Genomic DNA, 72,089 nt, shown 5'->3' with positions numbered 1-72,089 from the left:
TACTTTTGATCTGGTTGGTTTTGCAGATGCTGATTTTGCAGGTTATCAAGTTGACAGAAAGAGCACCTCTAGAATGGCTCATTTCCTTGGATCATCACTTATCTCTTGGGGCACCAAGAAGCAGAACTCTGTGGCTCTTTCAACTGCTGAAGCTGAATATGTAGCTGCTGCAGCCTGTTGTTCTCAATTGTTGTGGATCAGGCAACACTTAGAAGATTTTGGAATCTACATCAAAGCAATTCCTCTCATGTGTGACAACACTAGTGCTGTGAGTATGGGAAAGAACCCAGTTCATCATAAGAGAACAAAGCACATTGATGTCAGACATCATTTTTTGAGAGATCATGTTGAGAAGGGAAATATTGTACTCACATACTGTCCAACGGAGGAACAGATTGCAGACATCTTTACCAAGGCTCTCAGTAAGGATCAATTTGAGAGAAATCTATTAAAATTGGGGATGTTGATCTCCAAGTGATGCTTTTAGCTTCTAACAGTAGAACTCCCTTGATGGTTAGATTTGCAGTGCAGGTATCCCTTGTGTGAAGCTTAAATATTTGAACAAGATCACTTTTTGTATCTTTTGTAGGTATACTCTCAATAGGGACCTGCTCAGCAAAAGAAGAGGCTAGAACAATTAAGGAATGAAGTTAAACTCTATCATGGTACCTGGTACCTGTCCAGGTTAGCATTTTTACATTAATTTTGAACTAAAAAATTTGACCGTTGAAAAAGCCACGTGTCAGTCATCGGTTACTCTGACCGATCAGTCCAATCGTTTCTCCCTCAAACGACGCATCTAATCAAGGACCTGACACCTTTTCACTTCTTTTAAAAAGGGGTCTTTCTTCTTGAAACTCTCATCCGTATCTTAAACTTTATCTCTCTCTTCTATCACAAAACTTCTCACATTCAAAGGCAAATCTGTCTTCCTCTTCTTTTTGTTCCTTCAACGACCCCTTCTAGTATCACAAACATGTCTTCTTCTTTGTCCTCTTCTAAGCAAATGTTGGATGCACTTAGTGAAATCGCGCCCCTTGCATTTTATTCTCCAACACCTGCTCAAGCCAGCCTTCCTCCCCTACCCAGTCCTCCACAAAATACTCCGGACAACCCTTTCTTCTCCATTGATTTAAACACTTCTTCAGTACCTGGTCCATGTGAAGACATGTTGCCTGACAACATGTTTGAGGGAGACCTACCAAATCACAGGGCTTCCGAGTCAAATATTCTGGCACCAAATGAGGAACTTGTGATTGAGAGTCTGGCAATGATGAGAGAAGAGGCCAGAGCAGAACATACTGACGCCCTGGAAAGAGAAGAGGTAAGGCCTTCTCAACCCATCTTCGATAAAACCCCTGATTTAGGGCGGTATTCTTCTTCCTCTTCATCTGAATCTGCAAGTGAGGAAGCGCCATTAAAATGGAAGTTGGAGAGTCGAAAAGGTAAGGAAAAGGTCGTGGAGGAGACTCCTAAGAGACGACCTAATACAAGGTCTGCTGCACAAAAATTGATGGTGGATGCCTTGAAGGCAAGTGCACGATCTGCTGCTGCAGTCAGAAGTGCACGAACCTTCAAGGTATCAAATTTTAAGATACCTAAAGAAAAATTGGTTGAGTTGTCTGGAGAAGAGGTTGAAAAGAAAAATAACAAGAAGAAGTCAGAAAAGAAAAGGGAAAGGGTTACAAAGAAGGTTGAAAAGTCACAGTCAAAAGGGAAGAAATCTGAAAGGAAGAGGAAGCGGACACAGGAACCTGGTCCTCAAGCCAGGAAAGTTGAGAATGTCAACTTGCAGGAAGTAGTTGACAGTCTGAGGAAACAAGCAGTTCTCGCTGGAAGAGTGTTTGATATGGGGATTATTACTCTTCCGGCATGGACTCTCTGCATGACATGGTGGAAATCCAGTCTTGGCTGCACTTGTTCAACAAGAAATCCCCCATCCTCCATGAAGAAGAGGTTCGTGAATTCTATTACAATGTTCAATTTCTGGAAGATGGGAGTCTCCTCACACGTGTGAACAATGTTGCTATTTCTTTGAATGAGGAGGTGTTGGGCAAAATCCTCAGTGCCTACAGAGGGGACCTGGTCCGTTCAGGGAAAAATTTGCTCTTCAGAATTTGCATCTCTGATTTCTAAGACTCCCACAACCAAGGTTGCTGGGATCTATAAGAAAATTATGAAGAGTGACTATCAGTTGGTCTTCGAGTTTGTCAACAAAGTGATTCTCCCTCGTACTGAAAAGAGAACACTTGCTACTGCTGCTGAGTTGTACGTCATGGAGATGCTGTGCAGTTTTGAGGCTCTGTGCCTTCCTAGTCTCATGATTGAACACATTCACAAAACATTTATTGAGAGGAAAGGAGTACATGGAATGGGGTATGGATACTTTCTCACTAAAGTGCACTTTCAGATTCCTCTTGGTATTAGAAAGGTGGGGACAGTTAAACAAACTATCTCTGAGCATACCTTGTTTGAATGTGAATGTATTGAAGGCAGAGGCTTACCAAAAAGCAAGATGGCTCAACTTCTTGAGGACTTGGATCAGCTTAAACATGAGACTGAAGAACTCACTGTGCGGTTGAGTAGTAAAGAGGCTGAAATTGCCGTACTCAAAGCAGAGCTGCTTACTGCACAGAGTGAGGGACCTGATTCTTCAGTTGTACAAGCACTGGAGAAAGAGAACAATGAGTTGAAGGCGACGATAACTGCCCTGCAAGAAAAGGCCATCAAGGATAATGATGCTGTCAATGCACGACTCACTCTTGTTATCCAGTCCCTATCCAAAACTCCCCCCTCTTCCTAAACTGTCAATCAATCCTTCCCTGTGTCTCTTTTGTTGTGTGGATAATCATCGTGTTAATGGATTTTTAGTTTGTTTTTAATGTATTTATGTTATAATGGCATGTTGGTTACTTTATTCCTTTGTTGTTCTTCCTATGTTCTTTTGTGAACGCTTTTCCTCTACTGTTTGATTGCTGTTTGCTCTGATCTTGTTCATTATTTATGTTGACTCAATGGTTTACTGCATATCTTTTTTATGATGCCAAAAGGGGGAAGTAAACTGTAAGTAGCTAAATAAGGGGGAACATACATTAAGGGGAACATACATTAAGGGGGAATATTCAGAAAAAGGGGAATATACAGAAAGGGGGAATACAAAGTCAGGGGGAACGATTCTGGTGAAGATTTCAGATCATATCATTGTTTGTCATCATCAAAAAGGGGGAAAATGTTATTTGTAGTTTTGATGATTTGACAAACTTAGGGACCTCATAAAGGTACCGAGTTTTCTACTTGAGTATTGCAGGTGTCCTCTTTGAAGTATTGCAGATGAAACAAACCCAGGGACTTAGTAGAGGTACCAGGCCCTCATGATGATGAGCCAGTCAACTGCCAGCTGGAGACGTACAGAAAGTAGGTGCACACTTTCCGATGGCGTCAGAAAAGTGTGACCTTTCCAACCAATGGCAAAGAAGTTTAGGAAAGTGACTTGCCCATATAAAAGGCACTTTCTTAAACATTTGTGTTTTAGTTTTTGCAACTTGATAAAAACTTTTCAAGAACTCTTGCGAAGGCTACACAAAGCAAAGGCAGAATTATTCCTAGGACAACAGCAACATCTGGAGCTTTTCATCTAGTTGTTTAGGAATCTATTCTCTTGTTCTTAAATTGTAAATCACTCCTAAATCTATAAAGGAATTGGTGTGTTGTGTTAAAAGTCTAGGTTGTCCAGGTGGGATAGCTTAGTGGGTAGATTGTTTTTCTACTTTGGCTTGTTGAGCAATAGAGGTCTATTGCTTAACGGTAAGATTGATAACTCTTTCTTACGTTTGGTGTAATCGTGTTTCGCTTTTGCTTTTGAAGATTAGTGGAAACGATTGAAAATCCTGTGAGACAGGTCGTGGTTTTACTCCCTTAAGCAAGGAGGTTTCCACGTAAAATCATTGTGTTGATTTTACTGCATTTAACTTTCTGGTAATTTTCTAAAGTAAAGTAAGGGACCTGGTCCATTACTATTAAGTGAAGCCACACATTCTATCACATAGTGTTATTAATACTGATATAATAAATTGTGATGTTAGATTGACAAATAATAACGTTGATCTATACTCCAATAATTCTATTCATTTAATCGGAATGAATTTAGAAGGAGTTATCAATGAGAATAATGAAGGTGGTGATGATATAATAAGTGACCATTCAAACCTATTTGTTGCAGAGGATCAAGTTTACAACAATAGGAAAACACTGAAGGAGGTTATTAGGCATGTTGGACTTGTTGAAAAGTTCAGTTTTCGTGTTGAGCGTTGTAATGCATTAAAATAAGTTTACACTACTATTTTAAGTTTTCTTTTTTTTTTATTTTTTTGCTGTATGAAATTTAATTTTATATTTTCTTGAATTTAAAACAGTTATCACCTGAAGTGTATTTCTGATACATTTTCTTGGATGATGAGGACATCTAGTTTGAATAAATCACTTTATTCAAAATTAGAAAGTATAATGCTCAACACACTTGTTCTGTTAGAGATCGAGTGTATGCAATATGTTAGGGGATAATTGACGTTGTAGCTATCTTGATAATGGAGAAATATATTGATTCGTCTACGGTATACACTCCAAAGGGTATATCTGCTGATATGTTGAAATTGCATAGCGTTTCGTTGACGTACATGCAGGCATGAAGGACTAGAGAAAAAGCAATAAAATTGATGCGTGGAGATCCAGCAGAGTCATATGCCAGATTCCCGGGTAATTTGCATATAAAGAATGAATTTAAAAGTTTTTTAAATGTTTAAATTAAAAAGTTACCATATAGTATGTTCTGGTTTGTGTATTTTTTACGTATAAAATTTATATATTTTTTCAAAGCTTTTTATATTGTTTAAATGAAATAAATGTCCATATAGTATGTTATCCTAATGAAATGAACTTTTTTGTTTCTTGAATACTTTATGTATGAAATTAGTATACTTCAGTAGAAGTTTTTTTTATTTGTTTAAATGGAAAAAAGACATAGTATGTTATATTAATGATGTGGAATGTTCTGTTTCATGTATTATTCATGTATGAAAATTGTATACTTTTTGTATGTATCCTTAAAATATAAATAAAATATGTATTCTTTTGATAATAATTAATTGTTTGTTATGTATCCATTAAATTATAATTGTAAAAATTTCAGGTTATCTGTACATTTTGGAGTAAACATATCCAGGATCCATATTGAAAATAGAAAGGAAGGAAGGTGATAAATTCTTATATGCATTTGCATGAGAAGCTTGTATTAGAGGTTGGGAGTATTGTAGGCCAATTGTAATTGTTGATGGAGCGGAATTAAAATGTTCGTAAGGTGGTACAATATTAACTGCAAGCACAATGGATGCGGGAAGTATTTTTTGATCCTATTTAATTTTCCGATTAAGTAATATAATAAAATATTTTATAAATTGTATTTGATTTGTGTGTTATTTTTTCAAAAAAATTGATTAGGTCATATACTTCCGTTGGCGTATGGATAGTGGATTCTGAAAATGACGCTTCATGGTCTTGATTTTTGGAACAATTTAAGGAAGCGTATGGAGTTAGACATAACATGAGTTTTATGTCGAATAGAAATGAAAGCATATGGAAAGAGACTTCTACTGTATATCCTGAATCCGAACATTATGCATGCATATGACATCTGTCAGTAAATGTGGTGAAGAATTTCAATAAAAATACTGAAGATTTGAAGATTTTATTTTTTAAATTGGCAAAAGCTTATACAAAGCAACAGTTTGAGAAAATTATGGGAAGAATAGACCAGATAGATACGCGCATATGACCATACTTGTTTGATATTGGTTATAGCAAATGGTCAAGAGCTTACTCAAATAAGTGCACATGGACCATGATTTCAAACATCTCCGAGTCATTGAATAATGTTAATAGGTTAGTGAGGAGGTTACCTGTAATTTCACTTCTTGAATTTATGAGGGTAACAATTCAGAGGTGGATTCACAAGCACAATGAAGAGGTTGATAAGACAACATCTTATCTAACAAAAAAATATGATCATTATCTACAGAAAAGTATTGTTTTGTCTTGCAATGTGAGGGTTTGTATTTTACTTATTGAATAACAAATAATTGTAATTTACTTACCAATATTTAGTTGATTTTATATTAAAAATACCACATTTTTACTTTTAATTAGGTGATACCTTCAACAGTTGATCTGCATGCTGTAGCTGAAGGAGCAAAGTAGTACATTGTAAACTAGAACACAAGGATGTGTAGCTGCAAGAGATTTCAACATTATGAGATACCATGTGTTCATGTAATTGCAGTTCTCAGATACAGAAAATTGCATGAATCAGATTTATGTTCTCCTTTTTTATAGCCTGAAGAATTTCAGAGATGCTTATGACATTCCTGTCGAGCCTATCCCATACGAGAGTACATGAGACATACCAAGTTATATTTCAGAGCCTAAAATGTTGCCACCAGGTCCAAAGATAACAGTGGGTAGACCAAAACTTGAAAGATGAAAGGGGTTTGCTGACGTGAAATTCAAAAGGACGAAAATGAATTGCAGTAGATGCCGTCAGGTTGGACACAATAGAAAGACATGTTCAAATTGTCCTGTGCAAAAAAAATGATTTTGTATTGTTAAATTTGTTATTATGTTGCTTGAATGTTAGAAACACGTTTTGTTTTATTGAGTGCAGTAGTTATCATTGACATTTATGGTATTCATATAATGTTTGATACAGTTTTCATACAATTTTCATATATATATATATATATATATATATCATTTGTTATCGTTACATATGTCAAAGTACAATATGACATTCATAATTCATACAATATTTATACATAATAAATATAAATTGAACTATACTGCCATTCATATAATCTTCAGGTTGTATTCATACAATGTTCATACAGTATTCAATACAATGTTTATATATATCATTTGTTTCTTTTGCATATATCAAAGTTCAATATGACATTCATAATTCATACAATATTTATACATAATAAATATACATTGAACTATACTGCCATTCATATAATCTTCAGGTTTTATTCATACAATGTTCATACAGTATTCAATACAATGTTTATATATATCATTTGTTTCTTTTGCATATATCAAAGTTCAATATGACATTCATAATTCATACAATGTTTATACATAATAAATATACATTGAACTATACTGTCATTTATATAATCTTCAGGTTGTATTCATACAATGTTCATACAGTATTTACACAATGTTCATATATATAATTTGTTTCTGTTGCATATGTCAAAGTTCCATATGTCATTCATAATTCATAGAATGCTTATACATTATAAATATAAATTGTATTGTCATGCCATTCATAAAGTGTTATATAAGCTATTCATACAATATTCATACAATGTTTATATATATATCATTGGTTTCTGTTACATATATCAAAATCAATATAACATTCATAATTCATACAATATTTATACATTAAAAATATACATTGAACTATACTGTCAGTCATAAACTATTATGATACATGCATTTATTGTTAAGTTAGTTCATATAAAGTTGCAATCTATTTCAAACAAAATTCATACAAAAATAATGATAACATTGATACATTATATAAGAATAATAGAAATTCATAACTTGTTATATTATAAAAAATATATTAAAAATAACATAAATTGTTATAATGTTAAAAACATTGAAATAACATAAATTAATAATTATAAAAAAATATTAAAAATAACAAAAAATGTTATATTGTTAAAATAACAAATATTTCAATAAGAATTCAAAACGTGCATTTAACTTTTTTCATTTCCTATTCCGTGTTCTTGGAGTGGAATAATTGGTGATGTCCATAACTTGTTCTTTTTGCGTGCGAGGTCCACCATACTTGTTTGCAACTGTACCCATAACTATACTGTCACTTATTGCCCCCTCTTCATTCTTTGCTTTTGCATAGTGCCAAAGTAAAGTTTCATACCTCTGATGATGGTATGTTGCATCTACTTCAATATCAGACAAGAGAAAAGACATAAAGAGACCATCGAAGTTGTCCCGTATTTGCATAAAGACACCTAAACTTTTGAAGTGTCTCATCACCCCACTAAACAACTATATATCGTTGTAAATTGACCATTTTTACCCATTAACTCCTCTGGGTTGTTTACACGCACGTTAGGCGCGCCATGGGCCATTTTTCCTTTTTATTTACCAGTTTAAAACAGCCACATGTCATTTTCTTTCTTTAATATTAATTGTTTAATCAATTTTTGTATCTTCCCCAATTTAAACTCAAAAAAGCCTTTGGTAGCCCTAAAATTTTGATTTCCATGGCAAGAATAATATTGGTTCTCTCTTTTTGACGACTTCATCATCTTCCTCAAGAAAATAAGGTAGGAATTCGTCTTTTCTCTTTTAATTTCCAGTATAAACGTTAATTTGAATTTTTTTATGGTTGAATTTCTTCTCAATTTTGTGGTTAGTTTTTGATTGAAAATGTCAAATGCAATGTTGAATCGTATTTGTAACAATGGCAACTGTAGGAGGTCGATTCTAATACTTCTACACTATAATAATCCATAAAATCATAATAATAAAAAAAAGTGAAGATTTTAGAACCCTAACATGTTAGACCTTCAATCTCCAAGAATCTTCACAAATACACATCAACAACGATCAACAACGAGATTGTCAACAACAACACTATCGTCAACAACAACACTGTGTATTTCGTTTGATTTTTAGGGAAAAGTTGAGAAATGAAATGAAAAGGAGTTCACGAATTTTCTTCAAAAAAAGGTTGGGTTGGGTTACCTAGAGAGTGAGCAACACGCGCATTACATAGACGACGGAATAAGTAAAAATGGTCAATTTACAATGATATATAGTTGTTTAGTGGTGTGATAGGACACTTTAAAAATTTAGGTGTCTTTATGCAAATATGGGACAACTTCGATGGTGTCTTTATGTCTTTTCTCATCTAACAAATCAAAAATATCATTGCTGATATATTCAGCAAAAAGAGAGGTGTACAGACCACAATCACTGTAACAAAAATCAAATTAGAAATTTTTTATATTAACTAAATATAAGAGTTAGATATAATATAGAGATTACGTACTTGGAACTTTCTTCCAGTTGAGGAACATCTGTCCATTTCTCCGAAATTTTATGCAATTAATCTATTTGGAACAGATGGATCAAAAATAAAATCAGAAATTGGATCAGATTTTAGACCGGTTACAACGAGAAACTCTTTTAAGTCAAAATGTAACTCTGTACCATTTACATTGATAATGAACATGTCATCCCTTCCATTTTCAGATTCAAGAAGAAAAATATGGCTCAACAATTGACATTTGATTTTATGTTATGTAAATCATAAAAATATCAAATGGAGTTTCTTGTAAAAATTGCTGGAACTTATCTTGACCGAGGAAGGTCAACAAATCAGCCAACACATTATGTTGATACATGAAGATAAATGTGTTTGAACCTTCTTCTCCTATAAAATTTGTAAAAATGAATTATTACTTTTTATATACTATAAAACTGTATATAAAAATCATACAACTATATACCACAAATCATTTCATACACAAATCATACAAAAACTTCATACAGTATTCAAACAAAAAAAATATAATATTAATACTGCAGTTTCATCCACAATGCATACAACTTTATATCACAATTTCATCTATACACCTAGACGCTATAGTTCATACACAATTCATACAACTAAATGCCACAGTTCAATTCCAATTTATACAACTATATGCCACAATTCATACACAATTCATATACAATTCATATATTAATAAAATACATATTCGATTTCAAAAAAAAATCTGTGACTTTTGAAAAATAAAATAATACTCAATTGATATATATATATCATACAAAATTCATGTAGTACACCATTGACAAATAATATAAAAAAAATAAAAACACTAAAACAACACATTGTAAATTCAATTTTGAAATAAACTTTTTACTAAACTTATCAACTTTTTTTGTTTTATTTTTTTCTTGAATCTCTGCATCTTTTTTTTTTGATGACTTCGTTGTTGAACGATCAATTTCAATGCCTTTTGATTTTTTCGATTTTGTATTTTTTACTACATCAACAAAGTCAGAATCGGATTCTGACGATGTTACAATTTCTTTTCCTTTCCGCTTCTTGCCTCTTTCCTTTTTCTCTTTGATTTTTTCCCCCTTCAATTTCTGAGTTTGAGATTTGGACAATATATCGAATGAAGGAGCATGAAACTCGTCTTCCTCATCGACCAATCTTTTACTTTTTCTTGGCTTTTCACTACCTTTTTTCGACATTGTCTATAAAACTAATGGGGAACGGATCTGAGATTTTAGTTTGTGTTTTAGGATGAACTGATATGAGAAATTTTGGGGAAGATGCGGATTTGAGAAAGATGACAAAGTGACTGCTTTTTTTGTTTGAAGTGATGATTGAGGCGCGATTTTTGGGGAATATGAAATAACTTCACGCGTGGGGAGAGGTTGAGTGTATTGGGGAAGATAAAAGAGTATTGGCTGATATGGGGGTGGGTAGTTATTGGTTAACCATATAATATGAAATTAATTAAAATCAAATCCCTAATTTTTAGATTTTATTTTTTAAAAGGTAACTATATAATATGAAGTTTAATTAATATTTAATAAATAATAATTTATTATTTATATTAAAAACATTAAAAGATAATTGATTAAAATTTAATAATTTATTATTTATATTAAAAACTTTAAAAGGTAATTGATTAATCAGTAATAATTTAAAAGGTTTTGTTGATAAAAAGTAAGTGAATAAATGAAACTAATTATTTATACATAATAATTATTAGTTAAATAATAAAATAATTTTTTTATTAATATATTATTAGCTAATATGCTATAACTTGATAATAACATACTATAAATAATTTATTTTTAAATTATTTTTTTAATTAATATATTATCAATTAATGTGCTATAAAATGATAATAATATGCACTAGTTTATTTTTAAAGAGTATAATTACAACTTGATATTTATCCCGTGCCTGAAATGTTAATTTTTCATTTTACAACCCAAAAACCTAAAAATGGCCCAATCTGAATTTTACTCGTTTCTTTCTAAAATTTCCTTAGTCAGAAGAAAACAAATCACACTTACGTATTTTATGAGAGATTAAAATCATTAACCTGTTACGATTTTACAAAATCAAACCCAAGAAAATACATACTTAAGAGAAATCATTTTTATTAACTTGTGTTATAATATAAATTTAGAAAATTAAAATGTAGAAAATAGTCAAACGTCATTGTTTTGATTTTGTGGATGATGGGCACGTGTTTGATGACGTAGGAGGACGGTGAAGATCATCTCCTTTTTCCCAAATGGACCTTCACTTTCGTAGCTGAGCTGAAAATTTCTGAGCTACGATGGACTCATCCTTGTCTTCACAACAATCAATTCCCGATGATATAGCCATCAAAATTGCTTCTTCTCTGAAGGTAAGTAATCCTATTTTTCCATTTTCTGTATGGAAAAGTTTTATTGATTCTACTTTCTTTCTTCTTCCCAGATTATCCGGAATTGAATTTATTGTTCTCTTTTCTTGATTTTGCTACTTTGTTGGAATTAATTGGCTTTTCTGATTACTGTGTTGAAAATCGTTGTCTTCTTCATATTCTTAATGACTATGTTTGTTTTGCTTTGCTGAATTTCTTTTTTTACTTTCTGTTTTGTTAAAAAAATTGTTTCTTCCAGCTTCCTGATTTTGCTAGGGTATTAGAATTAATTTGCTTTCTGATTTCTGGGTTTTTGAACTATAATTTTGAAGGTAAGTGATCTTTGCTCGTTGGGAAGTTGTTCTCGGTTTTGGCGGAAGCTGTGTGGGTCTGATTATATATGGGAATGTCTTTGTAAAAAAAGATGGCCTGCTCTTGCTCTTGAGATTGAGTCTTATAATAACCAGCCCCATGAGGTTAGTATACATATTTCACCTTTTATACATGTTTGGTGTTTGAAACTTGTATCTTGATGCAAATAATGCAGGAATGGAGAGTGTTTTATATTAAGAAGCACAATGAAATGGCAGGAAAAGCAAAAGGGGTAATTGATTTTGTCAATCGATGCTTGGCATTTGAGTCGATTGAGGTGGGGCATTATCTGAAAGCAGTAAGAGATCTGGATTCGATCCTTTTCACGTTTGAAGATGTCTATACATTCTTCCTGAAATCCAAGCACAGTGTGCTGCTGAACTTGATTGGTTTGCACTACTGCCTTATCTGGCTTGGTCTGCCGGTAATCAAATGCCCTGCTTTCGTTATGAATTTATTCAATTTACTTTAATGTTTTCGTTACAAATTTGTTGACACCGGTTTTTTCTTTATGTTTGTCTGTGAATTAAGTGTTATACCACTTGAATCTTCCCACATGATGAATTTTGTTGGAAAATAAATGACATAATTTATTTGTGTTGTACTGCTTGAGCTGCCATTAGAGCTAAGATCTTTAATTGACTCATATTAGCAGAGTCTTTCCACTGTGATTTGAAACTTTCTATTGTCCTTCTCGGGGCGGTGGAAACTTTTAACTGTGCACTGCAAATAGATTGAGTTTGTATTCTAGTTAGTTGAAGTATCAAAAAGTCAGTAAGTCTCAACTCATGATATTGGCTAGTAATTGTGTTGCTTGGACTCTTCCAAACATGTCAATGCGTGCTGTCGGATTCTCCAAAAAGTAGTGCATTTTTGGAGAATCCAACACGGGTGTAGCATCGAAACTGAAGAGTACGCACAACTTAGGCCACTCACTTATTTGTTCTTTCTTGTGTTATTCAATGTTTGATATATTTCTTTTGTACAAATATTGATTCTTCTCCTGATATACATATTGCATCCTAAAGTGGATGTACATGCTGAAATGTAACCTAATTAATATGTTGCTTCCCTCTCTCTCTCTCTCTCTCTCTCTCTGCATTTTAGTGGGACTCACCATTTTGGTATACTATATTGAGGATCACAAAACTCCTACCTACTGCAACTGAAGCTAATTTAGACATCAATATCTATAGCTTATGGTTGTAAGTAAAGACCGTGTAAAGATGTGGTCACTCCAGCGAAAATGATTTGTTTGGTTAGCAAGAGTCCGGTTTTGTTTTAGCTGCCTTCAGTTAGTGTTTGCCTTACGAAGTTATGTGCTCTCTCCACTTCTGTCGATGGTGCAATTGGCACTAATGTTTATCTATGTCAGTGATTAAACTTGATCTAGTATCAGGTGTACGGTCTATGTTATGGAGGAAGTTACACTTCCAAGACTTGCAGAATTAGTCTAAGATTAAGCAGGGCCTCTTGGTCATCTGTTGTTGAGCAAAATTCTATTCTCGTGGTCTAAGAATTGTGTTCCATTAACCTGGAATTAGCTTATCAAAGTTATTTGATGTTCATTCTTATTTACTAGGGAGAATGTGTCATGGAAATCCTAAATAAGAGCAATATCTCACAAAGGGAAGTACGTGTTCAATGGTGGAAGCTTGGGAGGTGGTTGTTTGGTTTTCGCCTGCGTGATGAATTAATCACGCGTACTGTCTCTTTAGAAGATCTTGCAACAGGGAAGGAGGAAGAAGTTCTTGGGGTACTTCATCGAGGTGCGGTACATGAGGTGATACGAGTTCAGATCTCAGAAGCTAAACCTGAATGCACATCCTGGTCATTCCAGAACGTACAAAATGCTAACTAGTAAATATTAGTATTATATCTATCATTTTGTAAATATTTCACCTAAACTCCTTGTTAAGACGTGAATAATGAACTCTCTTACAATCTATCCTTTTATATTTATGTTGTTGTGAATAATGAAATCTCTCAGGGTAAGGAAGCATGTTAAATGTAAATTTGATGATAATCGCTTTTTACTGCAATACTACATTGTGTGTAATCTTCCTGTCAATAGTAGTTGATCTTGTGTTTGTTTATGTTACTTGATTTAATTCATCTCATGTTTCAAACTCAATGAACATACAAAGGGCTCGAGGAGCCTATGTGCTGAGCTCGTGAAGAAGCTCAACGACGTCCACCAGGCGCCGGCTGTTTTCGCAGGTTCCCGTTGATGCAGTACAATGCTATTTCCTGTGTTGTTTGGCTTAAAATTTCTGATTTGTTTATAAATGCTTTCAACCATTGGATCTGGAGTTGTTGGACTTTGTACCTCATTTTTGTTACAAGGGTTCGTGCTTGAGCTCGCAAGTTCAGCTGGATCTTCAAGTCTGCGCCTTTTCGAGTTTAGCCTGATGGTTAATTCTGGTGAAAAAAAAGGGTAAAATTATAATTAGAGAAGAAAGGACAAATTCCAACCACAAATAAATTAGAGCTAAATCTGCTCTAGAGGTTTATTTGACAAAAAGGAAAACAATCCAACAAACACCAGTTAACAATCCACTAGGGAACAAGATGATGTAGAAGGCCTGTGTAGGACTAGATACTCTTCTTCCATAAGCATTCATTTGAATTATCTCAATTGTAATAAAGATATCATTTAGCTATTTCCAAAAGCAGTTAAGGGGTCTACAATGCTTTGTGTTTTCCCTTCATATACACTTTTTGGAGAATAATGAAATACACTATCTTTGCTTAAAAAAAATTTGACTCGATATTACTATGAAGAAAATTGAATTACACGAGCAATATTTCTTGACATGTTTATTTAAGATTCTATCGGAAAAAAGGAAATTCGCCCATATTACTAGACTAGTTTCTGGGCACGCGCTTTGCGCGTGTAATCCATGAGTTTATTATTTCTTAAAAGATAATACTACTAAATAATAAATGCATAATACATAAATATGCCCTTTAACTTGGCTTCAAATCATATATATGCCTTTCAACTTTGGGTGTGCATAAGCATACACTTAAGTTTGTACAAAATTGAACAAATACACACACATGTCATTCTACATGCCTTTTTTTGTCCTACGTGGTGTCCTACATGTATTTTGTCATGTAGGACTTATGTGTTTATTTATTTAAAAGTTGGATAGTTAAAATATTTGTTTGTGCATTATGAAAGTTGGAGGTCAAAGTTAAAATTTGAAATGAAGTTTAGGGTCCAATATATGTATTATGCCAAATAATAAAGGGAAAAGGGTCAAATATGCCCCTAAACTATTCGAAAAGGTCTAGATATACCCTTCGTTTAAAGTTTGGTTCACTCGTGCCCTCGCCGTCCAACTTTTGGTCCAAATATGCCCTTATGAGCGTTAGTTGCCATGTTGGACATATCCAACTCATTTTTCATTTTTTTAAATGCCACATGGAATTACCATGTCATTTTGGCCTTACCACATAACATTTATATGAAAATGGAAAGATATTCGCACTCATAAACACCTAATCCGACCCAAAAATGAGTAATTGATTAATAAAAAATATGAAAAAATATAAAATTCACAAATAAATATAGTAACCTTAAATCTAACATTTCAATTTTTTTAAATTTTTTTTATTTTTCGATAAATCTCGAAAATGAGTAATTGATTAATAAAAAATATGAAAAGTATGAAAAAAAATATAAATTAACGCCAAAAGTTCACAAATAAATAAAGTAACATTTCAATCTACAATTTTTTTGAAATTTTTATATTTTTCGGTAAATCCCGAAAATGAGTAATTTTTTAATAAAAAAATATGAAGAAAAAAAATATGCGTCAAAACTCACAAATAAATATAGTAAACTTAAATTCAATAATTTCAAAAAAAAATTATTTTATATTTTTTTTCTTATTTTCATATTTTTTATTTCTGAATTTTTTGCGTAATTTTATATTTTTTGTTAATAAACTCATTTTTGGGATTTGTCGAAAAAATTAAAAATTTAAAAAATGTTGAAATTGTTGAATGTAAGGTTACTATATTTATTTTTTAATTTTTTGGCGTTAATTTTATATTATTCATACTTTTTATTAATCAATTACTCATTTCGAGATTTATCAAAAAAAATTAAAAAATTAAAAAAAGTGTTTAAATTGAATTTAAGATTACTATAATTATTTATGAATTTTTGGCGTTAATTTTGTACTTTTTTCATATTTTGCTATTTTTTTATTAATCAATTACTCATTTTCGAAATTTATCGAAAAAATAAAAATTAAATAAAATTGTTGAAAATTGGTCGGATAATTTATTTAAAAGGGGGTTGGATTAGATGTTTATGAGTCCGAATATCTTTCCATTTTCATATAAATGTTATGTGGTAAGGCCAAAATGACATGGCAATTCCATGTGGCATTTAAAGAAATAAAAAATGAGTTGGATATGTCCAACATGGCAACTAACGCCCATAAGGGCTTATTTGGATCAAAAGTTGGACGGCGAGGGCATCAGCGAACCAAACTTTAAACGGAGGGTATATCTAGACCTTTTTTAATAATTTAGGGGCATATTTGACCCTTTTCCCAATAATAAAATATGTCTAATTGATATTTCTTACTTTTTTTTACTAAATTGTGACACTCCAATTTTCTGACCTCCAAGTGAATGCGTCGAGATAATAATATGAGAAATTAATAAAACAAACTTTGTTTATAATTCAAAAAATAAGTTTGCAAAGCTAAAAGGAAAAATAACAACTATCTTAATTAAATTTCTCGATATTTTCATTTTATTGGTAGAATAATGCTAGAAAAAATAGCGTAAGATTAACTTTATTGGTAGAATAATGCTAGAAAAAAGTGTAAGTTAACTTTGAGTGAAGGAGAACACAACCTTTCAACTTTTTTAATGAATGTGTATTAAATTTTTTTCCACAAACACTTTAAACTAATTAGTTAACTATAAATATTTAAAACTAAGATGTATAAAGTTTTATTATTTATATTTTGAAAATCAGGATATTTATGAATAACTGCTATTGTAACGACCTGTTTAGTCGTTTTGAGCAGCAGACTTCAATTCTGGAAAAACTGGCAGAAACGACAGACCCCACGACGGACCGTCATGGGCACGACGGACCGTCGCAGGGTCTCGTTTCAAAACACTTAGAAAATCTGAAATTAGGTACTGAAAATTGACTCTCTGACCTTCGTAACGGAATGGCAGGACGGACCGTCACAGACTCTTCAGAGAAATTGAGTCTCTGAACTCTGTGACGGGGCAGCAGGACGGACCGTCGCAGGCGCGACGGGCCGTCACAGACTGCGTAATCCCAGTCTGGGTCGGATTTCTTGATACGTTTTAGGGGACGTTTTTGACTATTCCTGCTTTAATTATAAAGTTAGTGGGTTAATGTTAATAAGTCTAATTACTTGGGGGTTAAAAGAGGTAACCTTAATTTAATTAGTGGGTCATTATTGCTATCTTTTATTCTTAATTATATACTAATTAGGGTAAAAGAAAGAGGGTTTGAATAAAGAAAAATAGAAAGAACAAAGAGAGAGAGAGGAGAAACGAAGAGGAAAACACAAAGCTTTGGGAATTTGCTTGCTTGATCACTAGTCTTCGGAGGAGGTAGGTTATGGTTTTCATGCTTTCATAGTAAACTCTTAATAGAGAATGATATGTATTGGTAGTATTGTAAACCCTGCTATGTACTTAATTGTATGCATGCATGGACGTGATTATATAATTGTGATTATATTAAGCATGATGAAGTTATTGAATTCCAAATCTCGATAAAAACCTAATCTCTTTTTAATGATGATGCCTTGGTAAGGGAGAAGGCTTGATGAACTAAAGTAATGAGATTGATGATGCCTTGGTAAGAAAGAAGGCTTGATGAATTGATGGAAGGAGATTAGGGGATCGGGTGTCACGAACCGACACGTAGAATTAGGGGATCGGGTGTCACGAACCGACACGTAGTATTAGGGGATCGGGTGTCACGAACCGACACGTAGTATTAGGGGATCGGGTGTCACAAACCGACACGTAGATTTAGGGGATCGGGTGTCACGAACCGACACATAGATTTAGGGGATCGGAGTGTCACGTACCGACACAAGAGGATTAATGAATATTGAGGGAGCGGAGTGTCACGTACCGACACAAGAGAAATAAAGATAATGAATCTTGAAAGATGTTAATATACTCAATCTAATGAACATGATTTCCAAATGAGTATGGTATCGAGGCTTGAGTCCTCATGTGTGAACTTGACGGTAATTGTTAATGATATAGTATTTGTTGTTGCTACATGTTGAGTATCATAGTTGATTTTATGATATTACTTGGTATATATTGATTTCTATTTTGAGTTGGCCGATGATATCTACTCAGTACCCGTGTTTTGTACTGACCCCTACTTTTATGTTTTCTTCTTGTTTATTTGTGGAGTGTAGCAAACGTGCCATCGTCTTCAACTCAACAGTAACTCAAGCCAGTCTTACTACATCGGAAATTCAGGGTGAGCTAATGCTTCTAGCTTGGACTGGATCTTCTTCTTCAAGTCTTGATGCCTTGAACTTCCGGCATGGACTAGCTTCTTATGTATTTTTAGCTTTTAGAATACTCTTAGTTTAGTCATTTGATCGTAGATGTTCTTGTGATGATGACTTCCAGATTTTGGGGAATAATAGATGTTGAATTTTAGAAGTTAATGAATTGGTCTTTATTTAATGAGTTTAAGTCTTCCGTATTACTTTCTGTTGATATTATATTGAAATGTTAAGGTTAGATTGGTTGGTTCGCTCACATAGGAGGGTAAGTGTGGGTGCCAGTCGCAACCCCGTTTGGGTCGTGACAAACTTGGTATCAGAGCATTAGGTTCGTTGGTCTCATCACACAAGAACGAGTCTAGTAGAGTCTTAAGGAACGGTAGGGGGACGCCTTTACTTTTCCTTGAGAGGCTATAAGACTTTAGGAAAATTCCATTCTTTCTTTCTTCTTTCGTGCTATTACTTGGGTCCAATTGGTATCTAGGTGATACAAATTGGTATCTGACCATCTTCACTCTATTTCGCAGATGGTTAGAACTAGAGCAACGACTACGCCAACACTAACACCAGCACCAGCGGGACAGGGTGCGTCCGAGCCAGCCACTGGGGCTGTAGCTCGAGGAAGAGTAGCGACAAGAGGCCGTGGTAGAGGTCGTGGGAGGACGTCCTCTAGAGGAAGAGGACGAGTACCTAGCCCATCTGATACTAGGGCGGTGATTCCTCCACCGACTGAGGAAGTAATAAGAGAAGGGGAGGATGGGGAAAATGAACAAGTGCAGAATGAGGGATTGCCACCCCAACCTACCCCAGAGATGGTCAATCAGGTTCTCGCCTATCTCAGTGGGTTGTCTGATCAAGGTCAGGCACCTCCAGTGTTTTCTGCACCAACACCTCCTATTTCAGAGGTACAACATGCAGCCACTATGGCTCCTCGTATGGATGCCTCATTAGATATAGGCACGTTTCCACGTCTGACTACTGGGCCTATAATGACAAATGATCAGCATGAACTTTTCAGTAAGTTCTTGAAATTGAAACCTCCAGTCTTCAAGGGTACTGAATCTGAGGATGCTTACGATTTTCTGGTTGACTGTCATGAGCTACTACACAAGATGGGTATTGTAGAACGGTTTGGTGTTGAGTTCGTGAGTTATCAGTTTCAAGGGAACGCCAAAATGTGGTGGCGGTCACATGTTGAGTGTCAACCAACAGAGGCACCACCTATGACTTGGGCGTCATTCTCTAGCTTGTTTATGGAGAAGTATATCCCTCGGACATTGAGGGATAGGAAAAGGGATGAGTTCTTGAGCCTAGAGCAAGGTAGGATGTCGGTCAATGCATATGAGGCTAAGTTTCGTGCACTATCCAGATATGCCACCCAACTTTGTTTCAGTCCACAAGAGCGGATTCGTCGTTTTGTGAAGGGGTTGAGGTCAGAGTTGCGGATTTCAGCCTTACAGGTAGCGGCTACGGCAAAATCCTTCCAAGAAGTGGTAGATTTCGTGGTAGAGGTGGAAGGAGTGAAGCCACATGAATTCACCATGGCATCGACATCAAAGAGGTTTTGAAAGGGAGGTGAGTTTAATGGTTCTTACTCTAGAGGACAGGGTTCCGGAGGTTACTCAGTTCGACCAATTCAATCTTCGCTACAGACTGTAGCTGGGGGTCCACCTCAGACCGGTCAACACTTCTCTGAGAGGCCTATGCTTGACTCTAGAGAGTGTTATGGATGTGGGGAGACTGAACATATTAGGAGGAATTGTCCCAAACAGAGTTATAGACCCCCAATGGCTAGAGGTAGAGGTGGTCATGGTAGAGGCCGTTATTCTGGAGGACGTGGTGGTCGAGGTAATGGTGGTTACCAAAATGGTCGAGGTGATGGGCAAACTGGAGCCACTACATCACAACATGGTAGGGGCAACGGACAAACAAACGAAAGGGCCCATTGTTACGCTTTCCCTGGGCGGTCTGAAGCGGAGGCATCTGATTATGTCATCACAGGTAATCTTCTGGTTTGTGATGCATCCTATTCGGGTTTGGGTGCAGTGTTAATGCAAGAGAAGAATGTGATTGCTTATGCTTCAAGACAATTAAAAGTGCATGAACGTAACTATCCAACTCATGATTTGGAATTGGCCGCGGTAGTGTTTGCATTAAAGCAATGGAGACACTATTTATATGGGGTTAAGTGTGAGATCTATAAGGATCATCGTAGCCTACAGTATGTCTTTACTCAGAAAGATTTGAACTTGAGACAGAGGAGATGGATGGAACTACTGAAGGACTACGACATCACTATTTTGTATCATCCGGGGAAGGCGAGTGTTGTAGCGGATGCTTTAAGTAGAAAGGCGGGAAGCATGGGAAGTCTAGCTCACTTGCAAGCTTCTAGACGCCCATTGACTAGAGAAGTTCAGATTTTGGCTAACGACCTTATGAGATTATAAGTAAATGAGAATGGAAGATTTTTAGCTTGTGTGGAGGCAAGATCTTCCTTCCTTGACAAGATTAAGGGAAAGCAGTTTAATGATGAAAAATTGATCCGGATCCGAGATAAAGTGTTGCGAGGAGAGGCTAAGGAAGCACAAATCGATGAGGAAGGTGTTTTGAGGATTAAGGGAAGGGTATGTGTACCCCGTGTCGATGATTTGATCAACACCATTCTGATAGAGGCTCATAGTTCAAGGTATTCAATACATCCGGGTGCAACCAAGATGTACCGTGACCTAAAGCAACACTTTTGGTGGAGTAGAATGAAGCGTGATATTATAGATTTTATTGGCAAATGTCCAAACTGTCAACAAGTAAAGTATGAACACCAAAGGCCCAGAGGAACACTTCAGAGGATGCCCAATTCGGAATGGAAATTGGAGAGAATCGCAATGGACTTCGTGGTTGGTCTTCCAAAGACGATGGGTAAGTACGACTCTATTTGGGTGATTGTTGATAGGTTAACTAAGTCTGCTCATTTTATTCCGGTTAAGGTGACTTACAATGCCGAGAAGTTAGCCAAGATCTATATCTCAGAAATCGTTCGGTTGCATGGGGTTCCACTATCCATCATATCAGATAGAGGTACACAGTTTACTTCTAAATTTTGGAAAACATTGCATGCGGAATTGGGTACTAGCTTGGACCTTAGTACTGCGTTCCATCCTCAGACCGATGGTCAGTCTGAGCGAACGATTCAAGTGTTGGAGGATATGCTTCGTGCATGTGTGATAGAATTTGGTGGTCAGTGGGATAGCTTCTTACCCTTAGCAGAGTTCTCCTACAACAATAGCTATCACTCAAGCATTGATATGGCCCCATTTGAGGCACTATATGGGAGAAGATGTAGGTCTCCCATTGGGTGGTTTGATGCATTTGAGGTTAGACCTTGGGGTTCTGACCTTCTGAGAGAATCGTTAGATAAAGTGAAATCTATTCAAGAAAATTTGTTAGCGGCTCAAAGTAGACAGAAAGAGTATGCAGACCGAAAGGTTAGAGACTTGGAGTTCATGGAGGGTGAACAAGTCTTGTTGAAGGTTTCGCCGATGAAAGGGGTGATGCGGTTTGGTAAGCGAGGTAAACTTAGCCCAAGGTATATTGGTCCATTTGAAGTACTTAAGCGAGTAGGGGAGGTGGCTTATGAGTTAGTCTTGCCTCCAGGGCTGTCCGGAGTGCATCCGGTATTTCATGTGTCTATTTGAAAAGATATCATGGGGATGGAAACTATATTATTCGTTGGGATTCAGTCTTGCTTGACGAAAATTTGACTTATGAGGAGGAGCCTGTTGCCATTCTAGATAGAGAAATTCGCAAGTTGAGATCAAGGGAGATTGCATCCATCAAAGTTCAATGGAAGAATCGACCCATTGAAGAAGCCACTTGGGAGAAAGAGGCTGATATGCGAGAAAGATACCCACACCTGTTTACAGATTCATGTACTCCTTTTCGTCCTTGTTTTCCTTCTTGTGATCGTTCGGGGACGAACGATGGGTAAATTGGTATCTATTGTAACGACTTGTTTAGTCGTTTTGAGCAGCAGACTTCAATTCTGGAAAAACTGGCAGAAATGACGGACCGTCATGGGCACGACGGACCGTCGTAGGGTCTCGTTTCAAAACACTTAGAAAATCTGAAATTAGGTACTGAAAATTGACTTTCTGAACTTCGTAACGGAATGGCAGGACGGACCGTCACAGGTGTGACGGACCGTCACAGACTCTTCAGAGAAATTGAGTCTCTGAACTCTGTGACAAGCCAGCAGGACGGACCGTCGCAGGCGCGACGGGCCGTCACAGACTGCGTAATCCCAGTCTGGGTCGGATTTCTTGATACGTTTTAGGGGATGTTTTTGACTATTCCTGCTTTAATTATAAAGTTAGTGGGTTAATGTTAATAAGTCTAATTACTTGGGGGTTAAAAGAGGTAACATTAAGTTAATTAGTGGGTCATTATTGCTATCTTTTATTCTTAATTATATACTAATTAGGGTAAAAGAAAGAGGGTTTGAATAAAGAAAAATAGAAAGAACAAAGAGAGAGAGGAGAAACGAAAAGGAAAACACAAAGCTTTGGGAATTTGCTTGCTTGATCACTAGTCTTCGGTGGAGGTAGGTTATGGTTTTCATGCTTTCATAGTAAACTCTTAATAGAGAATGATATGTATTGGTAGTATTGTAAACCCTGCTATGTGCTTAATTGTATGCATGCATGAACGTGATTATATAATTGTGATTATATTAAGCATGATGAAGTTATTGAATCCCAAATCTCGATAAAAACCTAATCTCTTTTTAATGATGATGCCTTGGTAAGGGAGAAGGCTTGATGAACTAAAGTAATGAGATTGATGATGCCTTGGTAAGAAAGAAGGCTTGATGAATTGATGGAAGGAGATTAGGGGATCGGGTGTCACGAACCGACACGTAGAATTAGGGGATCGGGTGTCACGAACCGACACGTAGTATTAGGAGATCGGATGTCACGAACCGACACGTAGTATTAGGGGATCGGGTGTCACGAACCGACACGTAGTATTAGGGGATCGGGTGTCACGAATCGACACGTAGATTTAGGGGATCGGGTGTCACGAACCAACACATAGATTTAGGGGATCGGAGTGTCACGTACCAACACAAGAGGATTAATGAATATTGAGGGAGCGGAGTGTCACGTACCGACACAAGAGAAATAAAGATAATGAATCTTGAAAGATGTTAATATACTCAATCTAATGAACATGATTCCCAAATGAGTATGGTATCGAGGCTTGAGTCCTCATGTGTGAACTTGACGGTAATTGTTAATGATATAGTATTTGTTGTTGCTACATGTTGAGTATCATAGTTGATTTTATGATATTACTTGGTATATATTGATTTCTATTTTGAGTTGGCCGATGATATCTACTCAGTACCCGTGTTTTGTACTGACCCCTACTTTTATGTTTTCTTCTTGTTTATTTGTGGAGTGCAGCAAATGTGCCATCGTCTTCAACTCAACAGTAATTCAAGACAATCTTACTACATCGGAAATTCAGGGTGAGCTAATGCTTCTAGCTTGGACTGGATCTTCTTCTTCAAGTCTTGATGCCTTGAACTTCCGGCATGGACTAGCTTCTTATGTATTTTTAGCTTTTAGAATACTCTTAGTTTAGTCATTTGATCGTAGATGTTCTTGTGATGATGACTTCCAGATTTTGGGGAATAATAGATGTTGAATTTTAGAAGTTAATGAATTGGTCTTTATTTAATGAGTTTAAGTCTTCCGTATTACTTTCTGTTGATATTATATTGAAATGTTAAGGTTAGATTGGTTGGTTCGCTCACATAGGAGGGTAAGTGTGGGTGCCAGTCGCAACCCCGTTTGGGTCGTGACAGCTATTTTTATATAAAATTTAATTATATCATACATAACTTATCCACCATTAATCTAATATTATATGTTTCACATTTTTTTTTCATAAAAAAAAAAGAAAAGAAAAGAAAAGAGTAAACATCTTATTTTATCACATTCATTCTTGAAAGATGAAAATTAATGTATATGTAAAATTATAAGTACGAAGAAAAGAAAAAGAAAAGGTACACATGAGCAAGATAATTAGGCATTTCATTTTGTTTTTGTCTCTATAGTGAAAATGAACATTTGAGCATACAAAATACATATATGAATTTAGAGCTACTTACTAATAAAACAAGAAATCAACTATATGAAGAGAGACAAAAAAATCTTATTATAATTTTTACTACAAATAAGTATAAAATTAACATATCAAGCTCCGATGCTTCGGTAATTGAATTCTTGTTTGTTCTCGTGACTGCATAAGGGAATCTCACAACTTTCACCTCAAATTATGACATTATTTCACATGTTTAGAGTTCTTACACACAAGAATTGTAAGAGTGGTAAATAAAAGTTCTTCTTGAAAAAGTTAAATTTATAGAACAAAATTATAAGAACATGAAAAGTCACATCAATTATTGTTAAAATAAATATAAAAAAAATAGAGATGAAATTTAATTTTGAAGATACATGAATCTACTTTAATTTCTTGATAATTACTCATTTTTATTTTTATTTATATTTGTGTTAGAAATTTGAAAGGTCAAGATTATGAAATGAGAATAAGAAGATTATATATATATATATATATATATATATGTATATATATATATATATATATACATATACATATATATATATATATATATATATATATATATACATATACATATATATATATATATATATATATATATATATATATATAAGTTTTAATTTATTAGAGGAGCAAAATTGTAATTCAACTTTTAAGTTTACTTCCTGCTTATGATAATATATAATTATAATTGGTGCCTCTCTACAACTTAACATGGTAGTTTTCATCATTCGATTTTTTATTTACAGAGTATATCACTCCTACATTGTTAAAACTTAGTTGATTAACTATTATCCGCCGTCGAACAATCGCTATCTTTTTACCGGCGGTGACAAGTATTTTTCTTTTTTTAAAAGCACACCCCCCAAATCTCCTCTTTTATCTAGTGAGGAAAATGACCTTTAACAAACTTCATCTTCATCTTGCACTCCTAGGCCCCATCCCCACTAGGCCACACACCACCTCTAGTACCTGCACTTCTCATTTGAAGGAACTTGTTATTTTAGAAAAAATATTTTTAAATCTTTAATCAACTAAATGAGGAAAAAATGTTTTCCTCCATAACAACCCCTCATCACGTGTGGCATTTTTGGGACTTAATGTTAGACAATTGATATTATTTTTAGGGAAAAGGGTCAAAAATATCCCCTTTAACTTTAGTAAATTAGTTGACTATATCCCTACCGTTCAAGTAAAGTTATTTATACCCTCGCGGTTATTAATTTCACTATTTATACCCTTCAATTAATGGAAATTCCCATATCAAACAAAATTGACCCGATTTCTTAAAAAATTATTCGTTCCTGAATTTGAACCCATGCCCGACCCATCTAACTATCTTAAACCCAAAATAATTTGACACATTTTCTACATCCAATTGATGAAAAAAACGAATCAAATCACCCACACCTGAAAACTGAGTAGTATATGGTTGACTCTGTGTATTAGTAAAACCAAAATCATCAACTTTGGAATAAGCACCACCCGAATTCAACCCGGTTGAAGCATTAATATTACTTGTAGGAAAAGGATCTGCTAGAAATCCTGATCCATTTGATTTAGTAGTATTTTGGATATTCCCAAACACATCATCCCCTGAACTATTGTTCTTAGTTTTTTTACTACTCGACTTCATATTTAGACGAAAAATCAACCAACAAACAAAGATTGGGGTTTTTAGTATTACCATCATTCTGACTCACACTAACACTATAATTATATGCATTACCGCTACCAGAATTTCTAGCTGAACCTCAGCTACCACCAACATTACAGCTATCGAAATTTTCAGTTGAACCCCAACGACCACCACTTTTTACAGATTGCCACTCTTTGGCAGATTATCAGTCATACCACCCATAGAGAATGCACTCTTGTTAGCAGTTGGGGAACATTTTTTAACAGGGCATTGCTATAGGGAAAATGGGTTAAATTATTTTAGGTTTAAGATAGATAGATGGGTCAGACAGAGGTTTAAAATGAGGAACGGGCCCTTTTTTAACAAAATCGGGACAATTTTATTTGATTTGGGGATTTTTGTCAATTGAGCGGTGGTGAAATTACTAAAGGCAAGGGTATAAATAACTTTACTTTCACGGTAGGGGTATAGTCAACTAATAAACTATTCTTGAGGGGTATTTTTGACCCCTTTCCCTTATTTTTGTCAGTATAGTGTTTTCTATTTTCTAGTTACACTTAAAAAGTTGCTCAACATTCTGAAGTTTGTGGCTCCATTTATGGTTGTTAGTGGCCCTTTATATGATAGTTAGTGACACATGTTCTTATTTAGTTTTAACATCCACTTTGTATGTGACTATTAGATAGGAAATTGTTATGTTTTTTTCCTTGTATAGCTGGAATTTCATAAGCTCGTTCTATTTTATTCTTCAAATCAATTTCTTGAGTGCTTTTGTTTTAACAGTGGCATCAGAGCCTCTAGTTGATCTTACAGGATCAAAAAACATTAACCTACAACACAAATGACATCCAACAACCTACCTTTAAATTCACCATTTTGACCAAAAATTAGTAAATCTGGTCTATGAAGATGCAAGCTTTTCTACAAGCCTATGAACTTTGGGTAACAATGACGAAAGATAAATCACTTGCTGCTCTACCATCAAACTCTAATCAAATCCAACAACGAAGAGAAGGCAAATAAATCTAAAGCCAAGTCACATCTAGAATGTTGTGGCAGGTTTTGTGTTTACAGAATCATGGCTTGCAAAACCACCAAAGAGGCTTGGGATAGGTTGAAAGAAGAATACCAAGGCAGCGGTAGGACACGCCAAATCCAAGTGTTGAACCTGAAAAGAGAGTTTGAGTCCTTAAATATGCAGCAGGATGAAACAATCAGTAAGAATGTTAATCAAATCTCATTAATTGTTAATAACATTAGACTTCTTGCTGAAGAATTTACAAACAAACAAATTGTGGAGAAAGTTCTTGTGAATCTTCATGAGAGGTTTGAATCTAAGATTTTCTCTCTTGAAGAATCCAAGGACCTGGGCAAACTTTCATTAGGTGAACTAATGCGTGCTTTTCAAGTACAAGAACAAAAAAGGACTATGAGATGGGACAAGTTCACTGAATGAGGTTTCTCTGTACAAAAGCAAAAAGGAAAGCAATAGTTCAATCAAAAGATCAAGGGCAAGCATGATGAACGAAACAATAGTGGAGATGTGAAGCAGAACTTCCCTCCGTGCAAACATTGCAAGGGAAATACACATCTGGAGAAGTACTGTTGGTGGAGAGTTGATGTTATATGTGTCATCCAAGGTCTACAAATCAAGAGCAATGGCCTCTAATGCTTTGCAAGCACAAGTAGCAGATTCTTAAGATCCACATACGGAGCAACTCTTTGTAGTCTCTTTCAAAATCCTATGATTCATGGCTTCTTCATAGTGGTTACATACAACACTTGTGCAATTTTGTTGAAATGTTCAAATTCCTTGATCGTACTTACAAATCTAAAGTAAAAGTAGTAAACGGTGAGGCGGTAGAAGTCAATAGTAGAGGTACACTGTCTATCTCAACAATATCAAATATTTAACTATTTTTGATGTTTTGTACACACCTGATATGAATCGGAATTTGTTGTGAGTTGGGTAAATGCTTGAAAATAATTGTTCACTGCATTTTAAGAATCGTGAATGTGTTATTTCTGATCCTTCTAGAGTAAAATTATTTTATGTCAAGATGAGCAACAAAATATTTTTAGTTGATTGGGAGAAAATAACTGAGCAAGCTTACAATATTACTTCACAAGCATGTATAAACCTATGATACAAAAGATTTGGTCACTTCAATTTGAGAAGCATCGCAAAGATGAAAAAAAGGAGTTAGTGAAAAATATGTCTAAATTTCTTTCTAATTCTCTCAAGTTTGTGAAACTTGCCAAAAGGGAAAGCAAACAAAATTGTCATTTCAAGCAAATCAAGTATGGAGAGCTAACCATAAAATTCATCTAATTAATACGAATGTTTGCGGCCCAATGAAAACAAATTCCTTGAGCTATAACAAATATTTTCTCCTCTTTATTGATGACTACACTATAATGTGTTGGGTTTACTTTATTATACTAAAGATTGAAGTATTTGATGTGTTAAAACAATTTAAATCTTTTGTAGAAAATTAATGTAATCTTAGTATTAAGACTTTAAGGTTTGGCAATGGAGGAGAATATACTTCTTCTCAGTTTATAATGTTTTGTAATAGCACAGGTATTGAACGCCAATTGACGTTACCATACACTCCACAACAAAATGACGTGTCTGAAAGGAAGAACATGACAGTAATGGAGATGACCAGTGTGTTTTACTCGAAAGAAAGATCCCAAAACAGTGTCATCGTATATATACTGGATAGATTGTGTACTAAGGCCTTACAGGACATGACTCCATATGAAACGTGGTGTGGGAACAAAGCATCAGTACACCATCTCAGTATCTTTGGGTGTATATGTTATTATCGAGTTCTAGAAACAAAGAAGAATAAGCTGGACAACAAGGCTTATAAGGGCATATTTATGGGCTATAGTTCATCCAAAGGTTACAGGATAATCTATTTGAAATCTATTAAAACTAATTCTCAACCGAGAAGTGATCAAGTTTGATGAAACAACTGGTTGGGATTAAAAAATTAGAAGACCTCTTATCCTGATTTATTTTCAAAAGATCAACCTTAACTTTCAGAAGATTAACTAGTGGATGATGTACCAGTAAGGGAAACTCGAACCTTAAAAGATATTTATCAGCATTGTAACTTGATTACCTCTGAACCAACAAGCTATGCTAAAGCACAAGACTCGCAGGCATGGAGGAGAGCTATGTATATGAACTAGACATGATCGAGAAGAACGAAATCTAACAGCCTATTGACATACCTAGAAATCACAAGGTCATAGGTGTAAAATGGATTTTCAAGACAAATCCCTAATGGAACAATTTGCAAACATAAGGCTAGATTAGTGGTGAAGGGATAAACAAAACAATATGGTGTGGATTACTAGGAAACATTTGCTTCTGTATCAAGGTATGACACAATCAAGATTATTCTTGCATTTGCATCTCATGGTTACTGGCAGATTCATCAACTTGATGTCAAATCGGCTTTTTGAAAGGTTTGCTTGCTCAAGATATCTATGTAGAGCAACCTGAAGAGGATCAAGTTTATCTCTTAACGAAGACCTTGTTTGGCGTAAAACAAGCCCCGAGGACATATGGTATGAGATGATGGACAATCAGCTCATCCAACTTGACATTAGTAGAAGTCAAAGTGAAGCTACTTTGTATGTGAAAGTCACTGTAGGTGAGTCCTTAATTGTCTCAATTTTTGTGGATGACATGTTTGTGACAGGAAGCAAAATTGAACTAATCCAAAGGTTTAAGGATGAAATAAAGAAAATCTTTGAAATGACTAATCTTGGAATCATGAAGTACTTCCTTGGCATGGACGTGTTGTAGTCCAGTGATGGAATTTTCATATGCTACAAGAATTACATTTCGGATATTCTAAACATATTCAAAATGCAAGACTGCAAACCTGTGAGTACTTCGATCTCTACTGGTATGAAGCTTGACAAGGATGAGGATTTCGAAAAAATGGATGATAGCATGTATAGAAGCTTAATTGGCAGTCTTCTATATCTAACCGCAAGCAGACCTGACATTCTATTTATTGTTAATTTTCTCTATCGATTCATGCATTCACTTAGAGACTCACACTTCACATTGGCTAAAAGAGTGTTAAGGTAAATTAAAGGAATCAACAAATTTAGAATTTTTTCTCTAATATTTGCGAAGTAACTATGAACTTGATCGGGTACTCTGATAGTGATTGGGATGGGAGAGTTGATGATTCCAGAAGTACCTCTGGATATCTTTTCTATTTGGGGACAAGTTATTTTAGTTATAGCTCGAAGAAACAAGAAATTACAGCTCAATTGATACCAGAAGTTGAGTACATAATTGTTGTAAATCAAATTATCTGTCTAAGGAAGATAAATAAGGACTTGGGCCATGAACAAACAGAAGCTACCAAGATCATGTGTGACAACCGTTCAACAATTTCAGTCTAAAAAAATCTAGTGTTTCATGGTCGAACTAAGCATGTCAAGATCAAGTTTCATTTTATTAGAGAAGTCTAACAATCTAATTAAGTGTTGCTTGTTCATTGTTCATCTAAGAACTAGCTAGCTGACATTTTCACTTAGTTATTGCCAAAGGAATGGTTTGAAGATCTAAGGTAAGAATTTTCCCACAAAAATGCTAAGGAGGAGTATTAGACAATTGACATTTTTTCCAGCTTATTATTTTTACTGTTTTTTACTTATTTCAGTTTAGTGCTTTCTATTTTCTAGCTAGACTTAGTTAACTTTAGTTGCTCAACTTTGTGAAGTTAGTGACCCTTTTTATTGTAGTTAGAGGCACATATTCTTATTTAGTTTCAACATCCACTTTGTAAGAGGCGATTAGATCGGAAATGATTATATTTTTTCGTTGTATTAATTCAGATCTTCTGCGCATTAATACATAGCTGAAATTTCATAAGTTCATTCTATTTTATTCTTCAAACCAGTTTCTTGAGTGCTTCTGTTCTAATACTTAAGACCCTATGATCAATTTTTTGCAAGTCAACTGGCATTTTGATCAGTAGAAGATAAGAAGAGTATATAGGAGTTTCATGATCTATTTTTGTCAATGGCAACAATTGAGTAATAAATCTGAAAAAACAAACATCTTTGTTACAGAGTGATAACATGAAAGAGGAATTTTCAGATATTTGGTAGAGAATTTTTACACAATTGGGAGATTGAAACTCAGCAACTGTTTTTATTTTTACAAATACAATATGGATTGAAAGCGCGATACAGAAAATACATAAATAAATAAATAAATAAAATCGATCTTTAACATCGGTAAACCAAGACACCTCTCATTCTTGGTGGTGGAGAATGGCAGATGACCATCAAGACAAGAGCTATGAGCATCACTACGATTATCTTGAAGTAGTCATTACCATCATCTGATTCTGAGAAGCAGCATGTTTTCCCCATTTGACACAAATTAATTTCTGTTTTGAACAAATTATGGCTTCCAATTTTTAAAGATGAATTTGCTTTGGTTTATATTTGACTTTGATAATTTATATCCATTTGCTTTAACGTGCAAGATTCCATGAGTTGGTTGCTTTGTTTAAATTAGACAATAGTTACTATAGTACGATTTTTAATAATTTAATGCTTAGTTATATATATCTGCAACATACCAACGTACAATCCTAACAAAATAATATATATATATGGACATTGACATCAACCATATAAATGTTTTATTGTACTCTCTCTCTGGATATTCATAGGTAAAGTGTCTCACTAAAATTTTATTAGTAAATATTCCGTGGGAAAAATCCTAATGAAGAAAAAATAGTACACACATCTCATAAAACGTCTTGAATATTATCTCATTAAAAATTTTATTATAAAACTCAATGGGAAAAAAATTGACTAAACAAACAAAGAGTGCAACGCATATTTTACTTTTTCTGATGAAGAGCATGATTCATTTATTCACCACTCTTTTGGAGATCACGAGTTTAAAATAATTTTGATTTTCAAAAACTTATAAATGCTTTTGGTATTTTGACTTGAAACGAAGTTTAAGAAAAAGAAAAAGACATTTTAATCTTAAGGTTCTAAACTAAAGTTATGTCAAATATACAAAAATATTTTTTAATCTTGTGGCTTAAACATGTCACGTAGAAAGTTGAAGTCTTGCCAAAAAAAAATGAGTTATTCTTTTTGAAACAGACTAAAAAAATTGGGTGATTCTTTTTTAAACGAAGAAATATTATTTAAAGCATGACATCTTCTGGTGTCTAAATTGCATGTAAACAAGCTTTATACTTAACGAGATGTATTATTCGAGTGATAATATTCATTAACATTTAAGGAATGACAACTCCTGGTGTCTCCACTGCAAGTCAAATAAGCTTTAAGGCATGAAATCTCCATATTGTTGGTACTCAGCCCTTCCTTTTACACTTGTGTAGGTTCCAAGTCCATACTCGTGTGATCTTCTTCTTCTCGTGATAGTCGAGGATCGTAAAGGATTGTGACTTCTGAGAGATAGTTGTTTCTCATTCTGGCAAGTCCTCATTTTCTTTTCTTTATGCTTTGTTTTACTTGAGAAGCAAATACTGAAACTTGTCAAATACTCCGCAAAGCTGGCTTGATTTTCCCTTGCCAATGTCAAATCTGTGACCTATAGGAAGAGAAGAAGAAAGTCACCAGAGAACACAGCCTCAAATTCAGCATAATTGATCTGGATAGTTTACCATTCCCTCCATATTTCATGTGAACTGCCCCCCTACACTGCTGCTTCAACTTTGTTAGGATACTTCTCTCATTTTCATCATTGGCACTCTTATCAAATAACAACCTCCGGGCTAGCTTTTTCCTTGAAAAGAAAGGAAGTCATAAACTTGTAACATAACAGGGAAGAAGATACTATTCAAGTCGTGGATGAGATACACAGAAGGGGTAAATCTACCTATAGAATTCTGAAAACAAGTCCTTATCACTAATATAAGCTACCAACTTTACCACCTGCAAGGCAGATCTGTTATCAGCTTTCTCCTGCTCCAGTTGTACGAAGAAAAAGCAGATGCTCTAGAGGAAAAAAAGGGAAAGGGGATCCATAGAGCAAGAGCTCACCTGCTCCAATGTCTCTTCAATGGCTTCATCACTCAATTTCTCACTCCTGCATTTTTTGAGAATTTTGTCACAGAATGTGGCAAGAAGTTCAGTGCTTGAGCCACCAGCAACAGCCTTGTTGGAGAGAAGTTCAAAAGCTTCTTTAAGTGCCTAAAAAGTGACAAAGGGGACAGATATTAGCAATTTAATTTTACCCAAATGCACAGAGTAGAACAATCAAATTAGACAACTATCCTTTGCTCCAACACATACCTTGTGAAAATGTGTGCAGTTTTGGAAACAGTTATTCACATATGCCAAATATTTATAATGAAGCTCAACCACTTTCCTAACAAAAACCTGAAAATTCAGAAGTTAGTTAACCGCCGAAAGTATATTAAAGGATCAGATAACAGATTTACTAAGGGATTACCAGTTCCTGCAAACCAACCATATCTCTCTTATCTGCCTGTCGAAGAACACTGGTTGATCAGAAAGAATGCAAAACATTGAGCAATTATATTAAATGAATTGACAAAGAAATACCAGTCTCATCATTTAGATAATCATCCCTAAAAAGATTAAATGAATTAATTTTTTGAAATTGTTCTAACCAGCAGAAGGGAAAAAGTTAAAATCCATAAAAGAAGAAAATGCGACAAAAAGAACTTGTTGGTTCCCTAAGTAACTACTCATGCTCTTTCATTAAGATAAGTACAGAATTTAATGGGGGGTTCTGCTTTAAAGAAACGCTTACCATCTTTTTGAAGCAACATCCCCAACCACCAAATTATCAATGATCATATACTGAAGGACAAATGAAGTAAATGAAACAAAACAATCATTGAGATGGAATTCAAACTTTGTGACATCATGATTTTGATACAGAAGAGAAGATATGATGTTAATAAGAAATCTCTGAACAAAACTCGTCAAAAGAACAAACTGGAAATTAAAAAAACAGAATAGCAATATGCTATGGACAAGGGTTGTGGTGGAGTGGTAAGTACTCCCTACTCCCTAATCAGGTCTCCAGTTCGAGTTCCCTTGATTATGGAATCCCATTTAAAAGGAGTGCTTTAACCACAGTTGAGACATCCTGGCGCGAATCCGGATTACTTGAGCCCCAATTCGGGTACTGAACACCGGGTGGAAAACCAAAAAAATAGCAAACTGCTCTATCAGAAAAAATATTCTAGAAGCCATCTCCCTTTTCAAGGGATTGCTGTTCTTTGAGAAAGGTCCCTGAAGTAGTTGTCACTTACTTCAGTCACTTTTTACTTGATGTATTGTGAAGCAGCATGACTTCCTAATGAATAGAATTTCCCTTTCTCTAATATTTACATCGCGCATTTTCTAGGGACAATCCCCCCCACACCCTTAACCCTAATGGTGCTAATCCTTCTTCTTCTTCATGCCTCTCAACAACGTTAACCCAGAAAAGTAGTCTAGAACCATCAAGCATGTACAACCCCACCTGCCTATGGCCCTATCATTTGTTATGAAAGATAGATGATTTTTCCCTTAGAATTCATCAAATAACTAATGATCAAGTTCCTAGGCTCACAATTTAATCCCCTGCATTCAGTAATTCCCTAAACCATGTTATCATATGTACCATTGTGACGCAAGACAATGGACACTGTCACCTTACTCTGAGAGTTCCATTTCCAACATTTTGAAGTCTCCACCCATTCACCACCATAATCACCACTATATTCAGAAAACGACATAATAAACCAGTAATGGTCGATGCTAAAGCTCACTGCTTGATAATTGTAAAATACTAGAAAAAGGAAAACCACGGGGATAGATCACTTACAGGTCAGATGAGCTACTGAAATTGTGGAATGTAACAACAAAACATTGTTGGAAACAAGCTTTTTCTATAATGGAGGAAATATTTCGAGCTTCTACAACAATAAGGAACTACAGTGGCTGATCTTGAGGAGGTTTTCGTCATGTGGAGTAATTTTCCAGTGAGCCTCAATTTTTGGCCAGAAAATGAGCTGGAAGACAGAAATCAGCAAGGAGGGAGAAGTTTTGGAGGGAAAAAAATGGATTTTGTGAATTTTTTAAAAATTTCTAAATAGGGATATAAAATATTTATAGAAAGTGGTTAGTTTGTATTTCTAAAACTTTGCTGGTAGGCGCTATTTTGTATTTTTAAAGACTTAAGAGCTAGAGTAGATATCTTTTAAGCTTTAAGTATTGATGTCATAAATGGTGTGTTAAAATATTAAATTAACTTGATCAGACACTTGAACACAAGTAACTTCACATATTAAAGTAGCAAAAACTTCTAGTTTGACAAGTTCCATGTCAACTCATAGTGTAAACGCCAAATAAGGAAGAACCAAATTTCTCAAGACCAAAGAATTTGTGAAAAGGATAGAGTGTACAAACCTTTTTGTTACTAGCAGCATCTTCAGCCTGTTTTACCAAAGCTGTACCTTCAGCAGTAACATGCTGCATTCAGATTAAAAAGAAGGATATGTGAACTAACTTATAGGCATACAATCGAGAATATGAGGTCATGAGATCACAAACCTGCTTTAAAATAATGACTACAGGGTCTAAGCCTTGAGGAATCTTAGAAAAGAGCCTATACAGCCTTGATAAATCTTCAACCTGATAAAATAATCATGATTGTGTCAATTACTGCAAAAATAAAAAATAAAAGATGTGGTCTTTAAGATGCTGGTAATTACCTTATCATCTCTTAGTAACGCGTGGAATCCAGACTGCTCCTTCTCAAGAAGTTGAGTGGCATACACAGACAACAACTCATCCTGCACTTTCTGTAGAAAAGTGAGTAGTAAAGTTGCAGCTAATTTAAAGTTGATAGGCTAGATCCAGCAAAGCAGATGTGAACAACAAAAACTGATAGCAACATCCTACATTTTGAAGGCTAAAGTTCCAGTAAAGAAAAAATATTAAGATCTAGAATGAACCTCGAGCAACATTGTCTCGCTGCTTGAATGGAGATAATGAGAGACCCTATCTTCTTCTGTTTCAAGCACACCTCGGCCTAAAGGAACATTGACATGATTATGTAGGTTAACATATGGACATTAACCAGAAAAAGGACAGACATAAGAAGAAACAGGAAAAGAATGGCAGAATCAAGGGGTTGCATACGTGGTATACTAACTTTCAGCATAGAATGTGGACGTGAATCTTCAAGGATCCAGTTAGAAGCTTTGCCAGAATAATAAGCCGCAGTGTCCTTGAGCATTGCAGCTTCAAAATCGTTCTCATAATAATTTATTGACCCCATTCCAATTTCAACAAATATATCTAGCACATTCTCATAATAATTTATTGACCCCATTCCAATAATTTGCTCTCCCTCGCGCTCTTGATCAATCGGGATAGAGCTCTGTCAATTTGCTCTCCCTCGCGCTCTTGATCAATCTGGATAGAGGAGTTTATTGTTCGATAAAAAGTAAAAAGGAAATGGTAGTAACAACTCAAAACAATACAAAAGGATACCGGAGATATAACAATATCCTGACTTTTCCATTCAACTTGTTAGAATAGGAATACGTATTTCTTACTTAGAATAGGAATTAGAATAGGAATAAGAATAGGAATTCTAGTTGGAAAAGATTTCCAATGTAGTGCCTATAAATAGGGTCTTCATGTAACAATTTAGATACGCAATTCAATAATTATTATTTTCCGTCATTGTTTTCATAAAATTGACACCACCACTAGCTGCGGAATTTCCCAGCGTGCAAAGCCCAGTCATCCCCACCGGAAACCAGTGCTACACGCGCCGTCACGTGCTACCAGTAGGATTTTCTCCGGCGAACTGTTAGACCCACGCGCCGGCGCGTGTGACTTTTTCCAACCAATTTTTTCGACAGCTTTTTTCTATCTGAGTCGCCTCTTCATTCCGAGGCTGGCTATGTAATTTTTTTCTGATTCCGACCAAATTCGATCTCCAGAATTAGGGTTCCGGCTATTATCAGGCTATTTCCGACAATTTTTTTCGAGAGTTGAATTTTCCGACTATCAGATCTCAATAATCAAGATTTTTTTGTTGTTCCCGAGACAAATTTAGCATAATGTCTTTTGGATGTGATGTTTTTGGTTCTAAAAATATAGGGATTGGAAATTCTAGTCCTAAAATCACTTCAGAACTTTTATTGAGAAGTTCAAACTATTTATCTTGGGCTTCGTCAGTTGAATTGTGGTGCAAGGGTCAAGTGTGCACGATCACTTAACGAACAAGACTTATGTGGTAGATGTAAAGGCAAAGACTAGTGAGGAAGATTGCAAAAGTCAAAGCACATTGGGAGAAAGTAGTGCTAAATATGTAGTCTCCTATGGCGTTCGATTGATTCCAAAGTGATGCCCTTGATTGCCCATTCCAAACGTGTTATAGAGTTTGGGAAAAGGCGCGTGCTTTATATACTAATGACATCTCTCGATTCTATGATGTAATATCTCGATTGACCAACTTAAAGAAACAAGAATCCGATATGTCTACTTACTTGGGACAGGTACAGGCAGTCATGGAGGAATCCGACACATTGATGCCAATAACTACGGATATGGAAAAACAACAAGAACATAGACAAACATTGTTTCTAGTTCTTACTCTGGCTGGACTTCCTCCTGATAATGATTTTGTGCGTGACCAGATTTTAGCTAGCCCTACAGTTCCTACAATCGATGAATTATTCTCTCGCCTCCTTTGTCTTGCGGCACCTCCTAGTCACAAGTCATTTCACCACGCACTGTTGACTCATCTATTCTCGCATCTCAAACCTTTGAAAAGCGTACATATCAGTCTACGGAGAATCGACGAGGGGGAGGACATTTTGGGAAACCTCGATCCAAGTGTAGTCATTGTCATAAGTCTGGACACACTCGTGACATATGTCATATTTTGCATGGTCCACCACCCAGTTATGATCCTCTTGTTATAAAGGAATATAATGAGTTCCTTCGAAATCGCACAAGTAAACAATCATCTCCACCAGTAGCATATGGTGCTCAACCTAATCAACCATCCAATAATGCTCATATTGCTCAGATAGAATATGATGAGTTCCTTCAGTATCGTGCAAATAAGCAAACGTCTACACAAGTAGTTTCGGTTGCACAACCTGATGTGTCCGTCACGGGTAATTCTTTTGCTTGTGTGTCGCAATCTAGTACTATTGGAACATGGGTCGTGGACTCTGGGGCTTCTGATCATATTTCTGGTAATAAATCACTTTTATCCAATATTGTTTGTTTGCAATCTCTTCCAGCTATTACTTTAGCCAATGGGACCCAGACAAAACCAAAAGGGGTTGGAAAAGCCAAACCCCTATCTTCTGTTACCCTAGACTCTGTTCTTTATGTTCCTGGTTCTCCATTTAATCTAGCATCTGTTAGTCGTTTGACGAAATCCCTACATTGGCATAACTTTTTTCAATGATTTTTTTCTCATACAGGACAGCAGTACGAGACAAATGATTGAAATAGGGCATAAATCACAAGGCCTTTACTATCTTACCCCTTCAAATTCCTTGACAGCCTGCTCCGTTACAGAATCCCCAGATCTAATTCACAAACATCTGGGACATCCGAGTCTATCCAAACTGCAAAAGATGGTGCCTGGTTTGTCTAGTTTATCTACATTAGATTGTGAGCCGTGTCAACTTGGGAAACACACTCGTGCTATGTTTTCTCGTAAAACTGAGGGTAGTTCAGAGTCTATTTTTTCATTAGTACATTCTAATATTTGGGGTCCTAGTAGAGTCAGTTCCACCTTAGGATTTCGTTATTTTGTTAGTTTCATTGATGCTTATTCAAGATGTACTTGGGTTTTTTTAATGAAAGATCGTTCTGAGTTATTTTCTATTTTCAAAAGTTTCTTTGCTGAAATACAAAATCAGTTTGGTGTTTCTATTCGTACTTTGCGTAGTGACAATGTCTTAGAATACTTATCATCCCAATTTCAGCAATTTATGTCTCACCCGGAATCATTCACCAAACATCAAGTCCATACACTCCTAAACAAAATGGTGTCGCAGAGAGAAAGAATAGACATCTCATAGAGACTGCACATGCTCTCCTCATTGAATCCCATGTTCCGCTGCATTTTTGGGGCGATGCAGTCCTTTCAACTTGTTATTTAATTAGCAGAATGCCCTCTTCGTCTATCCAGAATCAAGTTCCACATTCCATACTGTTTCCTCAGTCACATCTCTATCCTATTCCCCCTCGTGTCTTTGGGAGCACATGTTCTGTTCATAATTTAGCCCCAGGGAAAGATAAATTAGCTCCTCGTGCCCTCAAATGTGTCTTTCTTGGTTACTCTAGAGTTCAAAAAGCGTATCGTTGTTATTCACATGATCTACCTCGATACGTTATGTCCGCTGATGTTAAATCTTTTGGGCTCAGCCTTACTATACATCTTCTGATCATGCTGATGTCTCTATAGTCTTACCCATACCTCAAGTTTTACATGTGCCAACCTTTGAGGGATCTACAGTTACGTCTACATCTCCAGTTGCAATGCCACCACTACTAACTTATCATCGTCATCCACGCTAGACCCTGCTCCTACTACGGACTTGACTCATCCTAGCCAACCGCTTGCACTTCAAAAAGGTATACGATCCACTCGAAATACTAACCCACATTATACCTTCTTAAGTTATCATCGTCTATCATCACACTATTATGTTTTTGTGTCGTCTTTGTCCTCTATTTCCATTTCTAAGACTGCAGGTGAAGCACTTTCTCATTCTGGATGGAGGCAGACTATGGTTGATGAGATGTTTGCTTTGCATAAGAGTGGTGCTTGGGAGCTATTCTCCCTTCCTGCAGGTAAATCTACTGTAGGTTGTCGTTGGGTTTATGCAGTCAAAATTGGTCCAGATTGTCATGTTGATTGACTTAAAGCTCACCTTGTTGCCAAAGGATATACTCAGATATTTGGGCTAGATTATAGTGAGACTTCCACACCTGTGGCAAAAATAGCATTTGTCCGTCTTTTTTTTCAATCTATGCTTGTCGTTCGTTATTGGCCTCTTCATCAGTTGGACATTAATAATTTTTCTGCATGGTGTCTTGAGGAAGAAGTCTATATGGAGCAACCACTTCATTTTGTTGCTCGGGGGGGGGGGGGGGGGGGGTCTAGTAGCCTTGTATGTCGATTGTGTAGGTCACTCTATGGTCTGAAACAACCTCCTCGAGCTTGGTTTGGGAAGTTCAGAACAGTAATTTAGCAATTTGGCATGACTCGTAGAGGAGCTGATCACTCTGTGTTTTATCGGCATTCTGCACCAAGTTGATGTATTTATTTGGTTGTTTACGTTGATGATATTATTATCACCGATAATGATCAAGATGGTATCACCGATTTGAAGCAACATCTCTTTAAGCACTTCCAGACTAAAGACCTTGGGAGATTGAAGTATTTTCTAGGTATCCTGAAAGGTATAAGGAAGAATAGCTTTAGAAGTTAGTTTTAAAGAGTTTGGAAGTCAAACGTTCAAGAACGGCCAAAACGTTCGGAAACTAGTCTTGTGTGTACTAGTGTGTCTGTGTATGTTTTATGTGTTTTGATATGTTGTTTGGAGTCTAAAATGATAGGAGGAGACCTGTAATGACCCTCAAAATGAAATAAGTAAAACTAGAGCTTTGCATGTGGCTTGTTGGAAAATTGAATTATCTCAAAGTGACTAGACCTGACATCTCTTTTCCCTTGAGTGTTGCAAGTCAGTTTATGACTTCCTGTGTGATAGTCATTGGGAAGCAGTTGTTCGTATTTTGCGATATATAAAGTCAACTCCCGGTAAAGGACTACTTTTTGAGGATCAAGGCCATAAGCATATCATTGGATATACAAACGTTGATTGGGCATGATCACCCTCTAACAGACGTTCGATATCTGAATATTGTGTTTTAGTAAGAGGTAATTTGGTGTCGTGAAAGAGTAAGAAACGCAATGTGGTTACTCGATCTAGTGCGGAATCAGAATATCAAAAAGCAGTGGCAATAGCAACTTGTGAGCTACTTTGGATCAAACAGTTAGTTGCTTGTAGAACTAAAATTTGGCAAAATTGATCAGATTGAACTTGTGTCTGAAAATCAAGCGGCTCTTCATATCATCAAATCCAGTGTTTCATGAAAGGACTAAGCACATTGAGATTGACTGTCACTTTGTCAGAGAAAAGATACTCTCAGTATTGTTACAAAATTTGTGAAGACAAATAATCAGCTTGCAGATATCTTCACCATGTCTCTCACAGGTCCTCATATTGATTACATTTGTAACAAGCTAGGTACATATGATTTGTATGCACCAACTTGAGGGGAGTGTTAGAATAGAAATAAGTATTTCCTACTTAAAGTAGGAATAGAAATAGGAATAAGAATAGACATCCTAGTTGGAAAAGGATTTTACTGTACTGTCTATAAATAGGGTCTCAATGTAACAATTTAGATACACAATTCAATAGTATTCTTTTCCATATATTTCGAACAATTTCTATAGCTTACTTTATACCACAAGTTTCAAAATTCTTTCTTTTTCTCTTAAACTCCGTGCCTGGTCAAACACCATCACATAATTGGGATGGGAGGACTAAATGGTAACGTGTTTTCGTAAAAGGACGTGGCAGCAGTTGAGTATACTGTCAAACTGAACAAATTCTAGAAGAGGCAAAACCCAGAAAAAAATCAATATAGAAGCCATGAGCTGAACTCAATACTTTAACCAAGGATCAGGTGGAGATGTTTTAATAGAACCATAGAAACAAAACTTTGATTAAAAGAGAAAGAGAAGGAGAACCATAAATTACCTGATCATGGAAACAAGTTAGTCCAACTTCATTAAGCCTCGGCAGAGATCTCCGGGAAATGAAATAGCGGTCAAGATAGTGGAAGATTCTTGACAAGAATCTGACCATGACCTTATGATTTGACCACCTTTTAACCAGCCCTCGCAACATGAACTCGTCATGTTTCTTTCTCAAAGAAGGCAATACCTATTTTGAAATTAAATGCAGTGTGAAATTTAGAGAAGGCAGAATTACTTGGAGAAACAAAACTAAGTAAAAATACTTCAAGCCAAATCTGAGTTTTCATCATTTTGAACTCCTAAGAGCAAAAATTACATGCCTAAAATAACATATAAAAATCCATGATATTTAGCTGTGTTATGAAACTTCTGTCCACGTTCCCCGTATCCTTTTCTTAATATTCCATGGGATGAGAAGCAGCAAGAGCAGCGTTTGTCAATTTGAATCTTATAATAGTAAAAGTAAAACTAAAATATAAACATTCAGATCCCCCAAAAATGTTGATACTTGCACATGGATCCTTATTAAATAAAATCAAAGAGGGCACAAAGTAAAATCACAGAGGGAACCAAGGAAACTACCCCCATATTAAGCCCTCTTTGTTTACGTGACCAAAATTGAAATATAAAATAGCAACAAAGGGCTCATCAGACTAAACTGATTTTCTGTTTCTTTATTAAAGAAATCATTTTTATAAGTTCCAAACATCCCAAAATGATACATAGAGAGCAAACAATCAAGAATGGTACATGGATATAACAAACATCAAAGAAAAATTAAGAATAATACTTCTTCAATTCTTATTTTTCTTATTTTATTGTAGTACCTTGTTTGATTTTTACTAAAGTGAAATGTGAATGAAAACTGCAGCTACCCTTACCGTTGTTATGATATATTCTTCAAAAGCTTCACGATATTTGTCATAAAGCTGTTGAGAATAATCGTGTGGGGGCTTCTGAGTACACATGTTGTAAATTCTCCTGTTAGTGGACTTAAGGAAACAAAAGGTTAATCAAACCAAGTTCTCTACATGCCTAACAGTGTGGCAGTCTAAAGGGATACGTATACAACTTCATATATTCTGAGGCTCAGGCAGCCCTTCTAGAATGTTCTTCAGCTTTGTGATGCCCCTTTGCATAAATACCCATCCATGTTCCAGATCGATTGTGCTATGTTGGTTTATTGTGATTTCAATATCTTCACAATATAACAGAATGCAACCTTACACAAATTCCAAACACCTGTGGCCCTGCTCCCAAACAAAATTACATCACCAACTAAACTCAACAAAAGCTAGTAAGAAAATCAAGCAATTTATAAGCCAGTCAGAAAATCAAATCACATTAATATTTTGACTTTACTGTTTAGAATTAACAAAAAAAAGACAGAAAAAATGCTCTTATTAAATACCAAAATCTGATGTTGGACGTGCTACAAACTTGGCTTTACGCTTGAAATATGGACCAGAACACTTAGATTTCAAGGCTTCAAAGTGGGGGACTGTTAAGGAGCGATGCATACTAAGAATCGCACAAGTACCTTGAGCCATTTCTGGGTCTCACTACAGAAAGGGTAGTAGAATATGACTGAAAATCAAGTACAGGAAACAGGATAACATATTGGAGGCCCAAATTCAAGTAATATAAAGAGGAGAGAAGATAAAGGAGCACAAGAGTAGAATTCAATAATATAGGAATGAATCAAAGTTCACTAACTGGAAATATTCCAAATTACCACAGTTATAGATGCGTAATTGGAAAAGGTAGTGGTTTTTTTATTTGTTCAATGTGATCTTTGTTTTCTAAAGATTCTTTGCTACTCTGTATAAGATATTTAGTTGGGTGTATAGGCCTTCCAGTATGATGAATTATCAGAACAAAGAACCATTTATGTAACTAAACAACTCCAAACGTCAAAATTATAGAAGTCCTGAGATAAGCGTAAAGTAAAAGTACATGTCATGAAAAAAAGATGCCTTCAAGAGAGCTTCACAAGAGTACAATAATGAGCAGCATAGACTACCTACATTGAGCCGAAATGAAAACACTAAGTAATTACCTCATCCGCTATTGATATTTACTTGCCAACATATCATCTAAGCTCACGATTCATAACAAAATAACTCTCGGGTAATTACTCAATACTCATGTGAGCTTACTTTTTATTCATGTGTTATTGCTGGGAGAAAAGGAATTCTACTCTTAAGTTTTATTTAGGGATTGATTCAAAAAGATTTTTGCAAGATCTTAATGTCCTTTGCCCTGGAAAGGGGAACTTTCCAGAAAACTGCAGTTATTGGATTAGCACCCATACGGTAACAACATTTTGGTGGCATGAGACATTCCGTCTTGTATCATATGATACATCTCTAAGCACATTTAACGTAATTGATTGATTCCTAATGATTATGACTGGTTCCCAAAGACCCTGGCTTGATAGGAATTCAACAAGAACTAAGTTTCACCAAGTTTCCTACGACCTAGATAAACTAGAGTTACCGAAGTCGCAAAGTTGGCTCTAAAAGACATGAACTTCTAAAATCTTTTCAAGCTTCCATCAAAAAAGGAAAATGTAGAACAAGTAACTTAAACAGAGAATACCAAAAAAAAATACACATCAAAGACACTGAAAAGCTAAGTTGCTCAGAACCTTAAAAAATACACTATTTTTACATGAATGTGGTCAGTTACAACAAATAATGAACCAAAAATTAAACTCAAACCCTACTAGTAGTGAACACTAAACCTCCACTATACCTAACTCCAAAAGGACAAACCACTCATGTTTGGAATCAACTATAGAGAAATAAATAATAACAAAAAACTAGTGTGTGTGTGTCTGTATATATATAGGTGCTAAAGATCGCAAAATCAACCACAACAAAACACTGGAAACAAAATCAATAACAAGATCAGTTCGAAGCAAAGGAAGAAGCAATTAAACCAAAAACCACCAAATCAACTATGCATCAGAGGTAAATACACATATTGGAACAATGTACATCGATTTGGAGCTCACAATATTACCGTAAAACAGACTTGTGATGTCACCAGAGAGCGAAAGAAATTGCCTAAAGGGTGAACGGAGAGTCTAGACTTGATGAGGGCATAAGACGGAGCCATTGATGACAAGACGAGTTTCGGGTGAGATGTGAATCTCTCTTTCCCCTTTTATGTGTTTTTCCTCGAAACCCCCCCCCATACTTCTAACTACTTAGTTTTTCATTCAGGGTTATTGCAAATTTACCCCAACTATTTTTGGGTTTAATGCTTTGAAAAATGTTCTCTACGAAAATAACTTTTCGCCTTTGATAACTTGAGGTAAAAAAAGCATAAAACCCAAAAATACTTGGGATAAATTTGCAATGACACTAAATGAAGAACTAAGAAATTACCGCGGCAAAAAATGAAATAGTATGGGGGGGAATTCGAGGAAAAACACATACAAGGGGAAAGAGAGATTCACATCTCACCCGATACTCTTCTTGTCATTAATGGTTGCTGGCAGCTCCGACTTGTGCCCTCATCAGGTCTAGACTCTCCCTTCACCCTTTTGGCAAATTCCTTCGCTCTGTTGTGAAATCACAATTTTTCGTTTAAATTGTGAGCTCCGATTCGATGTACATTGTTCCCATATATGTATTTACTTATGATGCATAGTTCATTTGGTGCTTTTGGTTTAACTGTTTCTCCCTTTGCTCAGATTGATCTTGTTATTGATTTTGTTTCAAGTAACTATTGAAATTGTGTTGTTTAATTGTGGTTGATTTTGCGATCTTCAGAGCTGTGATATATAGACTAGTTTTATGTTGTTATTTATTTCTCTATAGTTGATTTCTGAGCATGAGGTTTAGTGTTCATTACTGATAGGGTTTGAGTTTAATTTTTGGTTCATTATTTGTTGCGATTGACGGCATTCATGTAGAAATAGTGTATTTTTAAGAATGCAACTTAGTTTTCAGTGTCTTCGATGAGTATTTTCTTTTGGTATTCTTAGTTTTATTTACTTGTTAATTTATATAAATCTATTGGAAAATGTTATATACGATTCCTTTTTTTATGGAACCTAAAGAGATTTTTAAAGTTAATGCCACTTAGGGTCCCATGCGCCTTTTCGGTAACTCTAGTTTATCTAGGTCGGTAGGTCCTAAGAATTGTGGAATTCCTATCAAGTCAGGGTCATCGGAAACCAAATCATAATCGTTAGGAATCAATCAAGTGTGTTGAATCTGCTTAGAGATGTATCATATGATATCATCCGACATGTCTCATACCACCAAAAATGTTGTTACTATGTGGGTACTAGTCCAATAACTGCCCAGTGCAGAAAACGTTAAAAGCTAGCAAAGAATTATTGAATCAATCTTTAAATAGAATTTTAGATTAGAATTTCTTTTCACCAATCAATAAGCATGAATAAAAAGTAAGCTCACATAAATATTCAATTATAGCTTGGTTTTTCATTTAGGGTTATTGCAAATATATCTTTACTATTTTTGGGTTTATGCATTTTTACCTAAAGTGCTTGAGTGCTCTTTTCTTTTCTTTTTTTTGAGGATGTTGCCTATGTTTTCCAGATTTTCTATATTTGATTGGTCAAAATGCTTAAAAAGTATTTTCTAGGAAAATGACTTTCCTTAATGAATCAGTGTTACCAAATGCAAAACACGCAAAAAAGCTCTAAGGTTCGATCGGCCTTTAAGCGCAAATAAAGTGTAGGCTTTAATTAAAAAAAAGCGCAAAGGGACAAAATATACAAATTTCTATGCTTAGCCTAAGACTAATACTTATAAACATCCATGGCAAATATATGACCATAAAAATTTATAAAAACATTATGATAAAGTGAAATATCAATTGTTTAGTTTCACTTCTTCAGAAGAGACTCATTGGCAAGGAAAAGTTTGCCTTAAAACCTTGATGACGATATTTAAGTGCATATAAAGCGAGTTGAAGCTCTCAACACGTTGAGCCTCGCTTCAGGGCTCAAACGCAACAAAAATGGAAATAGTTGGAAGTATAAGGGGGTTTCGAGGCAAAAGGAAAAACACATAAAAAGGCAAAGAGAAATTCACATCTCATTCGATTCTCTTCTTGTCATCAATGGTTCCTTTTTCCAAGTTTATTGTCTCCTCTTACCCACCCAATCCCCCACCCCCATTAATTGAAGCATCTATAGCATACTACCTATCCTTGTCAACGTCTTCAATTACCTTTTTCTTTTTCATCAACAGGAGGTACCATTACAGCAATGTCCTAACGGGGTCAGTTATGTAATGCAACAATTCATAGTAGAAAGGTTTACCTTACTCATCATTAATTGTACCTTGATCCTCCTCATTTTGGCAGTGAACTTTGAGTTGAACTCAAAGACATCAGTCGGAAAAATTTTGGTGCTTGGCTCCTTGTTGAGAATCTTGTACTTGGCACATAAAAGGGAATGAAGAAGCCGAACAACATCATCATCTGATAGCTTTAATTGCGCCGTGATTTCCTGATAACTCAATCTATCTGATGCATTAAAGAACAGCAGAGCAGAATCCTACGAAAAGGAATAAATCTCAATCTGGTTTTCTCATTGATAAGGTAATAAAAATGTTTCAAATTAGGGCTTAAGGACAAGGGAAGGGGATGTATAGAGCAAGAACTCACCTTCTCCAACGTCTCCAAAGGGGACAGACATTAGCAATTTACTTTTACCCTAATGCACAGAGTGAGTAGAACAATTTGGTATCCTTCGCCCCAACACATACATTGTGAAAAAACTGTGATGTTGGAAACATGTACGTGTCAAAATTGAGAAAAACTTGGAAAATTTGAGGGAAATTTGATAAGTAATGTTTGGTCATATAATTTGACAAATATATTAACCAAGTATTCTAAGTTTTCAAACACTAGTATTTGGCTCAAGTTCTAATATGTGAAAAATTTAAAAATTCAAGGATAATGCATAATTACGCCTTTAATCTGGGTTCGAAATCTCATATACGGTTTTATTATCCCTAAACTTATTTTATTAATAATATTCTACCTCTTTTCGGCATACGTTACACTATCTTGTGGGCCTAATGCTGGTTGAGTTTTTTTTTTCTAGCTAGTATCACGTAGGCCGAAAAGGGATAGAAAATTACTTATAAAATAAGTTCAAGAGGTAATAGAACCTTAGTATAGTATAAGTGTGTCTCTGGGATTTCGGACATAGGTTGAGGGGGTACTTGTGCATTTTCTCAAAATTCAATAATCACTCCAAACTTTTATATATTATAAAAAGATATCTATCATTAATAATTTCAATAATGTTTTTTACTATCTCCTTCGAGAAAGTTTGAGTCTAATTTGAGTGATAAAATTGAGAAAGTCAAGACAATTTATTTTTGATAGATTATAATTATAATTGAATCAGTGAGAAATTTGAGTAAGCGATTAATATGTTGCTCTTGCCTTTATTGCTATTTTGTTGTTGTTGATAGTTATCAATTATGCTATAAGTTATTTCTAACGAAACATATTCATTATAAAATTGTAAGATAAATTTATGGATAGTTTTAATAATTTTTAGAACTTATAGATATAAATCAATTATTTTTTTTTGAATAAGCAAATATTTTTGGAAAAAATTGAAATTAATATCACATGGTTAATTAGATGTGTCCTAAGACTCATAAAAAGTATGAAAATGAGGAGTCAATTGGCTAAATGGTCATTCAAGTTAAGAAATTTCTTAAAATATCATTTATGTTTAATTTAGGATCAAAATATCACTCAACTATCACTATTTTCCTTCAAATATATTTGACACTTTAAAATCACCAATCTCTCCTAATTGGCATGACATGTCATTAAAGCCTTTTTTTAAATTATAGACTAATTTAATTCATTGAACTTATTCAATTAAAATAATGATCATATTACTTTTAATTTATTTTTAATTTATTAAGAATAAATTTTCATACTTAAAATCTTTTATCATAATTAAACTTTTTACTTTTTATGTTATGAAGAATACATTTTTAAAATGTACTATAATTTTATCAATTTTTAATACTTATAAACACATAAATTCAAAAAAAAAAATATATATATATATATATATACAAATCACTTATTAACGCTAATTTACATCAATTAATCATAAGTTGTATAATAAATCAATAATATTAAAGGTCAATACAATAATATAAATTGTATATTTTGCAATTCATGCTTCCGATATTATTATTTTTTGAAGAAAAAAATGAATAAAGTGAATAATATTATATTTTTTATCCATTAGAAATACTATATACCTCAAAAGTCTCCTTAAATTCTAGTCATAAATAATCATTTAAAAAAAATACTAAACCTATTTAATTCATCAAACTTATAAATTACATGAGAATTATGAAGATTATAAGAAAAGTAATTTAAAGAGTCTAGTAACTTCATATATTGTCACCAAATAAAATTCAATGAAAAAATCTCTATGTGCACTTATTACCTGATATTTTAAAACTACTAACTAAATTATTTGAAAATTTTAAATAATTTTTTTAATAAAAGTATTTAGATAAATTTGTAAGGTTGACAAAAAAACTGGTAAGGAAGAGAAAATTATTGTTTAACTTTTTTTTAATTTTAATTTTATTTTTATTCTTTTATTTTATATTATAATATTATAATTTTTCATACAATTAAACATAAATTAATAAACTAATAATTAATTGAATTTACTTATTTAATTCATTATATACATATTATATAAGATTAATATACTGATAAATAAAGATCAAAATTTTATTTTCTATAAATATTATTCACTTACTATTTTTTTTTAAAAAAAAAAGATATTGTAAGTATATATGGATTTCAAAGCACCCAAATAATTATTTTTTAATAATTAATCGATCTTTAATATTATTGATTTATTATATGATTTATGATTAATTGAAGTAAAATTAACGTTCATGAGTGATTTGTATATCAATATCTTTAGAATGTATGTGTTTATAAGTATTTAAAATTGATGAGATTATAGTACGTTTTTAAAAACGCATTCTGCATAACCTAAAAAAATAAAAAGTTTAATTATGATAAAAGATTTTAAGTATGAAAATTTATTCTTAATATATTAATAAAAAATATAAAAAAAAACAATATGATCATTATTTTAGTTAAATGAGTTTAGTGAATTAAATTAGTCTATTATTAAAAAAGACTTTAATGACATGTCATGCCAACTAGGAGAGAATGATGCTTTTGAATTGTCAAGTATATTTGGAGGAAAATAGTTATAGTCGGGTGATATTTTGGTCCTAAATGAAACATAAATGGTATTTTAAGAAATTCCCTTAACTTGGGTGACCATTTGGGGAATTGACTCAAAAATAAGTTGAATTCCTTATAAGTGATAGTCATGAGTATGATATACGTTATGATATGTACTAGACCTGATATCTAGACTTAGTAAGTAGATATCAAATTAATCAAGATTTAACATGTTGACAAGAAATAAAGAGAATCATGAGATATATTAAGGAAAGGGGAACTCACACATATAGCCACTAAAAAATAGCCTTAATTACTCTTCATAGTTATAGTTTGATAATTACAATTCGTAACTACATGTTATAGGGAGGAAAAAGGCGAGCGAGATTGGGAGAAAGAGGAGAGAGGCGAGAAAGAGGGAAAAAAGTGGGAGAGAGGTGAATTGTAAATGTATATTGATTAGATAATAGTATATTATACATATATATTTGTATAAAAAGCAAGCGAGATTGGGAGAGAGAGGAGAGAGGCGAGCGATATTGAGAGAGTGAGGAGAGAGGCGAGCGAGAGAGGGCATAGAGTGGAAGAGAGGTGAATTATATATGTATATTTATTTGATAATTGTATACTATGCATATGTATTTGTATATTTTGACGAATTATACATATACAAATATAGCTAATTATACAAACTCGAAGTCAACCCACATAATTAATGTATAATGTTATTCGTGAGTGCTAATTATAGCAAACTATAGTTATGATGAGTAATTAAATAGTATAAATTTTCTTAACCGCATAATTTTTTTCCCCCAAAAAAACAGATCCATCCACAGGGGGTGTTTTTTATGGCCTATTAGGATTATATTAAGCCGACCCTATTATTTTTCTATAGATATACACATAAGGTGTAAAAATTTTTTAAAAAAATGCCGAAATGAAATACTGAACGCATATTTAAGAAGGGGAAGGAATCTAAATGAATAGACATTAATAAATCATCATTGAAAAATATTTTACATATGACACGAACAATTCAACTTAAGATCCAACGCTAATAGAAGTTGCATATTTTCCTAATAGCGAAAGAAAGAAACTCAAAGTCACTTAACATTGAGGGTAGGGAGGGTTTTTTTTTCTTCTAGTAATAGTGGACAGACCGGTCTCATGAAATCTATGTCAGTTGTCAGAATCAAACAAAGGTAGAAGGACCATTCAATTCATTAAGGGGCATAGCGACGCCCTCACACATCACCATTTTCGGACATAGTAGTAGACAGACGAGCATGCCAAATTCAAGTTAGATCAGACTTTTTTTTATTTAAGCTACTCTCAAGCACGCAGATCGAAGATCAAAGATCTCACTAGTCCTTGACAAGTATGAAGAGATTTCCATGTGACCGTGGATGGAGTCTCAGTGGATCTTTTCGAGAGTTCTTCGTTACACCACACAAGGAGATATTTTAATTGATAGATCATAAAATCCTCCCTGGAACGAATTCTTAAAGATTAGGGTATTAACAATGACAATAAAAACTAAAATTCATTTACAATCGATGTAACCATTATATATTATACTTATATAAAGCGGAAACATGAAGTCGCTGATGTGGCATGTCTCTAAAGCCAAGAATATATATATATATATATATATATATATATATATATATATATATAAAATTCTATTAATTCGAAGATTCTACTCGTAATAGGAAAAGACATCCGTTTACTTTCAAAACTTTTGTAACTCCTAAATACTAATTAACAAATAGGCCTTTTGTATCTCCTAGCTCAACTACTGCTTATTCCATTAATTAGCATTTGAATTAATTGGTAATTAACAATTAAAAATTAGAAATATAAGAAAGAGGAGATGTCACTCCCAGATTATTTTTGGAAAATGAATAACAACAAAGACCATCAAGCTTTGAGGTATGTTTCCTGACTAGCATATCTATCTCTTTGTTTTTTTCTTTTTTAACTTATTTTTATTATAAACCTTAAATTTCATGTAGAAGCGAATAATATTTCTATGATATATATTTAAATTGTTTTGAACGATAGTATGATTTGTAGACGATTTTCTTACATCTCACCTTTATAGAATATCAAATTTGATTATACGCGATTTTGTTGCAATCATGAATGGATAGCTAATTGCACATGCAATCGAGCACCTTATACTTGATCTATCATAACTAAGAAGGTATTATATTTCATGGTAACTTCTTGTACTTATAAAAGCTTTTTAAATTGTTTAAAATATTTCATTGACTAGCTCAAGACGTCAATGCGCTACAAGATTGACCATTTTGTTATCAACATGGTAGTCGTCTTTCTATTATTTTTGTCAAATATTATGAATGCTGAGGTTTTATTCAAGAAAAGTAATGATAAGTTTTGTTCATTGTTGTGTTGTTTATTATCTTAGCATAGTGTACAATATGCATACTTTATGCACATTAAAATTACTTATTCTTTTGAAGTTGCTAATCTTAATATTGTCATTCACACAGAGTTGGTGGCCACGAGAATTTTGCAAAAAAAGTGTTGTCCTCAACACTTCTACTACAATGACTCAAGATTCCATTACAATATAATATTATTGTATACTTTCCTTAAGTTCTTTTAAAACAATCTAATTTGATTGCACATATTTTTCATGTAATAGTTCTCATGTAATATTTTTTTATTGGTCACTATTTTTCCTGTTGTTTTATGCCCTTCGTTCATTTTTTTATTTTAATGATTGTTAGAGTGTTTATGTCCCAAGAAACTTCAGCCTTGGGGCCTTGGGGGTTATAATTTTTGAGTGATAATTCTAATTAGTAAAAATATTGTTCTAGCCTTAGAAGTTGCTCATTATCTCTCCCCTTCCCCCTCCGAAAAAATTGTTGATATTTAGTTCTAGGCAGAAAGTAAACTTTTTTACTGATTAGACAGAAAGTAAACACTAAAAAGAGTTTATTATATATACACAAAAACACAGATAGGAGTACTTCAGACAATGTTGAGCAATTTTATATCAACAAGAGTTGGTCCTATATAAATTATAACAGCACGTTTCCAATACTCGTTATTATTATAAGTGAGAAGCTCCTAACCTCAGAGTTAGATTACCATTTTATCCTTGACCTAAATATTTTTTTCTATTTTTAAAATGTAAAAGTATATTTTAATAAATAATTAGGTAATAAACTTTAAAATAATATAGATATAATGAAAGATAAATAGTCATTCAAATAAATGAAGTCCAAACATTTTAAAACATCTCTTATTTACTTTCAAGATAAAGAATTTGAAGAGTTACATTGATAAAATTTGTAAAGACAATGTCAGCTAGAAGTTTGAGTGGAAGTTCATTTGTATTTATTTACTGATTGTTAGGAATCTTTAGAAGAAGTCGTGTAATTATATTCAGATTATGAGTCCTTAGCCGTGACAACTTTGAAGTCCTATTCTCTAAGAAACTCATGTATATATATTGATGTATTCACGTGATAAATTGAATACAATTGAGAATCATCTTTAACATGGTATCAAGAGCCAGAGGTTAAACCAACCCGATATTTTTTTTAATCGAGGAAATAGATTTGATGGGTGAAACCAGTGGCTCTTCCATTGAAGGAATATTGATTGTATTGAAGTGTTAACCTAATAAGGGAATACATGGGAGATATATATAGGAGATATAGGAAGGAGTACTAATCCTAATAGGACTAGGATTAAGGAGTACTAATCCTAATAGGACTAGGATTAAGGAGTATTAATCCTAATAGGACTAGGATTAGTACACAGTAAATATTAATATTATTTAATACTATTTATTTAATACTATATGTTATTATCCTCCCTCAAGCTGAGCTGAGTGGAAGCGAACGGAAGCTTGGAGCTGAGGTAATCGTGCTGTCGGCTCGGGAGAGGCTTGGTGAGAATATCAGTCGGTTGTTCTTCAGTGGGTACATACTGCACAGTCATGGTGCCGGCCTGAACTTCATCGCGAACAAAGAGACAATCGGTATCAACATGCTTCATTCTGGTGTGTAGGACGGAATTCTTGGCCACACAGATGGTTGATTTGTTGTCACAATAGAGAGCAGGAACAGTGTGAGTGGCGCGGAGTTCACGAAGAATATATCTGACCCACATGGTCTCAACAGCAAGAAGAGCAAGGGCGCGGTATTCAGCTTCAGTCGAGGACCGAGAGACCTTGGGTTGTTTTTTTGTACACCAGGAGATCAGGTTCGGCCCCAAAAAAATGAGAAACGCCGATGTAGATTTTCTGTCATTTTTATCATTCGCCCAATCTGGATATAAGAAATTCCGAAGCTCCAAGTCCCCGGGTCGAATGAGTAAACCACGACCAAGAGTGCCAAAAATATACCTGAGAATGCGTTTTAGACAATGGTAATCATGTTCACTTGGTTGATGCATGCGCTGAGCAACTCGGTTGACAGCAAACTGGATGTCATGACGGGTAATGGCCAGATACTGTAGAGCCCCAAATGAGGCTGCGGAAGTGGGTGATATCGGCAAAGGGGGTGTCGGCTCCATTCGTAGACGAAGAGACTACCATCGGTGTTGGTTGACTGGTGCATTTTTCCAGTCCATCTTTCTGCAACAGATCTCGAGCATATTTTGACTGATGAAGAAACAAGCCGCTGCCTGTCCGAGAAACCTCCATTCCCAGAAAATAAATTAACGAGCCAAGGTCCTTCATTTTGAAGGTAGTATGCATAGCTCGAGTGACATCCTGAATGAGAGCTACAGTAGAGCCTGTAATAATGATATCATCTACATAGACAAGAAGAATGACTGTACCGTGTGCTGAATGTCGAGTAAACAGACTCGTGTTGTGTACGCAACACGTGAAGCCGAGTCCCTGGAGGAATGTTTTCAGACGTGTGTACCAAGCACGAGGGGCTTGCTTGAGCCCATACAGAGACTTCTGGAGTTTGCAAACATGTTGAGGGAAGCGGGGATCAACATAGCCCGGTGGTTGCGTCATGTAGATAGTTTCATCAAGCATGCCATGAAGAAAAGCATTGGAAACATCCAACTGATTGATGAGACAATTGTTACGCACGGCGAGTGACAATACCAGGCGAATGGTTTCATGCCGAATAACAGGACTGAATGTCTCGGAGTAATCAATCCCATACTCTTGATCGTAGCCTTTAGCAACCAAACGAGCCTTGTACCTGGAAATACTGTCATTTGCATTGTGTTTAATTTTGTACACCCATTTACAGCCCACTGGGTGCCGCCCATGGGGCTTAGGTACAAGAACCCCAGTTTTCTGATCAGTCAAAGCCTTAAACTCGTCATCCATAGCATGACGCCAATAAGCATTTTTTGAGGCAACAGAGTAGGTTGTTGGTTCACTATCGGGAAGGGTGTATTTGGTAGTATGGTAGCCTGAAAGGTTTTGGGTTTAAAGATACCGGCTTTGCCACGGGTTAACATGGGATGAGTATTGAGGGGTGGTACGGGCGGTGGTGATTCGGGGGTGGCCGGGAAGGACCCAAAACGGATCGAGCTGGAGATGTTGTGGGTATGGGGTGGTTCGGGTTAGTTGTGAGTGTAGGTGGTGGTTGCGGGTGTATTGTGGGTGACGGTCGAAGGGGTGATGAGGGGTGGTTGGGTAGTGGGTGGAGGTGTGGGGAAAGGTGGTGAGGGACCTTGTGAGTATGTTGGAAAAAGGGGAAGGACGCCAATGAATGATGTATTTGTGGAGGGGGAAATAGACTCGTAGGGAAACTCATTTTCGACAAATTTGACATGACGAGATATGTAGACTTTATGAGTTTGTGGGTCAAGACATCGATAACCCTTGGAGGTAGGATGATAGCCCAAAAAAATACAAGGACGGGATCGAGGTTGTAATTTGTGTGTAATATGAGGGCGTAGCCAAGGGTAGGCAAGACACCCAAAGACGCGGAGGTTGGTATAATTGGAAAGTTCTTGGTAAAGGAGTTGATAGGGTGATTTGTTGGAGAGAGTGTGACTGGACATTCTGTTAATGAGGTAGTTTGCGGTGGCTAGAGCTTCTACCCAAAAGGAGACAGGGAGATGAGATTGATGTAGAAGAGTAACCACCGTTTAAATGAGATGGCGATGCTTACGCTCAGCCACCCCATTCTGTTCGGGAGTGTATGGACAGGAGGTTTGATGTATAATTCCCAGGGATTGCAGAAACTGGCCAAAGATGTTATTGACATATTCCTTTCCATTGTCACTTCGAAAAAGTTTAACATGAGAATTGAATTGTGTTTTGACCATTTTTTCAAAAGTGACAAAGGTGGTGTATGCCTGTGATTTGTGTTTTAGTGGGTACAACCAAGTGTATTTTGTAAAATCATCCACAAAACAAATATAATAGCGAAAACCAGCAAATGAAGGAACAGCAGTAGGACCCCATAGGTCAGAATGAATAAGTTGAAAAGGTGCAGTTGTACGCTTCTCTGATAAAGTAAAAGGTAATTTATGAGATATAGCAATTGAACAAGAGTCACAATTGTTTACATGAATGGAAGAAAAACCTAATTGAGACATTAAAGAATTTATTATTTGAGTAGACGGGTGACCCAGACGACTATGCCACAACAGATTGTGGCCATCAGCCGAAAGAGCCACCGGAGCCACAGGAACGCTTTCTGAAACTGGGTGGGCAGACGAACGTGTGCTAGGAAGAACGTACAGACCATGCTCACAGGGGCCCTGAAAAATCATCCTCTTGGTAGTATTGTCTAGGATCTGAAAATCATTAGAGGTGAACAAGAGTGAGCAATTATTGTCTTTTGTGAATTGGTGAACTGAAAGGAGATTGGTTTTAATAGAAGGGACGTGGGTAAGGTTACCTAGGTGAAAGATAGCGGTGGGGTTTTTAATGGTACCCGTGCCAGTGTGAGAAATATTAAGGGACTCACCGTTGCCAAAAGTAATACCATTGGAGCCATGATATGAATTTGGAGCGTTAAGCTTGGATAGATCAGAAGTAACGTGCATGTTGGCTCCAGTATCCAACAGCCATTCAGACAAAGTGCCGGCTTGAGATGCATAATTGGCACGGTTATCACTATTTCGGCTCTCCTCATACCGAAACCAGCAACGAACAACGGTGTTTCCTGTTTTCTTACAAATTTGACAAATTGGACGATCTCGCTCGTAAATGCCCTACCCGCGGCTGGAAGATAACTGCCCGCCGCTGCCGAAGAAGTGCAGGCTGTTGTTGCTGCCGTGCTGTTGACCGTCGTACGGCGGACGACTGCCCTGCCGACCGCCGTGCCCGCAGCCTCCGCTGTCTCTGCTGTAGCCGCTGCGGCTCCCCTGTCGGCCGCCACCATGCCCCCCGCGATAGTTCTGGCTTGCGGTGAGGGCGGTGGCCGGCTCCATAACAGCGGCTTCTCGGAGAAGAAGTTTGCTCTCCAGATCCACGTTGATTTCTTCACTTTTTATCCACGAGGAGAGAGTAGCCAGGTCAATGGGCGTTGGACTGATGCGAACCGCCTGTTTAATGGAGGAGTAAGCTGATGGAAGCCCCCGAACGACGCACATGATGAGATCTTTTTCGGGAATGATTTCGTTGATGGTGTCGAGGTCTATGATGATGGTGGAGACCTCGTCTAAATACTCCGCCATAGTTTTCGTGCCTTTGGTAATTGTGTGGAGACGATCACGCAATTGAAACATATGAGAGTGGGAAATTGATGCATAGCGTGTTGCGAGGGCCGTCCACAGGGCTGAAGCAGTTGTGTAGGATCGGACGTGTTTTTGAACCGTGGGAGAGATGATCGCAATCAAACATGATCGGATCTGGCTATCCACGGCTTTCCAGCGGCATGGCCGGATTGGTTTTTTCTGATTTATCCGTGGCGGTAATGACTGCCGGCGGCGGTTCTGTGCTTCCATCAACGTATTTGAGAAGGTAATTGGCCTCTAGGGCTGTAAGAACGGTGATTTTCCATGTAGGATAATTTATGTCTGATAATTTTTTGGGAATCAGGGCATGAAGATGCCTGAGAAGGAGTTTAACGCCAGAAGGAAGTGAATCGAGAGGATCCACCTCGGTTGTCATGGCTGCCGCCGCCCAAGAGAAGAGAGGGAACGGTCGGTGCCCTAAAGAGAGAAGAAAAAAACAACCTAGAGAAAAGAAGATCTAGGTTTTCTGGCTCTTGATACCATGAAGGAATATTGATTGTATTGAAGTGTTAACCTAATAAGGGAATACATGGGAGATATATATAGGAGATATAGGAAGGAGTACTAATCTTAATAGGACTAGGATTAAGGAGTATTAATCCTAATAGGACTAGGATTAGTACACAGTAAATATTAATATTATTTAATACTATTTATTTAATACTATATGTTATTATCCATGATACCCTCGTCTTCTCCAAAACTCGCACATTAGTTGCCTGTGAAACTCACATCTTCGAACTATTTACTATGAAAGACAGTTTATGCCTATGATATTTGCATGTGGTTTGAATCATCATATTAATACCAACACAATTTTTGGATGATACCAACACCAAATCTAATCCAGCATACACGGTTTGGTTACGTGAAGACCAATTTGTTCTTAGTTGGATTGTTTCTTCTGTTTTAGAAAGCATTTTACCTCAATTGGTCGGATCAACAACTGCTTGTGTGGCTTGGGACAAACTTGTTGCTGCATATGCATCTAGATCAAGACCATACATTCGTGAACTGAAATCGCAGTTGCACACTCTGCGTTGTGACAATGCCAGTATTGAGTCGTATGTACAAAAGGCAAAGGGAATAACACATAAGTTGGCTGCACTGCAACATCCGATTCCAAATGATGATCTTGTAGAATTCGTTCTTGCTGGAGTTGGACCTTCTTATCGTCCTTTTACCAGGTCACTTAAATCACGTCACGAGGAAATTACAATTATTTGTCATAACTGTGAAGGTAAAGGTCATATTACACGTGTGTGTCCATCTCCTAGGGGGTAGCACTACCAATAAAGTCTCTGGACAACCAATTTCCAATTTAGCACGAACTCCTTCTCATCAAAATTGGTTAATGGATAGCGACCATACACATCATCTTACAACTGATCTTGAAAACTTGGGTATTCATTCTGAATACCAAGGTCCTGAGGAAGTTACTATAGGTAATGGTTCTAAAATTCCTGTTTCCCACATTGGTAAGAGTTCAATCGTTATATTTGAAGAAAAAAAAATCGATCTTGATGACATCCTACATGTTTCAACATCTGCTCAAAATTTATTGTCTATTAGTTCTTTTGCTAAGTCTAACCAAGTTTCAATTGAATTTTATCCTTACCATTTTTTGGTTAAGGACTTGGCGACGAGGGACATACTGCACACAGGCCCGAGTGAAGATGGATTGTATTCTCTTCCTGTGTTGAAGTCATTTGCACCTGCATCTTATGCTACATCTCTAGGGATTTGACATGCTCGTTTGGCTCATACATCACTTCCTATTGGTCGTCAAACATTGTCGTCTAGTGTCATTGTCCCTTCCTCTAAATCTTCTAGTTTATGTTCTACATGTGATGTCAGTAAAAGTCATAAAGTTCCTTTTCGTGATTCTAGTTTTCAAGTCTCTTTGCCTTTAGACCTAATTTGTTCAGATGTTTGGGGACCTGCTCCAGTTGTTTCAAATGAAGGGTATCGATATTATGTGATTTTCTTTGATCACTTTAGCAAATATACATGGATTTATTTCCTTTGTCTTAAATCTGACGTACTTTCAATATTTATGCAATTTCGTACAATTGTGGAAAAAAAAGTTGGTCGTCCCATTAAAAAATTTCAAGCTGATTGGGGGGGGGGAGAGAATATCAAGCATTGACGAATTACTTGAGGGATAATGGAATTGTGCAGCGTTCTTGTTGAAACTGGTCGAGCATTGCTACATCATTCTAATATCCCACATAAATTTTGGACAAATGCATTTGATACCGCTGTGTATACTATAAATCATTTACCAACTCCACGCTTAAACAATAAAACTCTATTTCATGTGTTATTTAACATTGATCCAAATTACTCTTTGTTGCGTGTTTTGGTTGCCTTTGCTTTCCGTGGTTGCGTCATTATATAAAGGATAAATTGTCTCCTCGATCTAAATCATGTGTGTTTATGGGCTATAGTAAGCTACAGAAAGATACAAATGTTTTGACCCTATTTCCTCAAAATTTTATGTTTCTCGTCATGTCATCTTTGATGAAAATATTTTTCCTTTTGTTTCACATGATGTTGTGGTACCTCCATCTAAAACTAATGTTAAATCAGATCCTCTCAGTGTTACTTTACCATTTTAGAACTTTGTTTCTCTTTCCAGTGTTTCACCAATGATGCCACAATTTTCAGTTCGACGCCCATTTCAAATCAGCCTTCTCTATCTCCATCTATCGCATCCTCGACAAATACTAGACCTTTATCATATGTTGATCCTATTCCTGGAAACACACATGCTACTGACCCTCCTTCACAAGATGACGTTTCTCATGGTGTAGCCTTGATTTCACCATGTATAGTTGCAGAAAATCCTCATTCTTCTAATATGAGTCGTTCTGATAATTTTGGGAACATCTCTGCTATCAGTATGGTCCGTCCAGCAGCCCCTTCTTTGCAAAAAATGGTCACACGAACACAAACAGACTCCTTATATCCAAAGAAACCATTCTCCATGTCCACTACGACACCGACATCGACAATAGTGGAACCCTCTTTCCATTCACAGGTTATTATGTTCATTGGCGTCACGCCATGTCGGAGGAGTATAATGCACTTATTCAAAATGGTACTTGGGAACTAGTTCCACCATCCCCGTCTCAAAATATAATTGGTTGTAAATGGGTGTTTAAGAGGAAGTTAAAGTCAGATGGTTTATTGGATCGCTATAAAGCAAGACTTGTGGCTAAAGGATATCATCAACGATCGGGTCTAGACTTTGCTGATACGTTTAGTCTTGTGGTTAAGCCGGCTACCATACGATTGTTGTTGTCCTTGGCAGTTTCTCATCAATCGCATGTCACTCAACTAGATGTATCCAATGCATTTCTTCATGGGAAGTTAGATGATATTGTCTAAATGTCTCAACATCCCGGGTTTGTTGATCCTACTCGTTCAGATCATGTTTGTTTACTTAAACGATCTCACTATGGTCTCAAACAAGCTCCGTGCATGTGGAACAAATGTTTAGTTGATGTGCTTCTTTCTCTAGGATTTGTGGGATCAAAAACTGATTGCTCTTTGTTCTATTTGTCGAATGCCGATGTAAAGTTGTTCTGTTTAGTCTATGTTGATGATATTCTAGTTGTGGGATCTAATTCTGATAATATTGCAGCTCTAATTACCAATTTGAAAACTCACTTTGTTGTTAGAGACTTGGAAAAATTGTTTTATTTCTTGGGAATTCAAGCAAACTGAAAACCTGAAGGATTGCATTTATCACAAGGTAAGTATGCCACATACTTCCTTAATCGTGTGGAAATGGGGTCGTGTGGTCCTGTATCCACACCAACTTCATCTTCATCTAAGCTCTCCAATACTGGAGGATGTCCATTCCATGATCAAACTCTATATAGAAGTACCGTTGGAGCTCTACAATACTTAATGTTTACTAGACCCAATATAGCATCCGTGGTACATAAAGTATCACAATATATGCATTGTCCTATGGATTCTCATTGGGTTGCCAGAAAGCGTATTCTCCGTTATGTCAAGGCTACAGAATCTCATGGTTTATTTTTTTCATGGGTCATCCACCTTACTTCATGGCTATAGTGATTCCGATTGGGTAGGTGATATTGATGATCGCAACTCTACCACCGGATTCACTATTTTTCTTGGTTCTCATTTGATTTCATGGGCTTCTCGCAAACAAAGAGCTGTATCACGGTCAAGCACAGAGGCAAAATATCGTGCATTAGCGGCTGCTACCTCTGAAATGACATGGATCGAACATCTCATTCGAGAGATTGGTTGCTACACCACCTCTTTTCCTATTCTCTGGTATGATAATCTCAGTGCTACTTACCTAACATCTAATCCCATTTTTCATTTCCGAACTAAACATATGGACACAAATTTTCATTTTGTCCATGACAAGGTTCGTGCGAAGATCTTATCAGTCAGATATGTGAGTTTCCATGATCAAGTGGCCGATTTCTGGATTTGAAGAGCAAGTTTACAGTAGTTCCGCTCTTTGCTCAACTTGAGGGGAAGTGTAAAGATAATGTCACCTAGGAGTTTGAGCATAAGTTTATTTGTATTTATTTACTGATTATTAGGAATCTGTTTAGAAGAAGTCTTGTAATTATATTCAGATTAGGAGTCCTTAGCCGTGACAACTTTGAAGTCTTATTCTCTAAGAAACTCATGTATATATATTGATGTATTCACGTGATAAATTGAATACAATTGAGAATCATCTTTAACAAAATTATATACTTGATTTCCCCCACAAAATGCATTATTTTGCTGTCTTCTCGTGACAATAGCATGTGAGTTGATTTATCTCACAAAATTCTACTTCTAATTTTTCATGTTTCTTTTGATCAATAAATTTTAGACATATATGTATATGGATAGAACTCATATTACATGTTTTGTTTTATTCTTTCATCAAAATTTTATGTTTTTAACGCAACAGATGAGAAATAATTCTAGAAAGTTTTTCGTTTGAACAAAAATTTTGTTCAAGATACATGCGGTAAAACAAACCTACTTGTGTGAGAAAGAATCTATATGTTGTTTTGTTAGTTTTTTGACATTAATTTCTTGGAGAATATAGATATTTGAACTAGAATATTAGTCATTTCAGTGCATTTGATGAATTTTTTCAAGAAGGTTAAAGGCGGCATATACATTTATTTGTTGTTTGGTATGTATTATTTTTCATTTTAGTGTTGCATATCTTTACTTAGTTCATTGTTTGTTACATTCAATTTTTCGATTGAAAGAAGGTAAACTGATTAATTTTTCTTGAATAATAGTTATGAGAAAAATAAAATTTTCATTTTCATGTGTGATGTACAAATCTTCTTTTAAAGATTATGTTTGTTATAACAAGTTGATTATCTTGTAGTGATTAAATTAATGTAGCTGTTTATGATATATGTTAATATATGCATAATACTGTTGGGTTTAGCAAGTGTGAATGGAAAAAGAAAAGAGAGAATATGAAAATTGAGGAAACTATTTTGGAGGGAAAATGAAAAGTTATTTGCAAAGTGCCAATGAAAAGTCATTTATCTCATATCGACAAAAAAGGGAAATTGTTGTCCTTATATAAGGAAACACTTTACTTCTTAAAGAGCTAAGAAGAAAGTGTCCCCTCGCGCCGTCGTCGTCGCTCGCTCGACCTCGGCTTCGGCAAATGATGTGATTGATTGATAAATTTTTTGGACAAAATTTATATAATAAATTTTTGTTAATCAAATAAATTCTGTTAATATTATCTCTTATAAATTAATTCAAAAGTTAGTTAATTAACATAATTAATTCGCGGGTAACGCTAACATTCCAAAAAGTTGTTACTCTTTCTGAAAAGTTGTTACTTTTCGAAAAGCCGTTATTTTTCTAACATACACATGTTCCAAAATGTTGTTATTTTTTTTCAAAAGACACAACTTTCTGGATAAAATGGGTCTGAACAGATTTTTCTGAACAAACATGTTTCTTGCATAAAAATGGCTATAAAAGGAAGTCATTTTTCGTTTTTCAAACACTGAAATTTTCCTTCTATGCATAAATTTTTCTCTCAAAATCAAAGTGTCCATCGACTGAGTTTGTGAGACTTGTTATTGTTCTTAAGTTCGCTGAAGTTAAAGAAATTTGAGGTACCACTATTTGTTTAACAGGATTAATCCGTTTTATCTTTGAGAAATTAATCCATAACCTCGGGTACAGTGATGAGACTAAATTTCTTAAGGAGACACAGTAGTTTCTGTGGATTCGAATTATTTTGTATTTTTTCTGCTTCATCTTATTTCTGTTTCTATTTATTGACTAAACTTATAAAATACAGGTTGATAACAATCTTAAGAAATTTAATAAGTTTCTGTATTTGAGGTAATTGGAGATTATATCCTTTATGGTTTCTACTCTGCTTGGATTTTTAAAATTTATTCGATTCACGATTAAAAGAACATAAAAATTTTATCGTTAAATAAGAAACAGTCTGTGTAAAGATTTGTTCTTTACTATTAGTATTTAAAATACTAAAATTATCTGTCATTTTTACAGAAAGAAAATGATCAATTTAAGTCAAGTGAATGCTGAAATAGTGAGTGCTGCAACAACATCGGTTGCCCACAATCATTCAAATGCTGCCTTAGAGCCGATTGAGAAGCCTGCAAAGTTTTCTGGAGTCGACTTGTAAAGATGGCAGCAAAAAATGTTCTTCTATATTACTATGTTGAGTCTGTATAGGTTCATAAATGAGATTGTTCATGTTATGTCGGGTGATACTCCGTCTGAAGAACGATTCTTGGTAACAGAAGCATGGATACACTTAGATTTTTTGTGTAAAAATTATATTCTTAGTGGCCTGGAAGATGATCTGTACAATGTGTACAACAATGTCAAACCATCAAAAGAACTTTGTGATGCTTTAGAAAAGAAGTACAAAACAGAGGTGTCGGAATGGAGAAGTTCTGTAACGATTAAAAAAAAAAGAGAATTATGTAAATAAGAATAAATAGGTATTTAAGGGCATAATTGTCCTTTCACGTTTTAAATGAATAAATAAATAAATAAATAAAACAGATTTGTATTTATTTATTTTAATGTTATTTGACTAATTCTTGAATTAGTCTCCTAATCCAATTAGCCCTCTCTCTCTCACGCTTCTAAACTCCCTCTCTCACGTTCTCCATCTTCCTCACATTATTTCTGCCAAAATATCAATAATTTTCATGCTTGAAGAACTCACAAAAAAATTTTTTAAGCAAAAGAAAAAGTAATCAAAACGTCAAGGCTAAGAGAGGTATACTTTGAAGTGAATTGGGAGTGGTTTGGAGGAGTTTTCCGGGCAGCAACATTAAAGTTTGAACATCGATTAAGGTATGAGTTTCTCTCATGGAATTCTTTCTCCAAGAGTACTTTCTTTCGGACGTTTCTTAAACTCTTGAAACTAAGGTTGTTCCCTTTCGTATGTCCTTGTCCTTAGCTCCCTAATGAATTTGTAGGATGGGTATGTTGTGCTGCTAGATTTTTGCATGAATGATGTGTTTAAATTAAATATGAGTGTGTTTATGTGCGGGAAATCGCGATAATGATCATCAGAATATGACCGGAAAAAGTTGATGTATGGGTGTGTATAGGGCAGTGTTTTAGGCATTGTTTTGGGGTATATAAGTTGTTTATTTATCATGTTTTTTATGTGTGAAATGGGTGTGCAATGTGATGTTCATTTTGATGAAGCATAGTGAAGTGAATGAACCATGAAATCTCCCTAAGAACTAATGTGAAACTTGATGAAAAAGTGCAGAAAAAATAGTGGAATAAATTTCCAAAAACATAGAAATAGGTTTAAAAAGAATCTGGAAATTTTTGGATGTCAAAGAATTAAAAAAAAAAATAGAGGGGCTGTGGGGGTTCGAACCCACCACCTCACAGCCTCCTCTTCAGCGAAAATGAGAGGAAAAATAAGGGGGCTGTGGGGGTTCGAACCCACAACCTCCCTATTCAAGCGAATTTAATTAAAAATAATAATAATAGTAAATTAAAATTCTAATTAAAGTTGGAAAATTAATTCTCTTATGTAAACATTGAGATTTAATTTAGAATTTTAATTAAAAATAGAATATTAATTCTTTTATGTAAATATTGAGATTTAAATTGGAATTCTAATTAAATTAGAAAATTATTCTTTCATGTAAATGATTGAAATTTAATTTAGAATTCTAATTAAAATAGAAAATTTATTATTTCACGAAAATGTTGAGACTTAACTTAGAGTTCTAAATTTATGAATATTAGAACAAAAATCAATGAAAAATATAAATGATATCCAAATAATTCAAAATTTGGGTTCTCGTGTCCAAACCTCCGTATTGATACATAAGTCATACGTGAGTGAAATATTCAAGAATAATGTCATCTACGTAGATCAAAAATCAAAGATCTTGGCATATATACAAGATACATAAGTCTTGTAATACATAATCTTAGAAAAACAAGAATTCACTTAACGAACTATAAATGAAGCCTCATGGCTTGTATGTATAGATATATAAGTTTAACATACGTTCAAGAATAAGTGAACCTAAGATATACGTAATGAAATGAAGAATGTGGTGACAATCATGATGTGAGGTTAATGCGTATGATGAGAGCAATCTTAAATGAGCTTAAGTAAATGTTACCGATACATACTCACCAATGAGAGTGTAAGATAATGAAGAGACCAGTCTCTATGAATACTCTAATAAAAATATTGAGTTTAAAACACTTAATACTAATGATGAGATGAGAAATCATCTATTGAGCTATGATGTCTTCATACTAGAAGCAAACTTCTATGATGTATGAGTTGCATGTAATGGAACTTTATACCGAGCACCGATAGGCTAGCTATGAGTGGTGATGCCTTCTTTCGGGAAGGGCGGAGGTTCACGTAATTCTCATGAGATGAGACTGTCCGGCTTGCCGGGTATGGGTCTCCACACATCTCCTAGTCTTTGAACCTATATTGCCACTATAGGGATCTGGCGGGGTTAAATTCCCATATACGCTAGCATGTTATTTGAATCGCTTTGGCCGGTGATTCCACCTCTTTTCGGTGTGGGGAAGACACTGGATTTCATGATGCTCACATGATCTATGTTGGTTAAAGTTAAAGTTCCCAATGAATGAATGAGGCCAGCCTCAAATGAATCATATAAAGAAATGAATGATACCGAAGGTGTTAGGATAGGATAATCAAGAGGTGAGCTAGATTCAGGTAATGACATTAGGTCATTCCTGATCATTGCACAGCAAACCCGATGAAAGTCTTAAACTACATCCTAGGTATAGCTGGTGTTCGCACTGGCCTATGAATGAATTGAAATGAAATACGAATGAATGAGTGAAGCAGACTCTGTGTTTGCTAAAGAAGGCTCCCTAGTTGAGGTCCCATATGTTGAGCCCTCATTTTGGAAAGTCTTAAAGTTAAGTCTATGATAATAAGGTCTCATGGTATACGAATGAATAATATGAAAGAAAGTATGTGTTATATGTTATGTGTTATATGAATATGTTATGTTTTGTGTGCTATACGATAATTATAATGATGCATGTCACTCTCATGGCATAACTTTCCCAATCTCAATTTGGCAAGTCCACTGACTTGACTTCCAAAAATCATGTTGTTAGGAAAGAGCTATTCTTCCTCATGCATGTCCCTGGTGTGTACTTGCATATACTCATACTTAGTACAAGTGTGTACTAATTCCATACGAACATCTATTTTTAGGTGCAGGCACAGGTGGACGCTAGAGCTACAGGTTCGTTGTTGCAGCTATCCGGACATCAGTATTCATCCGGAGTTTGGTAGGTCCTCATGCTTTCGAGGATGCTACTGTTTTACATTCTAGCGTAGTTTTAGAGTTGAGCTAGCGGAACATGTTCCACTAGCGTTTCTTTCCTGTTTTGGTTCAAACTTTGTATTGGTGCTATTTTGGCCGATATACAACTAATACTTAATGAATTATTTCTTTCAGTTGCTTATCTCTTAAATGTTAGATGGTTGATGATGAACGATTACGAAATGTTAAGAATGTTCAGCAAGTATGATTAAAGAATCAAAAATTTCAAATTTTCCGCTAAAATTAATCTATGTAAAGTAAGAATGACGTAAGCAGGCTTGTCTGCGACCTCTGAGAGGTCAACGACGCCGGTCTCGTCTGGGGTCTAGATTCCGGTCGTGACAAGTTCATTGTGGCAAAAATTCTGGACTATAAGATGATAGACAGTAAGACCGTCGTCACCCAAGTTCAAGAATAGCAGGTTATAATCCATGATTTCCTTGCTGTAAATTTATTTAATGCCTATGTTAGAAATATTAAGTTTTTCCTTAATATTCACATAATCTTTAATGTAGGATTGATTGTGAATGATGTCTTTCAAGTGACTGCAATTATTGAAAAGTTACCTCCATTGTGAAAGGACTTCAAAAACTACTTGAAACATAAATGCAAGGAGATTATTGTTGAAGATCTCATAATAAATCGAAGAGGATAATAAGGCTGCAGAAAAGAGGTCACGTGGTAACTCAACAATATCTGGAGTAAATATTGTTGAAAAAGATCCCACAAAAGTAAAGAAAAGAAAGAAAACATCTAACCCAAAAAGAAATCCTCCTAAGAAGAAATTCAATGGAATCTGCTTCAATTGTGGTAAACATGGTCATAGGGCTGCTGAATGTCGGGGTCCTAAGAAGGACAAGAAAAAGAAGGATCAAACAACCTTGGCTGAATCCAAAAGAGAAATGAACGATCTCTGTGCAATGCTTTCAAAATGTAACTTGGTTGGAATACAAGAGAATGGTGGATAGATTCTGGTGCTTCATTCCATGTTTGTGCGAGCAAAAATATTTTTTCGGCATATACTCCAGCACCTACAGATGAGAAGTTGTTTATGGCAAACTCCGCTGTTGCAAAGGTGGAAGGAACTGGAAAGGTTCTATTAAAGATGACATCAGGCAAGCTGGTGACTTTAATAGGATCTCGTATGTTCTAGAATTGAGAAAGAATTTAGTTTCAATTCCTGTTCTGACTAAGAATGAATTCAAATGTGTATTTGTTTCTAATAAAGTAGTAGTAAGTAAGAATGATATGTACGTAGGAAAAGGCTACCTTAGTGATGACCTTTTCAAACTCAATATAATTGCAGTTGATATGAATAAATATTTTGCTTCTTTTTATTTGCTTGAGTCTAAATGTTTATGGCATGAACGTTTGGGACACGTTAATAACAAAACCTTGCTAAAACTGATTAACTTAAATATTTTGCCAAATTTTGAGTGTAATAAATCAAAATATCAAATTTGTGTTGAATAAAAGTATGCTAAGCATTCTTATAAATATGTTGAAAGGAATTCAAATACTTTAGAATTGATTCAAACTGATATTTGTGACATTAAGTCAACATCATCACGTGGTGGGAAAAATTATTTCATAACTTTTATTGATGATTGCACTAGATATTGTTATGTCTATTTGCTAAATGGTAAGGATGATGCAATAGATGCATTAGGCAATATAAAACTGGAGTTGAGAAATCATCGACTGGAATGAAACTATAGCCGAGAACAAGTCATCGTGGCGGTAACTCTATATAAAAGACTGGAGATCCCAAGTTCTAAGTTAAAGGAGATAAAACAAAGTCATTGATGACGGTTCAACATTGTCAAAAATTATTTTATGGTCCATTCTCATGATAAGACAAGTGTTCAGTAACCAGGATAAAGGCATATGGACTTTTTAATGGTTTCTAAGTTTGATACAGGGTTTAAACAATGATAAGTTTAAAGGGAAACCTACTTATCCAGATGCGATTAACCTTTACTTACAAGACACACAAGTTTTTCATGCATATGTTTTAACAATAGTCATTCCCCATTCATGTGGGGGATTGTTGGGTTTAGAAAATGTGAATGAGAAAAGAAAAGAGAGAATATGAAAAGTGAGGGAACTATTTTAGAGGAAAATGAAAAGTCATTTGCAAAGTGCAAATGAAAATTCATTTCTCCCATATCGACAAAAGAAAAGGGAAATTGTTCTCCTTATGTAAGGAAACACTTCCTTTACTTCTTAAAGAGCTAAGAAGAAGGTGCCCTCTCGCGCCGTCGTCGCTCGCTCGACTTTGGCTTTGGCTTTGACAAACGATGTGATTGATTGATAAAATTTTTGTACAAAATTTATTTAATCAATTTTTGTTAATCAAATAATCCTGTTAATATTATCTCTTATAAATTAATTCAGAACGTTAGTTAATTAACAGAATTAATTCGCGGGTAATGGTAACATTCCAAAAAATTGTTACTCTTTTCGAAAAGTTGTTACTTTCCAAAAAACCGTTATTTTCCTATCAGACACATTTTTCTGAAAAGTTGTTATTTTTTTCAAAAGAGATAACATTCTGGATAAAACGGGTCTGAACAAATTTTTTTGAACAGACACGATTCTTCCTGAATATGTCTATAAAAGGAAGTCATCTTTTGTTTTTTTCAAACACAGAAATTTTTCTTCTCTGCATATATTTTTCTCTAAGAATCAAAGTGTTGATCGACTGAGTTTGTGTGACTTGTTGTTGTTTATAAGTTCGCTGAAGTTAAAGAAGTTTGAGGTATTGTTATTTCTTTAACAAGATTAATTCATTTTATCTTGGAGAAATTAATCCATAACCTCGGGTACAGTGAGGAGATTAAATTTCTTAAGGAGACAACATAGTAATTTTTATGGACTCAGATTATTTTGTATTTTTTCTATTTCATCTTATTTCTGTTTCTGTTTATTGGCTAACCTTATAAATACAGGTTGATAACAAATACTTCTGCATTATGTAATTCTCCTACAATCTATGTTATTGGATAAGATAATTGAATAATTCATGTAATTAGTTTTTTCTCATAATTAAATCTACGAAAAATAGCTTGCATCATATTTAATGCGTTTTTTTTAGAATTTATAAATGGTTTACTACTTGTATGAATATAAAATCATGGTGTGATTTCAAGTTTGTAAATAAATATCCCTAATAACGAAAGAAGAGGAAGCGTTGAAAAAGAAATAATGTATTGCTAAATATTATTGTATTATGCAACTTTGTGTTTTTATTGGTTAAATTTAGAACTTATTATTAATAATTTTTATATTTTTTTTTAAAATGTGTATTGATTGATATAGGGGCGAGCACAAAAACTATTATTTATTATTATAAGTGAAAGATCTTAACTTTAAAGTTAGATTACAATTTTACCCCTTAAATTTAAATATTATTAAAAAAACTAATTAATAAAATATTAAATAATACTTGTATGGTATAATATATTATGTTTCTAAGTAGAATTAATTAAACAGAATATTTAATTTGTTTTTTTATCCTAAAATGGAGTTTTATAGATGAAATGTTTCGTAACAACAAAAGACAGTAAATTATATCATTTAAAAACTGAAATATCCTTAACATTAAAGAACGAAAATGTCTTTTGAATTACCATACATCTTAATATGACACACATATTTAGATTTTAGTAAGAAACTTTACTTATCTCAACTTTAACCAATCTAATTCTCATAAATGTTATGTATATCATCAAGTTTTTAATGACTTTTAATTCCAAACTTGTAATTATACATACCAAAGAATTATTTCCAAAATCACTTTGTATTAATGCATACACTTAGTTATTCCGACGTTTGATTATTGGTGGATGTAATTACATTGATACATTGCTTAGCACAATCACTTTTTATTAATGCATACACTTTGTTATTCTAAAGTATAATTGTTGATGGATATCGTTGATGGATGTAATTATTCATCACATACGCAATAAAAAAGAGATAGAACTATTTATGTTTTTGTTAGTTATTGAGGAAGTTCCTCTAGTCTTACAAACTATAACTATTTCTTTTTTTAATTTTTGTTATTTAAAAGTTTTAGAATTTATTAGCTATTTTATTATTTTTAGTGTACTTTATTTCATTTTATTTTAGAATTCATTAGCTATTTTGATGTTACAGTCC

At 34.8% G+C, this 72,089-nt stretch overlaps 4 protein-coding genes and 1 long non-coding RNA gene across 18 annotated transcripts; 3 read left to right on the top strand and 2 right to left on the bottom strand.

Annotated features, from left to right (window-relative positions):
- Nucleotides 1-11,224: 11,224 nt before the first annotated feature.
- LOC101248131 (uncharacterized) lies at nt 11,225-13,974 on the top strand. The gene is made up of 4 exons (XM_004229173.5): nt 11,225-11,534; nt 11,864-12,007; nt 12,079-12,327; nt 13,486-13,974. The coding sequence occupies exons 1-4, from the start codon at nt 11,463-11,465 to the stop codon at nt 13,762-13,764; spliced, it is 744 nt and encodes a 247-aa protein (XP_004229221.1). The 5' UTR covers nt 11,225-11,462; the 3' UTR covers nt 13,765-13,974.
- Nucleotides 13,659-14,585, bottom strand: LOC112941328 (uncharacterized). Its single transcript, XR_011221508.1, has 2 exons — nt 14,449-14,585; nt 13,659-14,324 (listed from the first exon to the last, which is right to left on the bottom strand). It is a non-coding gene; the product is annotated as an uncharacterized lncRNA (long non-coding RNA).
- Nucleotides 14,586-27,312: 12,727 nt separating this feature from the next.
- LOC138346957 (uncharacterized) lies at nt 27,313-27,690 on the top strand. The gene has a single exon (XM_069294765.1). It carries the CDS (start codon nt 27,313-27,315, stop codon nt 27,688-27,690), a length of 378 nt encoding a protein of 125 aa, XP_069150866.1.
- Nucleotides 27,691-32,423: 4,733 nt separating this feature from the next.
- Nucleotides 32,424-47,892, bottom strand: LOC101252114 (cullin-1-like). Of its 14 annotated transcripts, XM_069298759.1 has the most exons (16): nt 47,755-47,892; nt 47,408-47,644; nt 43,166-43,352; nt 42,984-43,083; nt 42,104-42,289; nt 36,432-36,707; nt 36,245-36,321; nt 36,002-36,082; nt 35,841-35,921; nt 35,697-35,759; nt 33,724-33,759; nt 33,564-33,650; nt 33,312-33,461; nt 33,148-33,203; nt 32,933-33,054; nt 32,424-32,859 (listed from the first exon to the last, which is right to left on the bottom strand). In XM_069298759.1, exons 6-16 carry the CDS (start codon nt 36,622-36,624, stop codon nt 32,777-32,779), a joined length of 1,029 nt encoding a protein of 342 aa, XP_069154860.1. In that variant the 5' UTR covers nt 36,625-36,707; nt 42,104-42,289; nt 42,984-43,083; nt 43,166-43,352; nt 47,408-47,644; nt 47,755-47,892; the 3' UTR covers nt 32,424-32,776. The 14 variants fall into 14 exon arrangements, 12 of the variants coding, with proteins under 12 accessions (XP_069154860.1, XP_069154846.1, XP_069154848.1 ...); XR_011221506.1 differs by lacking the exons at nt 36,245-36,321; nt 36,432-36,707; nt 47,408-47,644; nt 47,755-47,892 and adding an exon at nt 34,048-34,097 and having other exon boundaries at nt 32,933-33,047; nt 33,724-33,772; nt 36,002-36,091; nt 43,166-43,322; XM_069298745.1 differs by lacking the exons at nt 36,245-36,321; nt 36,432-36,707; nt 47,408-47,644; nt 47,755-47,892 and adding an exon at nt 34,048-34,097 and having other exon boundaries at nt 33,724-33,772; nt 36,002-36,091; nt 43,166-43,322.
- Nucleotides 47,893-58,151: 10,259 nt separating this feature from the next.
- Nucleotides 58,152-61,440, top strand: LOC138346941 (uncharacterized). The gene is made up of 5 exons (XM_069294764.1): nt 58,152-58,273; nt 58,938-59,287; nt 59,373-59,512; nt 60,689-60,950; nt 61,091-61,440. Exons 1-5 carry the CDS (start codon nt 58,152-58,154, stop codon nt 61,438-61,440), a joined length of 1,224 nt encoding a protein of 407 aa, XP_069150865.1.
- The last annotated feature ends 10,649 nt before the right edge of the window (nt 61,441-72,089 follow it).

Source organism: Solanum lycopersicum, chromosome 1, assembly GCF_036512215.1.
Source record: "Solanum lycopersicum chromosome 1, SLM_r2.1".
Taxonomy (NCBI): Eukaryota; Viridiplantae; Streptophyta; class Magnoliopsida; order Solanales; family Solanaceae; genus Solanum; species Solanum lycopersicum.
The sequence above is the reverse complement of the archived record's forward strand: the minus strand, read 5'-3'. Positions and strand labels throughout refer to the sequence as shown.

What these genes read in the sequence shown, in the direction of transcription:
- LOC101248131 (XM_004229173.5), top strand. Translation starts at nt 11,463, where the DNA reads ATGGACTCATCCTTGTCTTCACAACAATCAATTCCCGATGATATAGCC. An exon ending in AAATTGCTTCTTCTCTGAAG is followed by an intron (nt 11,535 to 11,863) that starts GTAAGTAATCCT and finishes ATAATTTTGAAG; the next exon opens with GTAAGTGATCTTTGCTCGTT. An exon ending in ATAATAACCAGCCCCATGAG is followed by an intron (nt 12,008 to 12,078) that starts GTTAGTATACAT and finishes CAAATAATGCAG; the next exon opens with GAATGGAGAGTGTTTTATAT.
- LOC138346957 (XM_069294765.1), top strand. Translation starts at nt 27,313, where the DNA reads ATGGCTTGCAAAACCACCAAAGAGGCTTGGGATAGGTTGAAAGAAGAA.
- LOC101252114 (XM_069298745.1), bottom strand. An exon ending in TAACTTGTTTCCATGATCAG is followed by an intron (nt 36,092 to 42,103) that starts GTAATTTATGGT and finishes ACTTTTCTACAG; the next exon opens with AAAGTGCAGGATGAGTTGTT. An exon ending in CATGAAATATGGAGGGAATG is followed by an intron (nt 32,860 to 32,932) that starts GTAAACTATCCA and finishes CTCTTCCTATAG; the next exon opens with GTCACAGATTTGACATTGGC.
- LOC138346941 (XM_069294764.1), top strand. Translation starts at nt 58,152, where the DNA reads ATGATCGGATCTGGCTATCCACGGCTTTCCAGCGGCATGGCCGGATTG. An exon ending in CCATCAACGTATTTGAGAAG is followed by an intron (nt 58,274 to 58,937) that starts GTAATTGGCCTC and finishes ATTTGTTCTTAG; the next exon opens with TTGGATTGTTTCTTCTGTTT. An exon ending in GTAATGGTTCTAAAATTCCT is followed by an intron (nt 59,513 to 60,688) that starts GTTTCCCACATT and finishes TTCTCTTTCCAG; the next exon opens with TGTTTCACCAATGATGCCAC.